We start from the raw sequence: 70,439 nt of genomic DNA on the forward strand, positions 1-70,439 counted from the left end.
TTTATCATTTCTTTAGATTTCTATCCTGTATTTTTTCTACTCTACTCGACCGTTTATTATAATGAAATTTTCGTTCTTATCTGTTGTTTTGTTTCTTGTTATTATGTCCGAGTAGTGTAGTAAAGTTTCTAGGGATGGGATAGATGATTTTGTGTTCTTGATCGGTTAGGATGCCTTAATTTGATTGTATGTGATTGATAGATTTGCCTCTAGGTTGGTGTTCTTAATGCTGTCAACAAACCGAGAGGTTGAGATTAGATCTAAGGTGTTTTACCACCGAGAGGTGTAGATGAGATGCTTGAATCAACCAATGCTAGAGGTTTACTCACTTAGCCTAAGAGATTAGATGAGTAAGGGGTTTACTGACAATAATGAATCGGATTTTAATGCCTGCTTGGTCATGTTTCTCCAACGAGAGTTGGGTAGGGAAGTGATTCAAGGTTGATTGTTTCCAGTGCGAGAGTGTGGTAACAAGATTTAGAGATTCATTGTCTAGGAAATATTTGTTTGAGGCATGTAAGGCATCTGTATTGGTCAAGAATGCTTAGGATTCGATTACCCCATCCTTAGAAGCTTTTGTATTTTAATTGCATGCATTTTCCTTCATCAATCGATCACTTACCCGATCAGGTACACGATAACATGCATCGAGTAATACCTTGAGTTGTTCATATCTCAATTGCATACTCGATCACTCCACCCGATCCTGTACTTGAATGCTTGCATCGAGTGCTTAGGTCATGTGGTTTCTTGTTTATATTATTTTCTTTTATTATTTTAGGATTGTTAGAACAAAACCCTATTTGATTTGCTTGACTTGTACTGTTCTGATCATATCCTTCCTGCTAGCAATTAACAACCATTTGGATTGATAACCCTTTGTACTACAACTACATAGGGAATTGATACCTTCAGTGAAAACCTATCTATCAATTTGGCGCCGTTGCCATTTGGTTGTGTTTATTTTGCTACGTCGCCCTTTGTTCAATAGCTTGCACCGTCGAAATCCTCCGAATACTCAAATTCCGCCATCGCGATGAAGCTTCGATCTCAGTTTCACGCACCAATAATAGATTTTGGATATATGAATAATACGATTCTCTATTAGAAATGATAAGAATGATTACAGAGATTGTAACCACCAAATCCGAATACAAGAACACAAAGTATGAAGAGCGTTTCACAAAGCTCAACCCAGAACTCTCCTCTAGCACATCGCTAGATCTCTCCTCACAAAAGTGTTTCTCTCAAAATACAACTAATGAAAAATGAAAAGCAATACAACGTCTTTATTCATTCAAACTCTTCTTTCTCTTCCCAACAGCAAACCTTCTCTTCCCTTCCGAGTCTTCCCAAGTCAACAACTTTGACCAAAGTCAACTTCTTCTTTCTCCGTTGGCTGACGTGGCCCTCCTCTTCTGTAATACGTCTGGTGAACCGTATCAGTCTGCTCCTCCTCCATGTCAACATATTCGTCTGTTTCGTCCATACTTTTATCCTGGTTATATAAGAAGCTTTTTAGTATTGTTTTTATGAACATGCAAAACTTATAAAAAATAAATAGATGATACCTGTAGCAGTTGTGCAAGAACGTCTTTAATAGTTATTATACCGATTACTTCGCGATCATCAATCTCCCATGACAAGTGCTCATCAGTGTGTAGATGAGATTGTCTCATTCCATCTACATTGACAATAAAATTGTAGAGTAAAGGCGCTGTCAAATTCGATGCATCAGTTAGCGCTTTGCTCGCTTTAACTTTTTCTTCTACAACCAACGTATGACCCTTGCTTTTCCCCTTCACAACAGCCGCCATGAAGGTGCTTCCCTTTCGATACATATTCAGAATATTATACAGTGGCAAGTCGGCTGGAATCCTATTGAAACATGTGTATCGATCATTACAATTTAAATTTAGACCAGACCAAATAAAAACAAAACGTTTAACATAAGAACGTCATAACCTTGGAATTCTGCGTATGTTAAGTGCACTAATAGGGATTTCCTCCTGAATTGTAAGCAGACTCCTAACCTAACGAACAAAAATTGCAAGATTACAACATGTTAAGGAAACGCTAAAGATGTGACTACTAAAAAAATAGTTAATCATGTACAAAGGAGAAGAAAAAGATTAACAATGAGTTAACACCTACCAAAAGAAGTCCAACAATCTTTTTTGGATTCTCAGAGTAGACAGGAACTCGGGTATGCCCTTTTTTTTGAATCATTCGCTTGGCATCCCTAGGATTAGTCATAAGCAAAAAAAAACTGACTGTTTATGGAAGGTCAAGTCAACTATCAATGAAGATAGTAGCTTAAGCAAAATAAAACAAAAACAAAATACTTCGCTTGAAACTTTAACACAACTTTCATGAATGACACAAGAGAAACATCGTAAGAAGAATTAAAATAAATAAATAAATAAATGATGCTGAGATATGACATTCATAGTTTTCATAGATGTTGTCATGTAGAACTTTTGATTGTCGAACTTTTCTTACCAAAACTTTCTCTAATTTGACATAGTAACCATCAAAAGATTAGACTCACGTTTTCCACATTTTTTTCATACTGTCAGCGATTAAATAATACAGCAAACAAATTGTCTTGCAGGGCCGGCATATTTTATATATTTTTAATATACTTTATATACATAAGTATTTCCTTAATTATCTAATTGAAATAGTCCACAGCTAAAGAATAAACTTACCAATCCAAATTTGAATTTATATCTAGAGTAAAGGTTGATTCTATTGGTGTCATAGCCTCTTGCGCAGTCTGTTTAACAAAATAAAACATTTTAGATAAACATATAGTGACATAAACAATGATATGAAATAATGATGTTAATAGCATTGAGATTTCTGTGTAAATATCGTCACTCGGATTTTGTTGTACAAAAATATAAAGGATATTTTTTGGAGTAAACTTTTTTTATTTTGATATTTAAAATTCATCATGGAAATAAATAATTTTTTGTCAATACTGAAAAAGAATAGAATTCTAATACCGCTGTATAAAAAATAGAAAAGAAGGGAAAATCTATAGAAGATAGAAGCAAGCTTTGAATTTTTTATTTTATTTTTTCCACAATATTACGAGAAAAAATGTATCTTTTCGATGTAGAGGTATGTTACAATATACCTTCACGGTCAAATCAATTGCTCCAACTATAACTTTCGTCTCGTCATTTGTGAGTTCACCTCCTTCACCGGCCTGAAGCCAGAATTGTAATAATAACATAGCCAAATCAGTAACACAAATTTCCTACATTTAAATGGAGGAAGGAAGTAATCATGGTCCCCAATCCATATATATTTTACCTCCACGTTGTGAATTGACACAGGGGCTTTGAATTGGGCACGCCTAAATATACCCTCATTGCAACCCAATCCCCAATCCAAAATCTAATTAACAGAATATGAAAGAATTAGATCAAGAAGCGTAAATGGCAATCAAAAGGAGAACCCAGAAATGTAATACCGTAACATAAGCTATTTAAGATAAGCTCAGATGCAATATTGGCTTGGATTATTTGACCCTAATCATAACACTATAAGATTCTTTCCTGAAAATTTAAGATAAGCAGAGACAGTCTAATGCATAACCTGATCACGTTTTTTTAGTTAGGCTAATTACAAAATGAAGGGGAGGTCTCTTAGATAAATAACACCACATGCTTTAAATTTACCTTTCCAATGGGATAAGCTATCGGGTAACAGAGAATCATCACAACTCGTATGAGCCAGTGAAATTGAGCACCAAGGAGTAGTCCAAAACTGCAGCATATAACTTGTGGAATAACCTTGAAAACAATCCAATATTTTCAAATTAGTGGATGCAATAAAGGAAAGTAAAGGTTGGCAAAGTAAAGAAGAAGATATCGGGAAATACCAATCCACAAGCTAGGACCGAGACAATTATAGAAGTGTACCCATTGACTAACTTATCCAAGTATAAAGGAAGAACCTGGATATTGTCAAAAAACTGGGTCTGAGTTCGCAAAATTGAAGAGCAATAGGCAGAATATAGTTTTATTAGTTACCGCCAGGAGAGCAGCATTGCAGAAAAGCAGAGACACGTAGATCTGATGTTGTCTCTGGAAAACTGGAAGAACAACAGCTGTATAGAGAATAAGTAAGAATTATTAATGGGATCGGGCATACAAAAAGAGAGAGGGCATAGAACCAAACCAAAAAGGCCAATTACCAGCTTGTTTCTTTTCGTTGGGTGTACCCATAAGCTGGAGAATTTTGAGCTGGAGAGGACCGATGGACATGAGAGCCATAAGGAGAAAGGACATCATACAGGCCAAGACGATAAATAAACAAGCCAAACTAGCGAATATGAACCACCGAAACGACCCAAAGGGGATTGAATCTGTAGACAGACAGGTCAACACCAAACCTGAGATATGAGAAAGTAAGAAGACAATTATACAAATTATCAGAACAAACAAACACAATCAAGTTATTTAAAACTTACTATAAAGGTCCATTGAAATATTTTCCCTTATCGTATATATGAAAGAGTATTGTCGTTGCATATATAACAAGTGGCAAAGCTTTGCTCACTTGTTTCTTGGATTGACCTCTCCAATAGTCTGTGTAGCCTAAGCTGTGAAGTAAAGTAAATACGTAACTGAATTAGCACACATATAAGTGACTTGCATCACTATATTTTCAACCTCAAGAGTCGTAATATCTGAAATTTCATATTGGGAAGGTTTACCCTGAAATCGGAGAGACTGCAGGAAAACAGAGGCGGAGGCGGAGATTGGGTGGTTTGCGGAGAAAGAAGAGCGGTTAAGTGGTTTGAGTTCAACGCTTCTAATCTGTAACAGTCGAGATTAAACAAGAAACAAAAACAATGAAGATTAAATCAAACAGATATAAATATCATCTAAGTTGAAACTAAGACTAAATCAAAGAACACAAACAGCAACAAGAACAAATCGAACCCTAACAGGCAGCAACAGGAAAGTGTGGGAGTGTTTATGTCGAGGAAAGAAGAAGAATCTAGGTGCCTTAGAGCATGTTCAACGGTGGGTGCCAAAAAAAAAATGCTTTTTAAAAAAAAAAAAAAATCTTAGAGCATCTCCCATGGGGGGAGAAAAAAAAAGATTCGGTTAAATATATTTTAAATTTTAAATTTTGAGTATTGTTTGGTTAAAAACTTTTTTAAGAAAATGAAATATTTTGAAAATTGTAATATTTTAAAGAAAATAAAGCAAATTCCATGTCAGTGATTTCTAGGTCCATGAAAGCTGTTTCTGGTTTCTAGTGAACTACACAAAACTGCAAACTCAATTCAACACAAAAAACAAATGTTCTATGGCGAGTGGGGAGATGGAACCAAGAATGGGGATGAGAAGTCTTACTTGGCTGGATTGAGTAAAGTCCCATCCTCCCTTTTCAACTGCTTTGTCAATCTGAAATACCGTAAGACCTCTAATCATAAAACAGAGGCCAAGTTTAATGCAGAACCAAATTATCTATCTAAAGATCAAGAAGAAACAGAACCAAATAGATTAATGCAACTTTCAAAACACAAAAAACAGAGGCCAAGTTTTACAATTACAGCCATTAACAAAGCCAATGTGCTCATCACCACTTAAAAAGAAAGGTTACGATGAAAACAATAAACATTATCGTTAACTGCTCTCAATGAAAGATTAGATTAGATTAAAAACGTCCCTAAATCTGAACTCAACAGTTGAAAAATCTAGAAATCCACGGATCCTTATCTTTCCAATTCGACGGATCATCTCCAAAGATTGATCGCCCCTGGAGAAGTCGATAGAGAGAGAGAACACACCGCTAGTTGGACTTGAGTGATAGTCATCATCACATCACAAGATTGATTTCCGCTAGCTTTTACCACATCAATAACTCATCGAAAAATGGTGGTCGTTATATTACTTCAACAAACAACAATAAGATAGATCCATCATTCTTAACAATACAAAGAATTCAGCACAAAGAGTAACATTTTTTCATCAACCAATATCAAAAGCCTCCATACAACTTTACTGGGAAAGAAAGACTCATATGCCTATTTTAGCCTCATAAACCAATTCAGTTCCAGTTCGAAAGGCAAGCAGCTAAAAAGTGGCACCTTGGTCTAAAATATTCGAAAATGATAGCTAAATTGCATCTCCGTAGACAATAGAAAGAATGAAAAATGATTTTAAGTTGTCATGGAGAAATAAAATGCAGTGTTGGGACTTGGGACTCTAAATGGACTTGGATGACTGATTAAGAAGCCATTTTCATGAAACTTACTACTTAAATCTCCAGTGGGTTGAAACTAGAAGTAAGATAACAACTCCAGATCAACGGGCTGTCCCAAGGAAACCAAGAGATTCGAATACAACCCCTAGAGTGAAGAAGACAGTAAGTATCATCAGTTCCAAACTTGCAGATCAAAAGAGGGTCAAACCAAGGCAAATAATCAACAAAGACTACTATTTTAAAACCAGTTTCTAATTTTGTGAAAATATGAAGGCAAAACGAAGGGAAGATGCAAATGGAAGAAGTCGCTACAATCAAAAGATACACGAACATATAGAATCTGGAGGAGGTCAAAGTTTAGAAAATTCGAATAAACCCACCAAGTTCAGAGTAAGCTATACACAAGCAAAAAAAAATCAAAACTTTCGAAATACACACAAGATTCAGTAGAAGAAAATAACGAAATTTACCTCCACGCTGCTCAAAAGCTCGCGAAGTAGAGAGATTCAGCTTCGGATCAGAAGTAACCAAGGACGAGATCTGATTGAACCCAAGTCACAGTAATAAGAAAACACAAATCAGAAGAAGAAGATGAAATTTGCTCAGGGGGGAGAAACACGTCAGTGTAAAATGGGACTGTGAACATGTTTGATGAAAACAATATGGAAGAAATTGAAGAAACTGAAATAAAACGAGGGAGAGAAAAGTGCATATTGACCCAGAGACCACTATAATTATGGATTCAGACCAGTTTCGTTTATTTATTTATATATTAAATTAGAAAGTTTTTATCATTTAGAGGAAATTCCATTATTTAAACAAAATATGTATTCTCAGTGGCCGAAAAAAAATATATATGTATTCTCAGTGGGAATTTCAAATCGACAACTATTTTATTTTCTTTTTTAAATTACTACTTTTAAACATATTTATTTTAGATAGCGTAATTATCAAATTTGATAAAACGATTAGCTATTTAATATCAAAAATTACTTTTCCGACTCAGTGAGCATAAAAATTTGATAATAATTGATAGAATTTATAATAGGGAAATTGGCAAAACTAACTAAGAAAAAAACTCAAACTAAATAACTAACTACTCTAAGTTTCTAACCATATATCTCATATATACTCTATATAATATATAATATATACTATTTTATCTCTACTACAAACACCATCACCACCACTACCACCACCATATCCACCCCCTCCCATTATAAAATTACTATTCAATTACATTTATTATAACTAATAAAAGCACAGATATAATGAGATATATGTTATACAAACCAAAAAAAAAGAGATATATGTTATTGTAACTTTAAAACAACAAAACCAAAATAAACAATATTGGTTAACATGTTTAAATATGGAATACTTGAATTCGGAGAAAAATATGATCCAATGTGTGGCTATGATTTCCTAGACCATCATCCCCAATGGTGATTCTAAGAGGTTGTAAATCAACCTTTTTAATCTCAAAAATATCCAACAAAAAAAATAGAGTTGATTCTTAAATGTAGAGATTTTGGAACCAAATTTTTAGTTTTTTATTTGTTCAATTATAAAAATAATTATAACCTCAAAATTTGAAACCATGTTTGTAGATGGTTTTAAGCTTACAGTTTTCACAGTTGCTAAAATATGAAAATTCATGTACACTTTACATCATCATCATCATCATCATATATATATACAGCCATCATTCCCCTTTTCTTCCACCACTTCCTCTAGCTCTCCCTTAACGCAAAACCAACCACAATGCAACCTAACACTGAAAGCATATATAGGAAATAGCCTTAGAAAAACTCAAATAAGAAGCATTATTTGAGATTGAGGACCTGTGGGAGAAAAATTGGAAAAAAGTTGTTAGAATCATAATCTGTTTGTCATTAAAAGTAATATAGTGAGCGTTGTCTAGTCTTGGTAAATCTTTGACGGTATTGTGACATTCAATTTTCTAAAGACAATTTTTTTCGAGAAGCTTTAAGTACGAGCGGCTAGAAATTGAATGGCTTAAAGCGGCTTAATATCTAGAGCTCAATTTTCATTTTTAGAAATTGTTAGAACGGCTTAATACCTAGAGCGTTTCAATCCGCAACTTCGAAATATCAAAAAAGCGGCTACTCCTAGTTTCACAGAAGATGGAACTCCAAAAGTACTAGCACCAGCATCGGTCATCCTTAAAGCTTTGGACACCAGGAAAGATCATATTGTCGCTCACTTCCACGGTACTCCTCCCCCTCCAAGAAAAATCTTCGTTGACCTCAACCCAATTTGGGGAAAGGACGGTCGAATCAACATCCGCTCTCTTCCAAACGGACTGGTTCTCGTAAATGGGTATTAGAGGTAGGATGCTGGCAGGCGAGAAACTGTCTCTTCACGGTTACTCCATGGTCTCCAACAGCATCACTATCACCGATTAAGTTGGTTTCACTTCCAATTTGGGTCATCCTGAAAGACGTTCTGCCTCAACTATACTCTCTCTGGTTTAAGTACAATAGCTTCGAGCATAGGAGAACCATTGCACACAGAAAAACATCAGCGCCACTTGCCATGGATACAAGGATAAAGGTAGAAATTCTGCTTAACAAAGCTCTCCCGCAGGCGGTTCTTGTGGAGGATGACGATGGAAATGAGATTCGAATATGGGTTGAATACCCTCGTCTACATCCTAAATGTGATTATTGTAAAGAGTATGGCCATCTCTATCATCGCTGTCCGTCAGCTCCGGCTGTTTCGAAGATATCCTCACCCAATCTCACCAGCACAATATCAGCTTCATCAGTCCCCTCTGCACCTCAAGCAACCAATACTGCTCACTCTAAGAAAATCACCTCTTCTCAAACATGGCAAGTCAAGGGACATCTAGTTGTGGGAATTCTCATCCCTCCAACTACCTCAGTTACTGATAACGACTAATCGGATACGGATACTCACACACCACCACCTATGACAACGCAATCAATGCCTCCCCCTACTGGAACACACAAGTACATGGACTCTCCATCTTCAGAAACTCATAGCGATTGGAAGGTTGTCCAAGGGAGCTCGAAACCTTCAAAGTCTCACTTGGAGACACAAGCTGTAAACTTGCAGAATACTCAAAAATTCGGAGCAGAAACGAGGTCTGCATAGACTCCACCTTTTGCACAACCATCTGCACAAGAAGCCCCAGCTGCAGCTACCTCAGCACTTCAAAGCAATCCTACATTGCCTAGTATAATGTCTGATGGATTGGAAAAGTCACGCGAGACCCTAACTCACAAGAAGGAGGGAGCATCTGCAACCCTACCGGGCACTCTGAGATCAAAGCCAAAGGTGACCAGTACTAAAGTGTCTAAGAACTCCAGCAATGGACGACTTCCTGCACAAAGACGTCCTAATCTTCATCGCGCTTGAAAGCTCAGCTTTCAGCTTTTTGCCCACCGTTTTTGATGATGATGAAGATTTTTTTGTTATAATATTAGGGGATTAAACTCTTCCAATTGGCAACTAGAGCTCAAGAGATGGGTTCAGTCAGCAAGACCTTCAATAGGAGGCATTTTGGAAACTCACGTACAACAAGCTAATGTTGCTGCTATTTTGGCTCATAACTTTCCCGGTTGGAGGTTTAAGCATAAATATTCCACTCAAGCCCAAAATGGGAGAATATGGGTAGTCTGGGATCCAGCTATCCAGGTTTTTACCCACAAGATAACTGATCAAGTCATATCTTGTGGTGTTTTTGATAATGCAACACAGCAGTCTTTCTCAGTTACGTTTGTTTATGCACGTAATTGTATGGTGGCGAGAAGGGAGCTTTGGGAGACTTTGAGGGAGCTGAATCAAAATAATCTCCAACGTAATCACCCTTGGTTAATTCTTGGGGACTTCAACCAGATTCTTTAGTCGGAAGACCACTACTCTCTTCATCCATACACTCTACCAATCCAAGGAATGGCCGAATTTCAAGAGTGTATTGATGTCTGCGACTTCCTAGAACTAGCAAGCCGAGAAGCGTCCCACACTTGGTACAACAATCAGCCATTAAATCCAATATCTCGTAAGCTTGATAGGACACTCATCAATGAGGCCTGGCTGTCATCCTTTCCTCAATCTAATGCACTGTTCGACTCACCAGGAGGGTCAGATCACACTCCGATACTAGTTGTTACTTCAGATGTTGTTGAGAGGAGGATGGTGCCATTCAAGTTTTACTCTTTCTTTACCACTCATCCAACTTACCTTGCAATGATAGAAGAAGCATGGAACTCCACCATTCTCCCAGGCTCCAGCATTTTCTCCCTTTGTCAGAAGCTTAAGGCGGTAAAGATAGCTTGCAAGGCATTGAACCAAAATCACTTTAGCAATATCCAAGCAAGATCTGCAGAGGCTTTAGCAGTGCTCAAGGAAATTCAGAATCGGCTTCTGGTTACTCCAAAACCAAATACTATTTTAGGAAGAACGGCTAGCGAGGAATCCTTGGTCTATAATGTCAAGTGCAGAGGAGACTTACCTTAGAGAGAAATCAAGAGTCAGATGGTGCTCAGAAGGGGACTCAAATACAGGTTTCTTCCACAAATCAGTGCCGCAACATCAAGCTAGGAATCTAATTAGATCTCTTCTTGATGATAATGAAGAGCGGGTCTCAGACAAAGTGATCCTAAAGGAAATGGTTGATACCAAAAATACCACAGTAGAGCCACTATCAATTCACAGGATCAGACAATTAACTTCTTTCAGATGTACAGATGAAATGGCTGCAAGCTTATGTGCTATTCCCACTCCGGAGCAAGTAACCTCCACTTTGTTTTCCTTACCCGCAAAGCTCAAGGACCGGATGGATTCACGGTAGAATTCTTCATCAACTCATGGGGAACAGTAGGTCCTTCAGTAATAGAGGCGGTAACTGAATTCTTCACCACTAGTAAACTCCTCAAGCAAGTTAATGCTACCATTCTCCCCATGATCCCAAAGACCACCTTGTCTGAGAAGCTCTCTGAATTTTGGCCAGTATCATGCTGTAATACCATATATAAAGTTATATCCAAGATCCTGGCAAAGAGACTCAAGTTAATCATGGCTTCTGCACTCCAAAGGAATCAAGTCGCTTTTATACCGGGTAGGCTACTCTGTGAAAATGTGTTGCTTGCAACTGAACTGGTTGTTGAATTCAACAAGGAGGGACCAGTAACTCGCGGATGTCTGCAAGTGGATCTCTCCAAAGCATTTGATAACATAAACTGGGACTTTCTCACGAACATCCTCGAAGCTTATAATCTTCCTGCTCAATTCATAAGACGGTTGGTGGTTTGCTTTACAACTCCTTCATACTCAGTTGGTTTCAATGGAGAGCTTGTTGGATAATTTCCTGGGAAGAAGGGTCTGCGACAAGGAGACTCCATTTCGGCTCCTCTCTTCACACTTGTCATGGATATACTATCAAAGCAGTTAGATGAAGCAGCTTGCACCAACAGGATCCGTCCGCATCCGAAATTGGCCAACCTACTCATCACTCACCTAAGTTTCGCAGACGACATCCTCATTTTCTTTGACGGAAATGAAGACTCTCTTGTTGAGATCTTGGAGGTGCTTAAACAGTTCAAGAAGACATATGGGTTGGGAATAAATCTACAAAAAAACCTGCATCTACCTTAATGACAACAATGTAGACACTATCAGTCAGCTTGCAGCCAACCACAACCTCACCCATGGGTCACTACCATTCAGATACTTAGGAGTACCATTACTCTCGCATAAGTTATCAGCCTCAGACTATCAATCATTAATTCTTGTTACCAACCAAGTGCTTGGAGAAACTGGAACAGATTTGCAACGCATTTTTGTGGAATGGTTTTGCTTCTACTGCCCGTGGTGCCAAGGTTTCATGGGAGACTGTCTGCTCTCCAAAATCTTCGGGGGGATTAGGCCTTAAGAGGTTGGTTGATTGGAGCAAGATATGTGGTCTCAAGCTGATATGGTTACTATTCTCACATGCAGGTTCACTCTGGGTATCCTGGGTTCGCACTCACTTAATCAAGGAAAAGAGCTTCTGGGAAGCTGATTTTACTGTCACAAGAAGCTGGATATGGCGACGTCTGTCCAAGCTTCGACCTTTAGCAAGACCTTTTGTCTATTGTTCAGTTACTTCGGGAAACCAAGCTCTCTTTTGGCATGATAATTGGACAGGACTTGGTCCACTTTTTCACATTCTTGGAGAGATGGGTCCAAGGGTTACTGGTATAAGAAATTTGGCTTTGGTAAAACATGCAGTCAATAATGATGCATGGTCTATACCTAGAGGAAGACATCCGCTGACACAGCTACTTAGAGCATGTCTCCATTCTCAACCAGTTCCTACTCCATAAATGGGGCCCGATACCTTCCAATGGAAGCTTACTTCAGATCAAGATCAAGGGACATTCTCCTCAATGAAAACTTGGAGGTATCTACATTCGGCTGGTCCCACTGTTCCATGGTCTTCACTAGTATGGTTTGAAGAGAACATCCCTAAGATGTCCTTTATGACATGGTTAACGGTACAAGATAGATTGACTACAAGAGATAGACTCATTCGTTGGAATCTCTATGTCCAGCCGTCTTGTTTACTATGTCAAACAGGTATGGAATCAAGAGACCACCTATTCTTTGACTCAGCTTCTCCAGGAATCTCCTATCCAGTCTATACGCATTTGTACCTCTCCCAGATACCGACTTTCACAGGCTTGTAAATTGGATTAAGTCTCCCACCATAAATCGGAGACTTAATTCAATCTGCAAACTAGTGTTTCAAGCTCTAGTTTATTTCCTATGGAAAGAGCGAAACAATCGCCTTCACACTTCATCCTTCTGTTTGGCGACTCAACTGCAAAGGTAATACGATCTCCCTAGGATAGAACTCCGATGAAAGGCTATAGACTAGTGACTGGTGGTGAGGTTTGATGGTGATGGTGCGGAAGTAAAAAATACGACAGAGGTGGTGATGATCACGTGATAGAACAATGATTCGATGGAGATAGATGTTTAGGTGGTTGTATGGATTGAGATAAAGTGAAGAGTTTCTGAATCACAAAGTGTATAGAAACCCAGAAATCAAGAACGCATTCAAGAATTAGAATTGAGAGAAAAAGTGAAACAATACTTGTTCATACAACTTCTTCGCTAAAGAACAAGGAGGCATGCTATTGGGTTTTATAATCAACCCTAGTCTCGACACTCCAAACAACAGGTAGTTCAAAATAAAACAACAAGACGTTTTAAGGAAATAAGAAAACAGCAAAACGTCTAGGTGACCTGTAGTAGTATAGAAGTCACTTGTACTAGTACAGAAGTACATTATTCCCCATTGGTAATGACTTCTAGATAACTCGACGTAGTGATCCATTTGCCTCATTAAAAACCATGCTGAGAAAACCCATTGGGACAAAACTCAGCTATGGGAAAAAGAGTACAAACTTCACACCTAAGTTACCTAGTTATCATTACCAGGTGAAGTCTTCAAGGTGGATATGTTGAAGACTTGGATCCTTGGTAGGTTGAATGACCCGTCAACTATGAGTGAATGAGCTTCCTTGGCCATCTCCTTAGCTTTTGACCGAGTGATCCTTCCCACCATCTCCGGTTTCTATGCAGCCTTTGGCTCCGTGCTTGCCATGATCATATCATCCTCCCCCTCTTCAAAAGGATTTGTCCTCAATGGAATCTGCATAGTGAGCAAGTCAGAAACATTGAATGTTGATGATATGGTATACTTACCTTGAAGATCAATCTGATATGCGTTGTCATTGATCCTCTTGATGACTTCAAATGGACCATCAGCTCGTGGTAGAAGCTTGCTCTTCCTCTCTTCTGGAACCTATCCTTACGTAAGTGAATCCACACTAAGTCTCCTTCTTCGAAAACGAGCTCCTTCCTGCCCTTGTTCGCATGGTTCTCGTATTGCTTGGTCCTTTTCTCTATGTTCTCCTTAGCTTTAGCATGTATCCTCCTCACCTGTTCAGTCTTTTCTTTGCCATCAAAGCTACACTTCACACTTAAAGGTAAAGGAATCAAGTCTAGAGGTGATTGTGGATTAAAACCATAAACAATTTCAAAAGGAGAAAACAGAGTAGCAGAATGCTTAGCGTGATTATATGCGAACTCAACATGTGGTAGACATTCTTCCCATGATTTGAGATTGCTTCTCACTAAGGTCCTGAGGAGTGTAGATAGCGTCCTGTTCACCACTTCGGTTTGCCCATCTGTTTGCGGGTGACATGTGGTTGAGAATGATAGCTTGGTTCCTAGCTTAGCCCATAACGTCCTCCAGAAGTGTCCTAGAAACTTTGTATCTCGGTCTGAGACGATTACTTGAGGCATTCCATGTAGACGTACTACTTCCCTGAAAAACAAGTTAGCTACATTAACAGCATCGTCCGTCTTCTGACTTGCAATGAAGTGAGCCATCTTGCTAAACCTGTCAACCACAACAAAAATCGAATCTCTACCATTTCTGGTTCGAGGTAAGCCAAGAACAAAATCCATAGAAATATGAGTCCAATGTTGAGAAGGGATAGGGAGAGAGTGCACAAGATGTGGGGCTGTACCTTACCCTTCGCCATTTTGCAGATATGGCACCTCGAACAAACCTTCTCAACGTCTTTATTCATTTGAGGCCAATAGAAGTGTTCTTGCAGTCCAAGTAGAGTCTTTGACACTCCGAAATGTCCAGTTAGTCCACCTCCGTGAGCTTCTCTTATCAGCAGCTCTCTCATGGATCCTCTTGGTATGCACAATCGATCCTTAAAGAACAGATATCCATCCTGCCTATAATAGTTTTCAAAAGCAAACTTATGGTATTTGCCATAGCTCTCAGCAAAATCGATGTCACTCTCATAAAGTTCTACTATTCTATCAAAACCTTCAAGCTTAGAAGACAAAGTAGAAATGAGAGTGTACCTCCTGGATAATGCATCTACGACTACATTATCCTTACCTTTCTTGGGCACAAGCAAAACGGGTTCTGCCCATGGACTGAGACTCTCTCTACTGTGTCCCTTACTCATCAGCTCCTCGACTTGCTTCTGAAGTTCTTTAGTCTCTACTGGATTGGTTCTGTAAGCGGGTCTGTTTGGTAGTACTGAACCTGATACCAAATCGATCTGATGCTCTATCCCACGTGTTGGCGGCAAACCTGGAGATATCTCTTCTGGAAATACACCCTTGTACTCCTCTATAATTTCTATCATCTCGCGTGGAAGCTTTTCTGCTAGCTTTGTACTGGTGAATGTCTCATTATGCACAAACATGAATATGGTCATCTCTGGATCAAATAGCTTGTTGAACTTGCTGTGAGTGATGTAGAGGCTGTAAGACACTTTCTCTGTATCCTTGCGGTTCGTGGGAAGCTGGTCCTTGTAGATTTCGCTGGGTGTAAGTGGTAGAAGAGTAACCTTATGTCCTTTGAACTCAAATGTCTGCTTGTTGGTGTAGCCATCATGAAATACTCTTCTGTCGAACTGCCAAGGTCTTCCCAAAAGGATATGACTTGACTTCATTGGAATCACATCACAAAGCAGCTCATCCTCATACTTCCCAATCGTCAGTTGCACCATCACTTGCTGCGAAACTGTTAAAACTTCCTTGTTGTTTAACGACTGTAGCTGATAAGGTCTTGGATGTGAAGTGGTCTTGAGATTAAGCTTCTGTAGCATCTCTTCACTAGCTGCATTAGTACAGCTTCCACCATCAACGATCAAGGTGCAGACCTTGTCTTGAACCATACACCGTGTGTGAAATAGGTTCTCACGCTGTCCTCTATCATCTGGATGAATCTCAAAACTTAAAACTCTGCGTGCTACCAACATCTCTCCCATGACTGCTGGTTCACCATCTTCACCGAATTCAGACTCTGGTTCACTCTCTGAACTGTCTACTGGCACAATTTCTCCTCCTTCTTGAAGAAGAAAAATCTTGTTGTTAGGACAGTCTCTGGAATAATGCCCCATTCCTTGGCATTTGAAACACCTGATATGACTTGTAGAGGTGCTATTCTTGGGCTTGTAATCGATCTTAACCTCTTCTTTGACTGTGGTTGTCACATGTTTGCTGTCCTTGGTGAAGGCGGGTTTACTGAACTCTCTCGGCTTGGACATGTTAGGCGTAAATGTAGACCTCACTCCCTTTCTCTTGATCTGCGATTCAATCAACTCTGCCTTATGTACCATTTCTTGCACATCTTCATAGTCCTGCAACTCTACCTTGTCTTGAATCTCTCTGTTTAAACCTCCAAGGAATCTCGACATAACCATGTCTTCACTTTCTCTTAAATCAGCCCTGATCATAAGCATTTCCAGCTCTTGATAGTAATCTCTAACAGACTTAGTACCTTGAATGAGACGCCTAAGCTGGTTGAGAATCTCTCTCTGGTAGTGTGTAGGCATGAACTTCTTTCTCATCTGCGTGACTAGTTGTTCCCATATAGTGATAGCAGGCTCTCTCTGTCGATGTCTAGTAAGTCCCAGCTGCTCCCACCACAACAAAGCATAGCCATTGAATTTGGATATGGCTATCTTCGCCTTGTTCAACTCATAAGTACCTTGAACCTGAAAGTTAGACTCCATCTTCCTTTCCCAGTCTAGATAAGTCTCTGGATCATTGGTACCATTAAAAGAAGGATACTGAATCTTGAGGTGCTTCAGCTGCTGCCTCAAAGGATCATAATCCTTGCCATGATCTCTGCCTCTGTTTCTCCTCATTGTCTCTTGAATATGATCTGAAACTTCTTCTTCTTCAGAATACTCTGTATCGGACTCAATGTATATTCGATGCCGAGATACTTGTTCAGCTCATCATGGACGTATGTGATCTCTGCCAGTCCTACGGTTTCCTCTTTCTGTACTGTAAATGTCTCTTCTCTGATTGAAACAAGTCTCTCTCCCCCCAATAGGTGACTTAGCTGTTCTGATCCGTGTATGTTTGGAAGAAGCTCCCACGTGTGCCTTTCCTTTAGCTAAGCAGAGAGCCTCATTAGGACTAGGCGGTTCTGAAGAACTCTGATCTGAAGCGCTAGTTGCTTGAGCTATATCTTTGATCTGTTTCTCAAACTTGTTGCTGAGCTGCTCCATCTGTTGCTGAAACTGAGTAGACATTGTCTTGTTTGCTTCTGCTATTTGCTTAGACATGGCTTGGTTCAAAGCTTCCATAGCCTCTAGAGAAAGCTCCATTGTACCTGCAAAATAAAGAAGAAAAACTCGAAGTAAAACGTTCCTTGAGTGAAAGAATTAAGATAAACTCCAAGACTTGTAATCTAAACAAGAAACACACGACCTAAGACAATCAAATTTCGAAAACAACACAGAAAACTAACCCCTAAACTCACAGAACTCGATCTAAACACCAATGATCAACAAAACAAACCCTAAACTAAACAAACAAAATAAATCAAAATAACACAAACGAAATTAGGGTTTACAATCGCTTAGCCTTTGGCACAGAGTTGGCTCTGATACCACATAATATGATCTCCCTAGGATAGAACTCCGATGAAAGGCTATAGACTAGTGACTGGTGGTGAGGTTCGATGGTGATGGTGCGGAAGTGACAAATACGACGGAGGTGGTGATGATCACATGATAGAAGAATGATTCGATGGAGATATATGTTTAGGTGGTTGTATGGATTGAGATAAAGTGAAGAGTTTCTAAATCACAAAGTGTATAGAAACCCAGAAATCAAGAACGCATTCAAGAATTCGAATTGAGAGAAAAAGTGAAACAATACCTGTTCATACAACTTCTTCGCTAAAGAACAAGGAGGCGTGCTATTGGGTTTTATAATCAACCCTAGTCTCGACACTCCAAACAACAGGTAGTTCAAAATAAAACAACAAGACGTTTTAAGGAAATAAGAAAACAGCAAAACGTCTAGGTGACCTGTAGTAGTACAGATGTCACTTGTACTAGTACAGAAGTACATTATTCTCCATTGGTAATGACTTCTAGATAACTCCACGTAGTGATCCATTTGCCTCATTAAAAACCATGCTGAGAAAACCCATTGGGACAAAACTCAGCTATGGGAAAAAGAGTACAAACTTCACACCTAAGTTACCTAGTTATCCTTACCGGGTGAAGTCTTCAAGGTGGATATGTTGAATACTTGGATCCTTGGTAGGTTGAATGACCCGTCAACTATGAGTGAATGAGCTTCCTTGGCCATCTCCTTAGCTCTTGACCGAGTGATCCTTCCCACCATCTCTGGTTTCTCTGCAGCCTCTGCCTCCGTGCTTGCCATGATCATATCAAAAGGGAAATTCAACTGTCACTTTGTCGCAGATTGCTGTGGCTGGATCGTTCTGCACTGGGTAACACTTCCTCAACTCAACCTCAACAGGAAGCTTACCTATGCCTTTGGTTCACTCACTTCCAAGTTCCCTAAAGCTCTTAACTATGTACCCAAGCTTTCCCACCTGTACTGCTCTGTGTTGTATTACTCACCTTCTTACCCGATTGTAAAAGTTCCGATATCGCTTTTTAAGGCTAATGAAGAAGAAGAAATTAAAAGAAAAAAAAAAAAAAGCTGTCCATTAAACATTAAAATTAAAAAGTCACATAATATGAGCGAAAGAGTAAAAAAAAACCTTTTAATGTAGGACTGAACCAGACGTGTCCATATGTTCCTTTCACTATAGCTTTTGTCTCTCTTCATCAATTAAAAGAACGTAATCTTAAAACTTCCATGCTAAACCACCAATGGTAAAGTATATTGCCTAATGAATCATGATCCATCGATAAAGAAATAGACTTAAAATCATTGTTATAGAGAGTCGCACTTTATACCTTACAATCCTTAAATCAATTAGGATGACTAGACTTGCAACAAACACAACATAAGATTACGACATAACCAAAGTGTGATTGTTGAAATGTGTAATGGTGTAAAAATTCATATGAGAATCTAAGCATCAAATATGAGATTTGGCTTCTCACCCTTTAGGTCTAGCCTATCACTTTTTGGGAACTTTAGACGTCATCACATCAGTCTCTTAAAAGACTTGAATCTTAATCCTGCGATATGAAGATCATGGTGTCACTTAAATTAATGTTAGAAGTATATCACCAAAGAAAGTAGGTTTTTTTTTTACTTAAACCTGGTTTACGTGACTGTGATTGCTTCAAACCCATAATCTCTTCTAACCGTCGTTAGTAAAGAAGATATAACAGTCAAAGAAGTTCGTATATTGATCAAACTGATGAACGAGTACATATATAGCAAAAGTGCCAAACTGAAACCTGAAATCTAGAAGAATCTATCTAGGTACAACAACAAAAATACGTATATAGAAGATACGAATATACTTTTATCAACCAGAATCTATACTAAACTCCAATACCCCCACACCCAACCCCCCCCCCCCCCCCCTTTGTATGCCTAGCTTGTTTCGAAACCGCCAAAAGCCATCACGGCCGATTTGGCATCAAATATGAGATTTGGCTTCTCACCCTTTGGGTCTAGCATATCACTTTTTGGGAACTTTAGACGTCATCACATCAGTCTCTTAAAAGACTTGAATCTTCATCCTGCCATATGAAGATCATGGTGTCACTTAAATTCATGTTAGAAGTAAATCACCAAAGAAAGTAGGTTTTTTTTACTTAAACCTGGTTTACGTGACTGTGATGCTTCAAACCCATAATCTCTTCTAACCGTCGTTAGTAAAGAAGATACAACAGTCAAAGAAGTTCGTATATTGATCAAACTGATGAACGAGTACATATATAGCAAGAATGCCAAACCGAAACCTGAAATCTAGATGAATCTATCTAGGTACAACAACAAAAATACGTATATAGAAGATACGAATATACTTTTATCAACCAGAATCTGTTAAGTTTTAACTGCGAATTCTTTCAAGAACTCAACTCAAAACAGCTCGACCAACACACACACAATCTCAGACTTAAAGAAATAAGGACACAAGAAATTGTTTACCCAGTTCGATTCACCGATGTGATGAATCTACGTTTGAAGCTGGATTCAACCCAGCAATTCACTATAATGATTCAAGTGTTTCTCTCAAGCTCAAGAACAAAGCGTCAGAGAGATTACAAGATAGAGATGATTAGAGATACTATAGGAGAGAATAAGAAGGTATATATATATCAACACAAAAGAGATAAGTCCTAATCTTTTGCAATTCCGTTCTCTTCGACACCAAATTCTTTTCCTTCTTGGACTTCAAGAAACCGATGCCAAAGAATAACAAACCATTATTTAACCAGCTAACCAAGTCGACATCAGGCTAACCGGTTGAATTGGATCACACCATAACATTCTCCACCTTGATACAATTCTTCTCCTCCATAGTGAACTGCCATACTTGGGTTTAACCTCCTGCATTGTAAGCTTTAACACTTATTCCCATTTGATCAGCTTCAGAACATCCAAAGCTGAATCAAACTTGTTAATAGGAATACCTTTTGTTAGCATATCCGCAGGGTTCACCGAAGTGTGAATCTTGGACACTTCTATTTCCCCTTTCTCAATAATGTCACTGAGAAAAGACTTCTTGATTGCCATATGCTTTGTCTTCTCGTGATAAACACTGTTCCTGGACAAACAAATTGCAGACTGAGAATCACACCAAACTTGTGCCTTTTCCTGCTTCAAACCAAGATCCTCCAACAGATTTCTGATCCATATAGCTTCCTTCACTGCTTCGGTCAAAGCGATATACTCTGCTTCAGTGGATGATAAGGCCACAACTTGATGTAAACTCAATTTCAAACTCACTGTATTACCACCTACCATGAAAACATATCCACTAATTGATCGTTTTCTATCCAAATCACCTCCATGATCTGAATCGCAGTATCCAATCACACTGAAATTCTTCTCTTTAGTGTATACCAAACTTAAATCTTGAGAACCCTTGATGTATCTCAATAGCCACTTTACAGCTTCTGATGTTCATATATTTTACCTTGTTTTTACCTAGTTTATTTACATATTTTGCATCTTTTGTTATCCATTTAGGCCATTATTGTGTAGCTTTAGGACCAATCTTGCATTCATTTGCATCTTTTCATGCATAAACAGGTGATTTTGGAGCTTAAGGAGCATGGAAGCAATGGAGAAGAGATGTGAAGCAGTCATGAGGAGGAAACAAGGGAGTTAAGGCTGAAAGAACCAAGGCCCGGAGTCCAGCTCGACCAAGCACTCGACCGAGTGGGAGATGGACTCGACCGAGTGGAGATTGCACGTGAGAAGCCAGCTCGACCCCTAGCTCGACCGAGCAATGGTCGAGTTGACCGAGCCGTTGACCACTTTACTTTTTCTATTTTTAGGGCTTCCACCTTCCCCACTATATAAAGCCTTGTACCTGCAGCCACCAAAGTGTCCAGTTTTTAGATATTCTCAAAAACCTAGTTTTTACCTTTTTAGGATTTATTCCTTTTGCAGTTTTCTTTTATTTTAGATTTGGTACTTGTTCTAAGAAAAAGACTAGATTCTTGTATTTTGTTGGTTTCATAACTTTCAAGATATAAAGAATTTGAGTTTCATTCCTTCATCAATATTGTAGATCTCTGTTTTATCTTTCTAATAATGCAAGTTTCAATATTTTCTGGGTTTATGATTTGTTTGATCATGTCTTGTTGTGAGTAGTCTTCCTAGGATCTTGAGGATGGTTAGGATGGGCTGATCTTGTGGTTTGTGTGATTTGGTCAAGCTTGATTGTTGTAGATCTCTTCTAGGGTAGATGATCTTAATGCTGATTCTATATCTGAGAGGGTAGAGTCTGATTTCAAGCTTCTTAGCATCACACCAATGTTTAGGAAGCATAGATAAGGCTAGATCTAGAGCTTACCATTAGGCTTGCTAAGAGATTAGGAGTCTTGTTTGGTTTGAGATGTATTGCTTAATGCCTGCTTGTGTAGATTCTTTACTTTGTGAGAACAAGTCTAGAAGATGCTCAGGTTTGATTGTTTCTTGACCATTAGAGTGGGAGAAACTTGTCTTAGATTAGTATGTCTAGAGATTAGCTCATAGCTTGCTTGAGATTTGTTCACCAAGTTAGATAATCACAATGATCAGTTCATCCCATGAATCCATCCTCAGGACCTTCTTTGTTTATTGATTTCTTAGTTTAAATATCATCGCTTGCTTGTTGTTTGATTCGTTCTTGCATTGCTCTGTTTTTACTGTCTTGCTCTGTTTTCATGTTTAAGTCCAACTCGACCTCTCACTCGACCTACACTCGGTCGAGTGCTTGCTCGAGCTCATCCCCAGATTTCTTGTTTATGATCTGTAGTTGTCCTGTCTTATCTTTTGTTTCATTCCTGTTTAATTTCCATTGCATTCACTTAGCATCTAGTTCATTACTTGTCTTGCATTAGTTCATATCTAGTGTTTACAGTTTCTGTTTCTGTTCTTAGTTCATAATCATTCTGTTTCATTTGCATTTAGTTCTTAGTTCTTGTAGTTTACTTTCTGCAATTTTCATTTTCATCTTAGGATTGTTAGTGACAAACAATCTTTACACTTGGCTTGACTTAGATTCATATGCATATCTTGATTGTTCACAAACACTCAAATTGGATTGACACCTCTTATACTGCAACTGCATAAGGGGAATTGAAACACCCATCCATTCCATATTCATCATTGCATACACTGCCACCTTTCATCTCACCACCACAAATAATCCTTGTTTCAATTTGGCGCCGTTGCCCATTTGAGTGTGTTTTTGTGACATTTAGGATCCATATTAGTCTAAGATTAAGTTCTTTTATACACTTGTGAGGTTGCTGTGCTTGAATCTTCTGTTTCTGGGTTGAAGTTCCATTTCAGGTACCACTCGACCAGTCACTCGACCACCACTCGACCGAGTCGTGATCGAGCACCTGCTCGAGCCAGACCCCAGATCTCTTTTAACCTCAGTTTCCAGTCCACCTACACTCCTACTTGAGCCTGTGCTCAGTCGCTTGCCTGGCAAAAATCGTTTGAGTTTGTTGATGCACACAAGGTCCAAAGGAAAGGACAATCTTCTTAAGCATATTGACACCATCAACAAGTTGACCAAGGGTTTGGGATCCAAGAAAAGGAGGGTTGTTCAGCAACAACAAGAGGTTCCAATAGCTATGGATCATCAGGATCAGGTTCAGAGACCAAGACATATTGGTGCTGGAGATGCACCCAACACTCACAACCAAAAAGCTGGCATTGTGCCACCAACAGTTGCCAACAACAACTTTGAGATCAAGAGTGGATTGATCTCAATGATTCAGGCAAATAAGTTTCATGGATTGCCTATGGAAGATCCACTAGATCATCTTGATGAGTTTGATAGAATCTGTGGTCTTACCAAGATCAATGGAGTAAGTGAAGATGGTTTCAAGCTGAGGTTGTTCCCTTTCTCTCTTGGGGACAAGGCTCATTTATGGGAGAAGACTCTGCCCACTGGTGCTATCACTACTTGGGATCAATCTAAGAAGGCTTTGTTGGCCAAATTCTTCTCCAATGCTAGGACTGCTAGATTGAGAAATGAGATCTCTGGATTTGCTCAAAGGAACAATGAGAGCTTTTGTGAAGCTTGGGAAAGATTCAAGGGCTACCAGACTCAATATCCTCATCATGGTTTCAGTATGGAGTCATTGTTGAGCACACTGTATAGAGGAGTGCTTCCAAAGTTCAGAATGCTTCTTGATACAGCCTCCAATGGGAACTTCCTCAACAAGCATGTGGATGAAGGCTGGGAGTTAGTTGAGAATCTAGCTCAGTCTGATGGGAACTATCATGAAGATTATGATAGGACCATAAGGAGTTCCTCAACTGATCAAGAGGACAAGTACAAGAAGGATTTGAAGATGGTCAATGAGAAACTTGACAAGATACTCCTCAGCCAGCAAAAGTCTATTCACTTTGTTAGTGAAGAGGAGGTTCCAGTTCAAGAAGGGGAGAATGAGTTTGCTGAGTTATGCTACATGCAAAACCAAGGTGGATTCAAGGGCTACAATCAAGGTGGTTTCAAGAACAACAACCTATCTTATAGGAGTACAAATGTGGCTAATCCATAAGATCAAGTCTACCCTCCTCAACAGCCTCAACAGCACCAAAACTATATCCCCAAACAACAGCAGCAGGTGTTCCAGCCCCAGTTGTGTCCCCCACCAGGGTTTCAGACTAACCAAGGCCAAGAACAAGACCTTAAAGCTATGATACAGCAGCTGTTGATTGGTCAAACCCAAGGGAAGATTGAGGAAGCCAAGCAGTTTGCTGAGCTAAACCAAAGGCTTACATCCCAGTATAATGACCTGAACATGAAGTTTGAAGGTCTTAATTCTAGAGTGAAGTATATGGAGAGTAACATAGCCTCTTCTTCAGCTCCAAAACCCAACCAACTCCCTGGAAAAGCTGTCCAAAATCCAAGGGAGTTCACAGCCAAAGCCATTCAAATTCATGAGGAAGAAGCCACTGAGGACAGTGCAGTTCAAGTTTAGGGGAATTCATTAGTTACTGAAGCCCCAGGTGATGTTTGTGCAAGTAAATTGGAACTCGCACCTGAGCTCGACCATGGACTCGAGCAGCCACTCGACCGAGTGCATGCTCGAGTGGTCGATCGAGCTGAACAGTCCGAGGCTGACAAACCTGCCAAGTACATTCCTCCTGCCTACAAGCCTCCACTACCTTTTCCTGGGCGTTTCAAAGCACAGAAGATTAGGGAATTAAAGGAAATCATTGAGAAAAAGGCATTGTTGGCTAAGCAACAAGAGGAAGAAAGGGTTTTGAATGAGGAAGCTGTGGTTGAGAAGAAGGAAGAAGTGTTGGCTATACAAGAGATCACCATAGCTTACCAAGAGGAGGAGAGAGGACCTGCCTTGGAACAGTATGAACCATATCCTCTCTACAAAATTGTTTTGCTTGATTTGTCTAAGAAAAAGGCTGAAGCTCAAGATTAGAAGGATCTTGAGAACCTTGGAGGAGTGATCATTCCAATAAAGCTCAGTGATCCAGGACCTTTCTATCTGCCCTGCACAATCAGCTACCTTCACTACAATCAATGTCTTTGTGATTTGGGAGCTTCAACAAGTGTCATGCCTTATTCCATAGCCCAAAAGCTTGGAAGAACTGATTTCAAATCTACCAATCTCCATGTGTGCCTAGCTGATGGGACAAATAGAGAGGTAGTTGGAAGGCTGGAGAATGTCCCAATCAAGATAGGGAGAGCAAGGATTCATACTGATTTTGTGGTGATAGAGATGGACAAGGAGCCTGAGGATCCAATTTGCTAGGGAGGCCATTCTTAGCTACTGTTGGAGCAGTCATTGATGTCAAGGAAGGTCTTGTGACCTTGAACATTGCTGAGGATACAGTCATGAAGTTCAACATCTATAACCCAACCAACCTGCCTACCATTGATGATCAACCCTTCACTATCAAGGAGAAAGTTGATCATGAGGTGTTCAAGGATGAAGGAGACCCTAAAGCTGAGCTCCCATTTCAAGATGATTCTGTGGAAAAGCTGAAGAGGTCAGTTCAAGAGTTGACTAGAATGGTTGAGAATCTTCAAGTGAAGCTGAACAAGAGGTCTTTGAGGAAAGCAAGACCAAGGCTCAAAATCAAGAAGAAGTATGGTTTGTGTGCTAAGGGTGAGGTGATCAAGGATCAACTTCACAGTGACCAAGAGGTTCCAGGGAGGATTTCATCACCTCCTTGGAATCTAGATCAAGTCTAAGAAGGAAACCAAAGTCAAGCTTAGTGACTTTAAACAAGCTCACTAGGGAGGAAGTCCCTAAGGTATCCTTTGTAAATATGGTTTAAATTCTTAGTAGTTTTGATGTGTTTTCTTTTATGTTTTTGTTGGACAGGCTTTTTAGTGAGAATATAGTTGGGTAAGGAGAGATGTGGACATGGAGAAGAAGGCTCGCAGGCCCACTCGACCAGGCCACGAGAGGTACTCGGCCGAGCTGGATACTAATCGAGGCCCATTCGATTCCCATTCTTCTAGAACGATCGAGTGGAGGGAAGAACAAGGAGAAAATTTTTGAAATTTCAAATTTGGTCAAGGAGCTCGACCACGTGCTGGTCGAGTGTGGGGTCGAGTGGCAGCCAAAAAGCAAGTCAAAGATTCCCAATTCAAATTTGAATGGTAAGGACGCTCCACCCTTGTTTCCTTGTCTCCTTAGCTTCTTTATAAAGACCTTGCTCGATCCTATACCTCTCACACTTTCTCATTTGCTCAAAACATTTAAATTCAAGCTTTAAAATTTCTCTCAAAGTTCATCTCTTGCTCTAGCTTTGTTCTTTCAAGTTTTTGGGTCACTAACCTATTAACTTTGAGTTTTGAGTCTATTTCCCTTCAGTTTCTTTGGAAAATGTCTTCCAAGATAACCAAGAAGTCTCACAAAACCGCTGCAAGCTCCATGGAACGTCGTGATGCTGACCTTGAATTAAGAGGTGAAGCTGGGAGAGCCACTCGACGGTCCACTCGATCGACCACTCGACCGAGTGATGGTTCGAGCACCCGGTCAGCCAGGTGCCGAGTCTCAGGAAAAAACCAGTTGAGGAGGATCCTGAGAGGACTGAGAGTGAGGAGGAAAGGGAGCCTACTATTGATGAGATGATAAGGGGATACAGGGCCAAAGGGAAGAGGCCAGCTGTTGAAGTTGAACAAGAGGAGAGTGAAAGTGAGAGTGAGGAAGAAGAATTGATGGAAGATGGAGAAGCTGAGTCTTGTGGTTTGTCAAAGAAGCAGCTTTATGATGCTTTCATGAGGATGGAGTTCCTGGGAACTAGATATCCACACAAGGAGACTATGGAGAAGCTTGCCATTGATGAAGATGTGGAATGTCTTTTTGAGAAGAGCAGCCTTACCAAGTTCATGGGGCTTTGCATGGAAGGGTATAGAGAGGAAAGCTGTGAGTTCCTAGCCACTGTCAAGCTGCACCAATATTTGAGGAAAAATGCTGAAGTAGGAGCTGGTCATATCTCCTTCACAATCAAAGGGAAGAAGCATGAGCTTTCATTGAAGAAGCTGGCTGATGTGTTTGGTTTTGAGGTTGGGAGCCATAGGAGCTTGATGATTCCAAGAGAAGAATTGTATGCTGCATGGGAGACCATTGGGGACAACAAGCTCTACTCATCCTCCAACTCCAAGAGCTCAAGGATTAGGAGCCCAGTCTTGAGGTATTACCACAAGGCTCTTGCCAATACCTTCTTTGCTAGGAAGGAAACTGGAAACATAAATGAGGGAGAGCTGAAGATGATTGACTTGGCTCTCAATGGAGTTCTTCTTCAAGCAAGGAATGGAACCATCATCCTTGGTAGCACTGTGGAGACTGATCTTGCAATGGTGCTGATAGACCACATGATTTATTTGAGAAGTTGGGTAGGCAAGCTTGAGAACAAAGGTTCAAGAGGAGCACTTACCATTGGAGGCATCATCACTCCAATCATTCAAGCTGCTGACATCCAACTTAGAGGAGAAAGGGTCTTACCAAGATGGATTGACTCAAGCTACCTTACCTCCACTCTCATCCTAGCCAAGGAAATGCATCAAGGGAACCACATTTTCAACTTTGAGCTTCCCACACTTGGGAAAAAGCAACTCATATTGCCTAACCAAGAGCTCACCACCATTCAAAAAGGAGCCAACATTGACTTTTGGCCAGCTGAGGAGCATTGGTTTGATGGAGTGGTTCAACCTAGAGTTCAGGAAGCTGGGAATACACAAGTGGCTGATGGAGAGGAGCAGTTTTATTTTGAAGACTATGAGCCCAATCCAAGAGATAGTAGAAGAGTGAGGGAGAATGCAAAGAGAATGACTCTCTTGGAAAGATGGAACAAGTGGAATGGGAAGAGGTTTGATAAGCTCAAGAAGAAGGTGACTAACATGGCTAAGTCCATCAAGGGACTAAAGAAGGAGATTGCTGAGCTGAAGAGTGGAAACTCATCTCCAAGACATTCAAGCCCTTTGAGGAGGAGTAGCTCAACTATAGCACTTTCAAGAGTTGCAAACCCTGTGGAACAAGCTAGGGCTTCAATGTATGAGCCAAATCAGAGGAAGAGGAGCTCAAGTACCCGAGAACAACAGTTTTCGAGGCACTCGACCGGGTCACTCGAGCACCCACTCGACCGAGCACCACCAATGCACTCGGTCGAGCACCAGCCCAGATCACTCTATGGCTTCCCACCTCCAGCTGCTTATCCAGGTTATCAATGTTACCCTCCCTTCCCACCCCAATAGATTATGGATCCCACACTCTACCAGCAGTACCAGCAGTATCAGACTCAAGATTTGGAGACTCGCAACCCAGCTCGACCCCCCCACTCGGACATGCACTCGACCGAGTCAAGCTCGGTTGGCATAGTCGAGCTGCCCCAAAGTCCATCCCCAAGCCACCAAGAGGACCCCAACTACTCATATGACAGCATGCAGATGGATGTGGACAACTTCTTCCACAATTCCTAAGGTACCATCATCACCTTACCATTGTTTATACCATAGCATTTGATATTGTGTTTTTTTTTTTCTGTTTTTAGTCTTGAATCCTCTTACAAATTTCTTTCACACAGAGGACTGTGTGATTTAAGTTTGGGGGAGGGTTTGAGATAGCATTTGATGTTGTGTTTTGTTTTCTTATTTCAAATTTTTATCATCATCATGTTAGCACTTGCATAATCATTTAAGGCATAGAAAAACCATAAAAATTTGAAAAATTTTTTAAAAAATCTTTATAAAAAAAGAGTGTTCATGTAGTTTGCATTGCATATTAGGATCTTGTTTAGCATGTTTCATATAGAATTGTATAATATTTGCATTAGGGATCTATGATGAATTTTTCCTTGTTAGCTTGCTTAATTCACTAGACTAGGATCAATGCCCAAGTTAATAGTACTTTGATGCTAGTTGAGTGGTTAGAAGCATAAGATTGAACCAAGCCTTGAATTCCTGCATTGCATTTGGTCTAAATTGAAGCATGTTGTGATTTGATTCCATTTCCTATCTATAAGAACATAATATTGACTCATAATTATCAATGTGTGCATTGCTTTAAACTCATGGATACCACATACATATTTGGATCATCTTTCTCCTTTTTACCACTCTTGTTGATCCAAGTAGCTGATTAAATCATTAAGATCAGTTCCCCTACCCCTTAACCAAACCTTCTTTCAAGCCTTGTTTATTCTTGTGTGTGTGAGGCCTATTTTGGGATTGAGCTTGGTAGAAAGTGTTAGGTTTGAACTGACAAGAGTAAGACCTTGTGTAGTTCTAGTTTGCATTTTCCAAACTAGATAGGACTAGGTGGTTCACTTGTTGGGTTTGGGACTTGGCTGTTATAAAAAGAAAAGAAAGAAAAGAGAAAGAAAAAGGGTAGAGTCTTTAGGAGAGGAATGTGTTTAAGTTAAAGCTAAAAGTATAGTGAAAGGATGGGAAGTAAAATATGTTATCTAAGATGGTTCTAGCTAAAAGAAAAAGAAAAGAAAGCAAAGAGCAGTTTAGCAAAAAGCTTATATGTCTTAAGAGTAAGAAGAAAAGAGAACCATAGCAATCAATAAGAATCCCCCATCCCACTAGAAAGATCAAATAAGGAACCTCTCCTAAGACTTGAAAACCAAAAGAGAAAAGGGTTAAAGAGAAAAGAAGAAGTTAAAGGGTAGCACTAGGATCATTTGGGTTTAGATTGTTAGGATAAACACTTTGGGTACCTTTGAGTAGACAAGGTTTTGTTCTTGTATGTGTCTAAGTGTTCTTACCTTTAGCATTCTTCTAAAGCTCAATCCATTTTTTATGAGAGAACCTTGATGTTGACAAGCCCCACTCTAAAAAGAGACCTTCATTGTCTCTAAACCCTTATTACCAAGCCAAATGAGTTTAAGCATTGCATAAAATTGATTCATGTTCTTGATTAATGAATGTTAAAGGAAATGGTTGATTTGAATGCATGTGAATATCTAAGGCTCAAATCAGTAAAGGTTGTGATATGCTTGTCTAAAATTTTTAAGTACAGCTCATTCAATTTGCATCATAGTACTAGTAACTTGGACATTGATTCTAGATGGTCTATTTGCAAGTTTTAGGAGCTGAGATCCAACTTTCAAACCTCATCTACCTTCTTATGTCTTGTTTATTTGCTTGAGGGCAAGCAAAGACTAAGTTTGGGGGTGTTGATGTTCATATATTTTACCTTGTTTTCCCCTAGTTTATTTACATCTTTTGCATCTTTTGTTATCCATTTAGGCCATTATTGTGTAGCTTTAGGACCAATCTTGCATTAGAGTTTAGTTGCATTGCATTTGCATCTTTTCATGCATAAACAGGTGATTTTGGAGCTTAAGGAGCATGGAAGCAATGGAGAAGAGATGTGAAGCAGTCATGAGGAGGAAACAAGGGAGTTAAGGCTGAAAGAACCAAGGCCCGGAGTCCAGCTCGACCAAGCACTCGACCGAGTGGGAGATGGACTCGACCGAGTGGAGATTGCACGTGAGAAGCCAGCTCGACCCCTAGCTCGACCGAGCACTGATCGAGTTGACCGAGCCGTTGACCACTTTGACTTTTTCTATTTTTAGAGCTTCCACCTTCCCCACTATATAAAGCCTTGTACCTGCAGCCACCAAAGTGTCAAGTTTTTAGATATGCTCAAAAACCTAAGTTTTACCTTTTTAGGATTTATTCCTTTTGCACTTTTCTTTTATTTTAGATTTGGTACTTGTTCTAAGAAAATGACTAGATTCTTGTATTTTGTTGGTTTCATAACTTTCAAGATATAAAGAATTTGAGTTTCATTCCTTCATCAATATTGTAGATCTCTGTTTTATCTTTCTAATAATGCAAGTTTCAATAATTTCTGGGTTTATGATTTGTTTGATCATGTCTTGTTGTGAGTAGTCTTCCTAGGATCTTGAGGATGGTTAGGATGGGCTGATCTTGTGGTTTGTGTGATTTGGTCAAGCTTGATTGTTGTAGATCTCTTCTAGGGTAGATGATCTTAATGCTGATTCTATATCTGAGAGGGTAGAGTCTGATTTCAAGCTTCTTAGCATCACACCAATGTTTAGGAAGCATAGATAAGGCTAGATCTAGAGCTTACCATTAGGCTTGCTAAGAGATTAGGAGTCTTGTTTGGTTTCAGATGTATTGCTTAATGCCTGCTTGTGTAGATTCTTTACTTTGTGAGAACAAGTCTAGAAGATGCTCAGGTTTGATTGTTTCTTGACCATTAGAGTGGGAGAAACTTGTCTTAGATTAGTATGTCTAGAGATTAGCTCATAGCTTGCTTGAGATTTGTTGACCAAGTTAGATAATCACAATGATCAGTTCATCCCATGAATCCATCCTCAGGACCTTCTTTGTTTATTGATTTCTTAGTTTAAATATCATCGCTTGCTTATTGTTTGATTCGTTCTTGCATTGCTCTGTTTTTACTGTCTTGCTCTGTTTTCACGTTTAAGTCCAACTCGACCTACACTCGGTCGAGTGCTTGCTCGAGCTCATCCCCAGATTTCTTGTTTATGATCTGTAGTTGTCCTGTCTTATCTTTTGTTTCATTCCTGTTTAATTTCCATTACATTCACTTAGCATCTAGTTCATTACTTGTCTTGCATTAGTTCATATCTAGTGTTTACAGTTTCTGTTTCTGTTCTTAGTTCATAATCATTCTGTTTCAATTGCATTTAGTTCTTAGTTCTTGTAGTTTACTTTCTGCAATTTACATTTTCATCTTAGGATTGTTAGTGACAAACAATCTTTACACTTGGCTTGACTTAGATTCATATGCATATCTTGATTGTTCACAAACACTCAAATTGGATTGACACCTCTTATACTGCAACTGCATAAGGGGAATTGAAACACCCATCCATTCCATATTCATCATTGCATACACTGCCACCTTTCATCTCACCACCACAAATAATCCTTGTTTCAGCTTCCCAATGCATTGCTCCAGGCTTACTTATATAGCGACTAACCAGACCTATAGCATAGGAAGATCAGGTCGTGTACTAATCATTGAGTACATTACACTCCCAACAGCACTTGCGTATGGAGTCCTCTCAGTGTCAATACACTCCGTATCGTTCCTAACTGCAGATAACTTGAAGTGTGTCCCAATAGGAGTATCTGCAGCCCTGCAGTCACTCATATTGAACCTTTTCAGAACCTTCTTCAAGTATCCTGACTGAGACAAACACAAAACTCCTTGCTCTCTGTCTCTTCTGATTTCTATTCCAAGAATCTTACTGGCAGCTCCCATGTCTTTCATGTCAAACTCTTCACTAAGTCTCTGTTTTATTTTGTTAATCTCTGACATGTTTTTTGCTGCAATCAACATATCATCCACATATAATAGAAGATAAACGAAATCACCTTCATTGATCATCTTCACATATACGCATTGATCATGTTCACTTCTAATAAACTTCTCTTCCGTCATAAACCTGTCAAATCTTTTGTTCCATTGACGTGGAGCCTGCTTTAAGCCATATAAAGATTTCTTCAGTAGACAAACCTTGTCTTTGCCATCATTTGATTCAAAACCCTCTGGTTGCTCCATGTACAACTCTTCCTCCAAATCTCCATGTAAGAAAGCTGTTTTAACATCCATTTGTTCCAACTCCAGGTCTTGATTAACCACCACTGACATTAAAATCCTGATCGAAACATGCTTCACCACAGGAGCAAAGATCTCTTGATAGTCTATTCCTTCTCTTTGTGTGAATCCTCTTGCAACAAGTCTAGCTTTGTGTCTTTTGGATTCAAAACCAGGTATTCCAGGCTTCAACTTGTATATCCACCTACCCCCTATTACCTTCTTGTCTGTGGGTCTGTTTACTAGGATCCATGTACCATTCTTAAGTAGAGAGTTCATCTCTTCTCCCATTGCACCATTCCACATAACCCAATCTTTATTCTTTTGAGCATCATGAAGACACTGAGGTTCTTCTTCAGCATTAAGAACCTCATATGCCATCAATGCAAAAGCAAATTGAGTATAATCCTTCATTTTGACTGGAGCCACTATCTGCCTGCGAGGTCTGTCTCTCGCTAATTGATAGTTTGTCAACCCACTTCTTTCTTGTGACTGAATTACTTCAGTTTCTTCATCACATACTTCATCAGATTCTTCGCTTTCAACTTCAGGTTCAAAAATAACTCCACCTTGCTTAGAACTTCCTTGTTCTTGGATTAATTCTGTAACAATATCAGAATTTAATGTTGAAGCTTCTGTAACTTCTTGAGCTTTGTCCTCTGATTTTCCCTTCAAGTCTTTGAACAATGTTTCCTCTTGAAACACCACATTTCTACTAATCACACAATTTTCTTCATCCACCAACCAAATCTTGTAACCCTTGGTGCCTGTAGGATAACCTAAGAAAACGCCTTTTAAAGCTTTTGGCTTCAGTTTCCCTTGATCATGATGAACGTATGCTATTGATCCAAATTTCCTTAAGTGTTTGTAACCTGATTTTCTGTTCAACCATAGTTCTTCTGGGACATTGTGATCAATAGCTGATGATGGAGACCTATTGATGATGTACACAGCTGTAGCCGCTGCTTCAGCCCAGAAAATCTCATCTAGACCAGACTCATTCAACAAACATCTAACCTTCTCCATGATGGTCCTATTCATTATTTCTGCTACACCATTTTGTTGTGGTGTATAAGTACATGTCCTATGCCTTTCTATTCCATGAGTTTTGCAATAAGAATCAAACCTTGTATTACAAAACTCTAAGCCATTATCTGCTCTCAAACACTTAACTTTCTTATGAATCTGATTCTCTACTAGCTCTTTCCATTCACAAAACTTCCCAAAAGTTTCATCCTTAGTCCTAAGAAAATATATCCATACTTTCCTAGTCTTGTCATCTATGATAGAAAGAAAATATTGTTTGCCTGACATAGATGGAGACACAGTTGATGATCCCCATAAATCCGCATGAACATAGCTTAATGCTTCAGTCGTTCCATGCTTTGCCACATTGAAACTCAGCCTTTTAGATTTTCCCATAACACAATGCTCACAGAAATCTAACTCCTTGATTTCTTTATTATTCAGAAAACCTTTTCCAGCTAGTACCTTCATATTATTAATGCTCATGTGTCCCAAACGGCTATGCCACAAAGCTGTTATCTGCTTTGTCTCTACTATATTGCAATTTTCTGACATTACTGTCTCACTGTCAAGAATGTACAATCCATTCACCAGATTTCCACGCAATGCAGTAATATTATCCTTGAAGTATCTAACCTTGCCAGCTCCACCTTCATGTTGATATCCCAACTTATCTAGAGTTCCTGTGGAGATGAGATTCCTTCTCAAATTGGGCACATACTTGACATTATTCAGAACTTTAATAGATCCTCCATTAGTGTTAATTCTAATGGAACCTTGTCCATGTGATTCCACTGAATGATCATCACCAAGAAGGATTGTTGTTGATCCTCCTTCTTGAAAACTGCAGAACCAGTCCCTTCTGGTTGTCATGTGAGACGTACACCCAGAATCAAGCACCCAAATGTCTTTAACCGTCTGATCATTGACACTTAATGCTTCAGAAAACACTAGTTTCTCTGTGATGACACCAGCTTCACCCTGACTTTCACTCTCCATCTTCTTTTTCTCGCAAAACAGTCCTTTTTTAAGTGACCTTATTTCTTGTGAACCAGCAGGTAAGTCTTGTTTTAGAATTAGACCTGCTTCTTCCCCTGCCTTGTCCGCCTTGCTGATTACTTCTGACAGTCGATCTTCCTCTTTCACTTGTGTAAAGTACCGCAGATGAGCTTCTTTCATTTAACTTTAGCTCATCCAACTCTCTTTCTAAAGACCTTGCAGACGAGACCACATCCTGTAGTGATAACTTCTTATTCCCATACTTCAAAGTATGCTTCAGCTGAGTGTAGCTACCAGGTAGACCATTCCAGAACAGAATCGCCTGAACTTCCTCTGCTACAAAAATCTCCAGACTACCCAGCTCAGCAACAATCTTCAAGAAATCATTCACATTCTCATTAATGGTCTTTGATTCGCTCATCTTGAATGAATAAAATTTTAGTTGTACATAGATCCGATTTGGTAAGGACGTCTCCATGTATAACTTGTTCTAGTACAATGATTAATTTTCCTCAGAACAGCATCACCGACATGAGCAATTATAAGATTCATAGCCTGTTCTGACTTTACAACCTTGTCAGGATCAGAAACTTCCTTTGTTAGAGACGATTCTGAATCCTCATCACCTTCTGCAGCTTTCTTTGTTTCACTTTTAGTAAGTGAAACCGTCTTTGTCAGAGAGAAGTCTTCTGTGATTCCTTTTAGCCCAGCTAAACCCAGATGAGCTTGCATCCTAATCTTCCATAACGAGAAATCTGAATTCTCGTTAAAGACTTGGAACGAAGCCTTTGAATTCGTGTTCGTGTTCGCGTCGCTCGCCATTATCAAATAGAAAACCTTTGCTCTGATACCAATCTGTTAAGTTTTAACTGCGAATTCTTTCAAGAACTCAACTCAAAACAGCTCGACCAACACACACACAATCTCAGACTTAAAGAAATAAGGACACAAGAAATTGTTTACCCAGTTCGATTCACCGATGTGATGAATCTACGTCTGGAGCTGGATTCAACCCAGCAATTCACTATAATGATTCAAGTGTTTCTCTCAAGCTCAAGAACAGAGCGTCAGAGAGATTACAAGATAGAGATGATTAGAGATACTATAGGAGAGAATAAGAAGGTATATATATATCAACACAAAAGAGATAAGTCCTAATCTTTTGCAATTCCGTTCTCTTCGACACCAAATCCTTTTCCTTCTTGGACTTCAAGAAACCGATGCCCAAGAATAACAAACCATTATTTAACCAACTAAACAAGTCGACATCAGGCTAACCGGTTGAATTGGATCACACCATAACAGAATCTATACTAAACTCCAATACCCCCACCCCCAACCATCGCTACTAACCTTGCCTTATACCTTTCCACCGTTCCATCCGATTGAAATTTGACCTTGAAAACCCAATGACTACCAATTGCTGTCTTACCCGGAGGTAAATCTTCAACCGTGAAAGTGTTATTCTTCTCCAATGCATCATATTCTGAACCAACAGCTCGGCCCCATCGTTTGTCTGTCATTGCTTCTTTATAAGATTTTGGCTCGACCTCGGATATAACAGCCGCTATGTAGGCAATATGAGATTTAGGAAAAATGATGTACATCATAGTGATTTGTAATTGGGTAAGACACCGTACAATTCGCCTCTTCTGCTGGTTGCTTCATCGATTGTTGCACGACGTAATCTTTTAACTTCACATACTGAGTCTTTTTCCGGTGACCTTTTCCTAGCTGGGACTGGACTGGAGGAAGCTCGATATCTGGTGTACTCGTCGAAGACGATGAAGGGGTGGAACTGGGCTCATTAGTCAAGTTGTCATTCTGGGCCATAGGTAAAAGCCCAATTGTTGCGATCGGGTTTCTCGTTGGACTCGGTGCTGGATCAATTGTTGGAATCAGTCTTGGACCCAAATCTTCTTCAAATACCATTCCTTCAGAAATTGGTGCCCATAAAACTTGACTTGTCTTCTTCTTCGTCAACGAGAGGCAATGTTGTGTCCAGTGAGATAGGAAATTTTGACTCCGAAAACACAACATCACGTGACACAAAGAATTCCATCTTCTCAAGATCATACAAACGCCAGCCCTTTTCCCCGTGAGGGTACCCCATGAAAGCACATCTACGACTCCTTGATGCAAATTTATCACCTCCATGGCCTATATTATGAGCATATCAAAGACTACCAAAGACTCTGAGATGATCATAAGATGGAGGTCTGTTGAAAATTCTTTCAAAGGGTGTAATGTTTCCCAAAAACTGAACTTGGAGTTCTATTGATCAGATATCCAGCAATTAAAACACACTCACCCCATAATTCAATTGGGAGATTTGCTTGAAACCTTAGAGCTCTCGCAACATTTAGGATGTGTCTGTGTTTTCTCTCCACTATACCATTCTGCTGTGGAGTTGATACACACGAAGTCTCATGAAGCACACCATTACTCTCAAAGTAATCAGTTAGTGATAAAAAGTCTGAACCATTATCACTTCTTATACTCTTCACGTCGGATTTGAATTGACGTTTGGCTAGAGCAAAAAAATTCTTCAATCGAACAGAGGCTTCCCCTTTGTTATTTAATAAATACAGCCAAACCCCTCTTGAGTAGTCATCAACAATTGTCAAGAAATATCTTGCTCCAGAATGAGAAGGTACTCGATATGGACCCCAAATGTCAACATGAATTAACTCGAAAATCTTGGTTGTTTTGTTCAAACTTATTGGAAAGTAATCACAAATCTGTTTTGCTTGAAGACAAACATCACATGTTTTATTCAAACTAGTTACTGAAACGGAATGATTAACAAAAGGAAGCATTCCCACAACTTGTGCAGACGGATGATCCATCCGGTTATGCCACATCTCCAATGGGTTCTCCTCTCTTGTTGTAACCTTTGCGGCGACCTCCGTACCTCACAAGAAAAATGTTCCTCCAAATCTCTTACCAGCTCCAATCACCTATCCTCGAAGGTCGGTCGTGAACAATTAGAAAATTATCAGCCATATGAATTACACACTTATTTTCATCCATCAACTGTCCCAAAGATATCAAATCCGACTGAAACCCTTCCACAAAGTAGACTGACTTTAACATCAGATTAGAACCAATGCGAATAGAACCCTCTTTACGTGAAACCTTTTCTCTCCCATCAGCCAATATTATCAAAACGGGGGACATATCTTTTACACATCAACTAAGCTATCAAACCGTCCGGTTAAATGGTGATAAGCACTTGTGTCCATTATCCAAGTAGGGAAAGGAGACTTACCCGAAGCTTTCTCCACATGAGTATCCTTGTTGGTGTTGCCGGCGTTGAGTATGGTCTTTAGAGTGCTCCATTGTTGATCGGTTAAACCAGTCACTCTATCTCGATCTTTAACGGTGATCACATGATTAACCAGCTCACGTCCCGGTTGTTCCACATTTGGAACATTCACTCTGTTAGCAAAGACCTGGCCTCGACCTCTGCCTCCACCAGAGTTTGCTCCACCACGACCCCTACCGTGCAATGAACGACCCTTAGGCCTGTTACCCCACCATTCAGGATAGCCAATCATTGCATAACAGTTCTCTGCATTATGAGCAAACCGATTGCAAAGCTTGCAAGTACCAGCTTTCTCCTTCTCATTGATTATGAACTTTGGCTTTGTGTGAACCGCAAATGAAACCACCTCCGTTTTTTCTTCACCACTCATTCGCAAATCCTCTTCTTGTCTAACAATGTTGTAGACCTCTTCTAGAGGCTGGACAAGAACACGTGCTACAAGGCTTGAATGAACCGCTCGAAAGGGATCATCAAGACCACACATAAACTGATGCACCTTGTCTTCCTCCCGATCAGCCTCCTGTGCAGTACCAAGATCACACATACACTGGCCACATTTGAGAGTCAGTTCCCATAGTAAGCCTCGATTGCAAGCCCTCTCTATTTGCAACAAGCTAACTCCGATTTGATTTGCTGGATTCTAGACCCATTCATCACAGCAAATCGTTTCTTCAAGTAATCCCAGAGATCTTTTGCAATCTCTCCGTGGGATATGGTTGATCTCAATGTTTGATCAATACTCATTTTGATCCATGACACGATCAAGGCTTGGATTGTCCACCAATCCTTTAAGTCAGTGGATTCTTCTGCTTGTTGAGCAATCGATCCATCCAAAAATCCAAACTTCTTGTCAGACGTCAACGCCGTCTTCATGCGGCAAGCCCATTCATCATAATTAGTTCCCTTCAAAAGAGGATGAGAAATCACCGCTCATGGATTGTCAACTGAGGTCAGATCATAAGGTGAGATGGTTCTTCTCACCTCCACAGTCGCCGTAGCAGGCGCAGTTGGTGTTGGTTTCGTTGCCATATTATCAATCAAGGACGAAATTCAAAAAAAAATTTAGTGTCAGGCTCTACTACCATAAAAAAGATACAAAAGCCAAAGAAGTTCGTATATTGATCAAACTGATGAACGAGTACATATATAGAATGAGTGCCAAACCGAACCCTGAAATCTAGAAGAATCTATCTAGGTACAACAACAAAGATACGTATATAGAAGATATGAATTTACTTTTATCAACCAGAATCTATACTAAACTCCAATAGTTAGTATCAAACATGGTTTAATATCTTACGACTTAAACATGGTATCGAAATAGGATGAAGAAACACAAAATCAAACAACAACAACAAAGAACGGTGATTGACAAACGCGTGAGAGAGAAAGAGATAGGAATTTTGATGATCAAACCTTGATTATACTGAGGAGAGGACGTGATTTGATGGATGGAAGGTAGAATGGTTCCACTTCCAGAAAGTTATCATCTGAAAGAGGTGAAGTAACGCCTTATTTGGCACATGACTATGTATATATTTGTGCGTGGAGAACTGCCGCTCTAGGAACATGATTTAGAATGCTGAGGAGGATTGTTAAGGAGTCTCGATGACAAATTATTATGGATTAAAAAAAGCTGCTGCAAATTATCGGTACTTTTCTCTCTCTAGAAAAGGGCGATTAAAAAGACGAAAACCTAGATCTACTCTCCACCTCCGCCGTCCGATGGTTAGGCCTCACGCCGTCGTCGAGAATCTTCTCCTTTTTTCCCCCTCTTCATTTCTACCATGGATTTAGAATCATCGTTACCATCCAAGACTTCGCCTAGTTTGGAAACTGAAGAATCAATCGTCCCCTCTACTGCTCAAGATCCGATTTCCACTGGCGGATCTTCGGAACCCCTTTCTGCTATGTCGTTATCATCGTCTGTCACCGCAGATCTGCCAGTGATTGATGATACGACACTTCCCTAGTCTTCACAACTAGTGCCAGGGACAGATGTTGGTTCCTTTTCTGGGTTTATAGCCAAAAGTCTTTCTAATTTGGATTCTCCCCTTCTCTTCAGGTCAGATTTGTTTCGTTCTAGCTTTTGTTCTTGTGATATTCGGTTAGGTTAATGACTTGAATCTTCTACTAATTTTTTTCTGTCTCGTTTAGGTTATTAATTAAGATCTAAGATGAGATTTAGTATCGCTTTTCTCAGATTGATTTTGAATATGATTTATGTGTGTGTTAGGAGCAAGTGATTAGAGTAACAGAAACAGAGACATCACATGTATATAACTCAGTTTTCTTCATCATTTGTGAAGTTCTTGGTTCCTCTTCCTCTAATCCTTCTAATAGATTGTGTTTGGTATATATTTTTTATTTTTACGTTGTTGTTTGATGGTGAACTTTGCAGAGAAAAACCTCAGTTGGTGATTCTGGGGCCATATGTTTGTCTGCTTATGTTATTTCGGTTTCTTGATTTCAGGTTGTTCAACAAAATATTGCTTCTTGCTTATGTTTGATAACTGTCAAGAAGGAAGACAAGCTATGAGTTCACTGAGGCGTGGCAATTTTTATTGGTCTCTGCATATGCGTTATATGACTCTATGAAGAAATAGAGAGTTCACACAAAGCTAAAAAGCTCTAAGGTGTTCTGCTGATGGAATGGTGTTGGCTGTTAAATAATATGAGTTGGAGATCTACTAAAGTTGTATTTCCTCTAATTTAGGATGATCATTTGTGTAAAAAACTCTTTTAGGATGATATTACGGTATGATTAGGATGATGTTATGATTAGTATTTTTAATCACCATTTTCTTTTTAATTAATAGCGTTTTAAATTGGAAATTAACCAATATCAAACATGCGACCAGTTTGTGACCAAACCAAATAACAAACATGTGATCAGTTTGTGACCAAACCAAATAACAAACAAAAACTCCAAATTCAGACTCTTGTAATTAGTCCCAAAATTGTCCCGCTATAGGACTCTAAATATGGTAACAAAACAGTCCGTAAGTAAACTTGGTTGCATTTCAGTCGGAAATGTGCAACTCCAGCTCCATCAGTCTTCTTAATGGCCAGAAAATGTGCTGACTTAGTCAACCGGTCCACAATGACCCATATAGCATCAAAAGTCCGAGACACTGGCAATCCTACCACAAAATCCATCGTGATCATATCCCACTTCCACTCAAGAATGGGTAGACTGTTCAGTAACCCGCCTGGAGCCAGATGCTCAGCCTTCACTAGCTGGCACACATCGCACCTCACGACCCAACTAGCTACATCCTTCTTCATCCCAACCTAGTGATAGTACCTCTTGAGATCACGGTACATCTTAGTCGCTCCTGAATGAATAGAAAACTTGCTCGCATGAGCCTCTCAACTCCTCATCATTGGGCACACACAGCCGACCGTGCACCAAGATAGTACCATTATCTGAAACTTGATACTCTGAATCAACATCCTTAGAAACATTTACCAGCCCCAAATCCTTCTCCTGAGCCAACCGCACCCACCTCAGATGATCTGCTCTATCAACCGCCTCCAAACCCAACGGTTCCTGAGACACAGCACATAACCTCAAAGCACTGATCTCTCCTACCAGAGACTCCATCTCCTGCTCCTGAGCCGATGCTACCCTCTTCCGACTCAGAGCATCTGGAACCAAGTTAGCCTTACCAGGGTGATAGACTATCTCTAAATCATAATCCGCCACCAACTTCGTCCACCGCCTGTAACGCCCCCGAACCGTCCTATGACCACGAAGGCCATCGGACAGCCACGAGATGCCACTTGCAGAATTGCACCGAGGTGATCCGGTCGAGGGACGGAAGCTGCAGACTTCCCGACCGGTTCTCCCTGACACAACTCCACCCGCAACCGAGGTTATTTAGGCTTTGCAACCCTCATGGCCTGGTGCGTTGTGTTAGCCCGGACAAGACCGAGTATCATTTGCGACTTGCCATGTTTTCCTGAAAACCGTATATATATCACTTTAATAAAAGAATTCATCGAAAATAAATCATTAAAGCAATATATATAAATATAGTCGGAAAATTAATACATAACCATTTATAAAATTATAGGGTTTTACAAAGAACACAAGAAAATCCTATCCGGCACCCTAAAGTTTGCTCCAGCTCTAGACTCACTTAGGCTTCCCTGCAAGACCAAAATAATATAATGAGTAATCTAAGATTACTCAGTGAGCCTGGGTACCCGTTTCTCCTAAACAGGATTCTACTTTCCCCAACCCGACTACCCCGGTAAGCAAAGAAAAACAAGCAAGTAAAACGACTAGCAAGTTATCAAAGCTACGCAACGAAAACATTAGCGGAAGCAATTTAAACCACAAACAAGCGAGGGAGGTTAGATCAATACGACTCGACTCGACGATCTAGACTCGCTATACAACATTACAAGACGACTAAAGATCACTTTAGACTCTTGACTTATACGCGACTCGCAAGGACAACCTAGAATAAAACAAGGGACACTTGAATTACCCTAGACTCCTCCGTCTACCAAACAAACAAAGACATCTAGAATACTACAAGGATCGCTTGGAATACCCTAGACTCTTTTACCTAAGGGCCCTCGATTATCTGTTCCGTTCCATTCCGTCCCCCATGCCGAGACCACAAAGGTCACCAGCAATGAGCCCGCAATTATGCTACATCATCATGTAGCGGTCACACTAGTAGCTAGCTAGCCGTGACAGTGTCTCGGGTGAGTGGTCGTCGGGAACTCACGCGTGACAACCACATTTGGAACAGAAGATCGACTCACTATTCTAGCTAAGACTCGAGAAACAAAACTCAAGAGGCTAAGCTAAAATAAGAACACTCAACAATAATTCAAGCAATGATAAATCAAGCACCAAAGCAAGAAATCAAGCAAGAATACAACATGCAATAATCAACAAGAAGCAAGAAACACAAATCAAGCAACTTAAGATTTTTCTACATGCATGCAACCAAAATTAAGCAACTTAAGCAATATTAATGCAACAAGTCCTACTATGCATGCAACCGTTTGATTTAACCGTTTAAATCCTTAAGTCCAAATTACGCATGCAAGTTCATTTGATTTAAACTTCTTAAATCGTCTTAGTCCAATTAAGCATGCAAGTTCATTTGAGTTAACCATTTAAACCCTTTAAAATTCGTTTATGCATTCACGCTAACCTCACATGAATTTATGCAATAAACTTTCAAATGAACTTAGCCAATTTAATCACGCATGCAACCAATTTTAAGCAAGAAATATTGCTAGTAAATTCACTAAGTCTCGTCATGCATGCAATCCTCTTAACCAAATTTTAGGTGAGTCCAAATTACTTATCATGCAACTTGTTCATTTTCATATGGTGATTCTAACTTGAATCCTACTATATTTGCATGCATCAACTTTTAACCGAAACTACATGCATCTACTCTACATGCCTTACCGCAGACTCACCTCTTTCACGCGTTCGTCGATGATTACCGGACTTCACCGCACCACTCGATCAGACAGTCTTCGCGTCGACAGCTTCCCGCTCCTTCGACCGCAACCACGTCTCGCTCTCATCTTTACTCGGTCAAAACTGCGTCTTGCTTCTTGGTTTTTCTCCCGATCGCAACCGCTTCCTTCTTTGAATAATTCAATCGCGAACAACGTCTATACTTGACTCTCGTCGATCGCAACAGCTCCTTCTCTCGACTACTTCGACACAACACCTTCGCTTCTCAATCTTCGACACAAACACCTTCTCTTCTCGATGCAAGCGTCTCTATTCTCGACTTCTTTTGACGCAGTGTCGATAGTTTCCTCTCTCTCGATCTCTCTCTCGAACTCTTTCTCGATCACTGTCGATCTCTCTCTTGCTTTTCTCTCCTTACCCTTTGTGCCTTGTGCGGAAATGAGAAGAGTGAAGCCTTATTTATAGAGAGTTTGGGTGGTGGGATTGGCCAATGCATGAAGAGTTATCACTCTTCCTTAGTTGCTATTAGAGCATGGCTTAACACTTGTGAGGATCTCAACCTAGCCACCTTGACTTCCACTAACTCTTCCTTGAATTCTTTAATCCTCCACTAAGCTCTACTATCTCCTCTTGATTAAAATAATTCCCACTAACTCCATTTGATTAATTTAATCTTCACTATCTCCATATTATTTGTGCATGAAATCTGATTGGTCAAATTTTAAGGAAATAAAAATTTCCTAAAAATTCGATCCTTCGTCCGGTACCTTCGACCTCTCCCCGGTATTCCTCGTCTCTCGTCCGACGTTTCTCGGCAAAACCCGTCTCTCGGTCGATGTTTCTCGACAAAACCCGTCCCTCAGCATTCTTCGGTCTCACCCGGATGTTCCTCTTGGCATTTCCCGGACCGTATCGGTTCTCCCGATAATTTCTCGAACAATCTTTTCTTGGTCTCTCGGACTCCCGGTATTCCCCGGACTACTTTTCTCGGCTTCTCGGTCAATTCTCTCGACTCCTCGGACAATTTTCTCGATTTTCTTCGGTCATCTTGATCTCTTCCCGGACATTACCCAAACATCCCTTGGACGTCTCGGTGTTCTTCCTCGATACTTACTTGACTTTCCCGCGGATGCCGTTTCTGCATGAACTGTTAATTTTTGATCGGTTTTAAGGCCTTGATCTTACCTCTGGTCACTCCAGTCTTGGCTCGGCTATTCCTCGACTCGCGAATATTTTCTCAGACTTCTTATGGTCGTTCTTCTTTGTTTCACATCTTCTTTCTTTTTAAGTCTTTCCCGAGTCATTTCCTTGAATTTTTATTTTAGGATTTTTACCCTTGGTGAGGGTCATTACATTCTCCCCCCCCCCCCCCCTCTTATAAGTATTTGTCCCTGAATTCTCACACCTTCTCCTTCTCTCCTTGTGATGTCGTTACTCCTTAACTTAGGTGTCATTGTCTTGTGATTACCATCACGTCAATATCTTTATTGGAATCTCCCTTTCCTTGGTAGTTTTGTCTCCATAATCTTACTTCACACTTATGCCACCGTTGCTTTTGTTTTTGGAAAGCTTCTCCATTTCCAGCATTCACTTGACTCCTCATAACCTTTACGTTTCTCAAATACTAAGGCTTTTGCCTTGTTGCACCATGACTCGTCCACCACTTAAATTCTTTGATTCAATGCTTCACTTTCTTTGGCTTGTTCCTGACTCTTCTCTCCTCCTCCATTTCATAGTTTAATTTACCCCATTAACTTGATATGCTCATCGTACAATTTATATTTTCTCCTTTGCTAGCCACAATACTTTGCTTCTCTGGTTCCTCCGACTCCTTTATCCTTCCACGCCTTAGGATTTTATCTCCTTTAAATTTCTTCGGCCAATTCTCGCCTTTTAGCATATTAATGCCTCTCCGTAGCTGTTCATTATTTTCTTGCACCCTCTTTGTCTATTCATAGACTATTTTCTTCTCTTATGCATTATCTTCTTGCATCCTCATTGTCCTACTCTTTGGTTCACATACTATTTTCTTCGCACTTTATTGGTCATGTCTAGTTTGACCTTTTTAATTTGCCACTGTCAATTGATTTGCACTACTCTCTTGTTCTTTCGATTTCTTTGAGTTTGCCTCAACCTTCTCCATCATTCTTTTTTTTCTCTTCTCCTTCTTTCCACTAGTAACCCAAACTGGCTGCCCTGTCCTGATCGAACTCTCTCTTGGACTTTCTTGAGCTTCTTCTCTTCTGTCTGATCGCGCTTTGTGGTGTCTTATGTGAATCCTCATCAATTGTGTGAGTGTTAATTAAGCAAATAATTAACTATGCATCCTATAAAACTCAAGCAACAATCAAAGCAAGTAATTCAAACAAGAATAGATTAGCAAGCAGTTAAAAAGTACCACAAAAAACACAATTACGGCTAAAGAACACAAGTACTTTTACACAAGACAACAAGGTTCTACTCCAACTAGCCGATAATTCTAAGGGTTCGGATCCTAGACAAAACAACAAAGGTTAGGTCTAGAAATAACAACAAAACGAATACTAGCCAAACCTTACACTTACACCCCAAAAAGAACTTCCCTTACTCCCCAAAGTCCTACTGGTTCCTGAGCCTAGTACACGCTTCACACGTGCACACGCACTCCCTAGCTAGCTCATCCGGTGGCGGTTCAGCGGGAGACTCGGTTGCGGTAGAGGCAGCAGACATCGAGGTTCCAGCTTGGTTCGTCGGATTCTCTTCCACTCGTTCAACATGTCCTATCGGGTTCTCCCCCGTCTCCACACGTTGACTGGTTGGGCTCAAACTCTTACGCACGATCCGATATGGACGGCTAGGAGGAAAGTGTCCACTCCCACCACACTCGGTACATCTTCTTGGTTCTGCGAATATCGGTCGATCTGGTCTTGCTCTCCAACAGTAGTTGCTTAAGTGTCCTGGCTCTCCACACACCGTACACAGGACCTGCTCCGGGTTTGTAAAATGTCATGGTCTTGTCCTCCAGCAATGATTGTTCAGGTGCCCCGGTTCTCCACATGATTCACACCGTCTCCAGTATCTCATGCGGTCAGGGTTCGGGCAGCGATAGGAAAAATGTCCTCGCATACCACACCAATCGCACTCTGCGTTCTCTGGTGCAACCATACATCTCAATGATGTCCTCTAGCAGTTCCTCGTCCAATGTCCGATGCCCTCGCACAGTTCGCAGTAAGGCGTATTTCGCATGTGGACTTGATTCGGATTAACCACTCTCTTACGAGCAGTGGCCCTCACCCTCAGCCTGCCTCTCGGTTTAAAGGTCACTGGCCGCGTCTCTGGCTACTCCCTTGCCTGAAACTCCTGATACGACATCCTCGGCCTCTTCAAACTCGATCTACTCTCTCCTATCTCCAGTCTTACTCGTTCTTGGTTCTCCCTCCTTAACTCGTACATCCTCGCGATCCTCTCCAGATCTTGGTCCATTGGTTCCTCTCCTTGTCCCTGTAACACCATCCGTAATGGCACAGCTCGAATGGGAGTATCACGCCTCAGCACAATCTGATTTGGTTCCGCTTGGTCCGGTACCACTTGGTCTCGATCACCTTGATCTCTCGCAACTCGACTTGATTCTCCTCGTTCTCTCACAACACGACTTGGTTCTCCTTGTTGTCTCACCACACGACTTGTACTAGTTCTCAACCTCGCGTCCTCTCTAAGCTCCGCACTCGCATCAGCTTCTTCATCTTGGTCTCTTGGTATCGGGTCCTGCTCAACTCTTGACTCCACCACAAAAGTGGGAATCCCTTCATCATCACTTGATAAGAGGTCGATCACCTCTACAACTTTCTCCCCTCTTGACATTGGTGCTTCGGACATAGAGTTCCCCTCGGTTGGATTCTCTTCTCCCTTGGCCTCCGGTATAACAACTTCCTCGTCGCCCTCGTCCGCTCTCTCCGGCGAGCGCATCTTGTTCAGCATCAATAAAATTTTTGCAACCGTCTCTGGCCTCTCCTCTACCGGTTGCTCTCCACTCGGACCTCCGGTCTCGGGTACAACTCTGGCACCACTTGCAGCTCCTTCTTCCTCGGGCACATACACGTCCGTCAAGAAATCCAAAATCTTATCAATCGCCTCCGGGTACTCCCTCATATAGTTCTCAGGGCTGGTATCCTCGCCCTGATCCTCCACAAGATCCAACAATAACTTTTGTAACTTGTCGGCGAGCTCCACCTCCGCCTCTCCATGATCTCCCACAGGGACAGTTTCAAACTTCCCTTGCGCGTCCATTCGCACTTGAAGACGACTTGGTTCTCCAATCTCCAACACGATCGTCTGGTCATCCTGATCAGCTCCCAACTCCTCTGTTTCCTCTAAACATTCGGACGGATCGATCTCGACAGACCAGTTGGTGTCGTCGGCATCGAACACCCCGTCCTCATCCCAATCATTTGAATCATTTGGCCCTTGGCTGTTTTCTGATTCTGTCGACAAGAACCCATTCTGATGCCCACAATCCTCATGTCTCAGCCCCTCATCTCTTGAACCATCCCCGCAACCTGAATCACCTGAAGACATCTAAAACCCACAAGAAACAAGGTAAGATGCTTAGTCCATTCTAAGGTTCAACTTAAAACTAGACAAGCAAACAACCGGATAAAAGTTTTGTGTTTTGTGACACATTTACTCGATAAAACCTTAAAATGCACAAGTGCTCGCGGATTCGAAAACACCGCTCTAATACCACCGTTGTAACGCCCATGAAGGCCATCGGACAGCCACGGGACGCCACTTGAGGAATTGCACCGAGGTGATCCGGTCGAGGAACAGAAGCTGCAGACTTCCCGACCGGTTCTCCCTGGCACAACGATCGGGAATACCCTAGACTCTTTTACCTAAGGACCCTCGATTATCTGCAGACACGACGATCTAGACTCGCTATACAACATTACAAGACGACTAAAGATCACTTTAGACTCTTGACTTATACGCGACTCGCAAGGACAACCTAGAATAAAACAAGGGACACTTGAATTACCCTAGACTCCTCCATCTACCAAACAAAAAAAGACATCTAGAATACTACAAGAATCGCTTGGAATACCCTAGACTCTTTTACCTAAGGGCCCTCGATTATCTGTTCTGTTCCATACCATCCCTCATGTCGAGACCACAAAGGTCACCAGCAATGAGCCCACAATTATGCTACATCGTCATGTAGCGGTCACGCTAGTAGCTAGCTAGCCGTGACAGTGTCCCGCGTGAGTGGTCGTTGGGAACTCACGCGTGACAACCACATTTGGAACAGAAGATCGACTCACTATTCTAGCTAGACTCGAGAAACAAAATTCTAGAGGCTAAGCTAAAATAAGAACACTCAACAATAATTCAAGCAATGATAAATCAAGCACAAAAGCAAGAAATCAAGAAAGAATACAACATGCAATAATCAACAAGAAGCAAGAAACACAAATCAAGCAACTTAAGATTTTTCTACATGCATGCAACCAAAATTAAGCAACTTAAGCAATATCAATGCAACAAGTCCTACTATGCATGCAACCGTTTTATTTAACCGTTTAAAACCTTAAGTCCAAATTACGCATGCAAGTTCATTTGATTTAAACTTCTTAAATCGTCTTTGTCCAATTAAGCATGCAAGTTCATTTGAGTTAACCATTTAAACCCTTTAAAATTCGTTTATGCATTCACGCTAACCTCACATGAATTTATGCAATAAACTTTCAAATGAACTTAGCCAATTTAATCACTCATGCAACCAATTTTAAGCAAGAAATATTACTAGTAAATTCACTAAGTTTCGTCATGCATGCAATCCACTTAACCTAATTTTAGGTGAGTCCAAATTACTTATCATGCAACATGTTAATTTTCACATGGTGATTCTAACTTGAATCCTACAATATTTGCATGCATCAACTTTTAACCGAAACTACATGCATCTACTCTACATGCCTTGCCGCAGACTCACCTCTTTCACGCGTTCGTCGATGATTAGCGGACTTCACCGCACCACTCGATCAGACAGTCTTCGCGTCGACAGCTTCCCGCTCCTTCGACCACAACCACGTCTCGCTCACGTCTTTACTTGGTCAAAACCGCGTCTTGCTTCTTGGTTTTTCTCCCGATCGCAACCGCTTCCTTCTTTGATTAATTCGATCACGAACAATGTCTATACTTGAGTCTCGTCGATCGCAACAGCTCCTTCTCTCGACTACTTCGATACAACACCTTCGCTTCTCAATCTTTGAGACAAACACCTTCTCTTCTCGATGCAAGCGTCTCTTTTCTCGACTTCTTTTGACGCAGTGTCGATAGTCTCCTCTCTCTCGATCTCTCTCTCGAACTCTTTCTCGATCACTGTCGATCTCTCTTGCTTTTCTCTCCTTACCCCTTTGTGCCTTGTGCGGAAATGAGAAGAGTGAAGCCTTATTTATAGAGAGTTTGGGCAGTGGAATTGGCCAATGCATGAAGAGTTATCACTCTTCCTTAGTTGCTATTAGAGCATGGCTGAACACTTGTGAGGATCTCAACCTAGCCACCTTGATTTCCACTAACTCTTCCTTGAATTCTTTAATCCTCCACTAAACTCCACTATCTCCTCTTGATTAAAATAATTCCCACTAACTCTATTTGATTAATTTAATCTCCACTATCTCCATATTATTTGTGCATGAAATCTGATTGGTCAAAATTTTAAGGAAATAAAAATTTCCCGAAAATTCGATCCTTCGTCCGGCACCTTCGACGTCTCCCCGGTATTCCACGTCTCTCGTCCGACATTTCTCAGCAAAACCCATCTCTCGGTTGACGTTTCTCGACAGAACCCGTCCCTCGGCATTCTTCGGTCTCACCCGGACGTTCCTCTCGGCATTTCCCGGACCATATCGGTTCTCCCGATAATTTCTCGGACAATCTTTTCTTGGTCTCTTGGACTCCCGGTATTCCCCGGACTACTTTTCTCGGGTTCTCGGTCAATTTTCTCAACTCCTCGGACAATTTTCTCGATTTTCTTCGGTCATCTTGATCTCTTCCCGGACATTACCCGAACATCCATTGGACGTCTCGGTGTTCTTCCTCGGTACGTACTTGACTTTCCCGCGGATGCCGTTTCCGCATGAACTGTTAATTTTTGATTGGTTTTAAGGCCTTGATCTTACCTCTTGATCTTACCTCTGGTCACTCCGCGGATGCCGTTTCCGCATGCCGTTTCCTCATGCCGTTTCCGCATGAACTGTTAATTTAAGTCTTTCCCGAGTCATTTCCTTGAATTTTTATTTTAGGATTTTTACCCTTGGTGAGGGTCATTACACCGCCTCTGCCTCAAGTTCAGCTCGGGCTGAGTGAATATATACTTCACGCTCTTATGATCTGTAAATACCTGTACTTTTGCACCATAAAGATAGAAACCCCAAATCTTCAGGGCAAAAACTACAATAGCCATCTCTAAATCATGAGTAGGATAGTTGTATTCATGCTTTCGCAACTGCCGCAAAGCGTAGGTAATCACCATTTTTTTTTTCAGCATAGAATATGTCACTATTTACTCCACACAAATATGCTTAAACAGACTTTATTAATATCATGTGTTCTTGTTCATATGAAACTATACTTTTAGAGTCTTTCACAATATTAGATTCTCCAGATTGTCTCTGTGAATCAATGAGTTATTTATCAAACTTTCAAAAAGTTTCTTAAATTCTGCAATATGTTATGAATATTCTATATTGTATGGATGTCCATTATCGGCCCATTAGTAGATCTGGTGTATAACCTAAAACCCTAATATTGTATTACTATATATATGTTATATCCTATGAGATAAATGATAATACAAGAGAACAGTTCCCTAAACTTCTTGTTATAACACGTTATCAGCACAGAGTCTCTAACCTAGCCGTCTAAAAAAAATTCTTCGACCGGTCCTTCCATCGAGATAAAACCATCGCTCCCGACTTCGTTTAGTTACGTTCCCGATGACATCTTCTTTCCGATTTTCTTTACCACCGTTGTTAAGATAAGTATTATTTACTATTACATAACTTTGATTGATTGGTTCATAACCAAAGAGATCAATCGATTCATACTCTATTAATTTACATTGTTTAACATTCAATATGATGATATATGGAGTGTTCATTATTGACTTATGTATCACCTTGATCTAAATAATATATTATTTTACCACACTCAACTGTTTTATGGAATCCGTAACATATACTTTGGATATACGTGTTTGATTCATAAATCTCCAACTTGCCGCATGCTACAAGTTTTATTATTTGTTCAATTCTTTATAGATTCATGCTTTATTGTGTTCATGAAATAATGTTTTAATTAGTCGATTTGTTGGGTTAATTTTCATGAAGCGAAGAATTGTTCGTAGGAGAATACAATGAATGTTAAGAGAGATCTGGAGATGGTGTTAATCGGTGTAACAATTGGTGAATCATGTTCATCTCGTAGCCGATCATCTCAATTGAATAATTATCCAAATTCAACGCCACCATCATCGAGCTAAGTACCTATAACCAAACATATTACGACGTTGATAGTACTTAATAATTTGTTGTCGTATTATGCTTCAATACGTAATAGAGCATGTAGACTTCATGCTTATATATGTTTTGATATACCCAATGATCATTATCGTTTGTTTATGTCTGTGATATTGATTCATAATAAACCGTTTGATCATAGATCCTAGTTTATGTGTCACATGCTAATAGTTTGATTGTTTAATTGAATCGTTGATTATTGATGTCTCTAATGCCTAGTACTTTTATATTCTTGGTGATAGGAATTAATAACATGTTCAGAAAACCTAGTGAACCCAAATCTAGAATCGTAAGAGCTCTGATACCAAACTGAACGATCCGACCCGTTTAAAAAAAAAATATAATAATAATAATAATAATAATAAATACAACTATTAGTCTCACATCCACTAGCAACCTAACCACAATCACAATCAACAGCGGAAATAACCAATACCAATATCCAATAATAAACCAATAATTATAACATAACAATATCCAAAATTCAACTAACAGGAAATATAGAACCAGCAACCTAACAATATTTCTAATGACCCAACTCTAGCAACCTAGCAATACCAGACAACAACCAATCGAGTCCCTAGAACATCCTTGTGACAACCCGTCCCGTTGACCCCACTAGCCCACTGCTAGCTTGCCCCCATAGGCCCAAAGCTGGCCCAGCAGGGCATCGATCCTAACCCCCCACCATGGAATGGATCTATTCATCCAAATCCACCAGTAGGTTATTGGTGCGCCAGGCGTTCCTTGAACCCTGGTCCCCACCCTTTAACAACTTTCCCACAGGACAAGCTGTTTTTATGTGACAACCCGTCCCACGAACCCCACTAGCCTCACTGCTAGCTTGCCACCATAGGCCCGAAGTTGGCCCTGCAGGGCATCGATCCTAACCCCTCACCTTGGCAAATGGAACTATTCATCCAAATCCACAGTAGGTTATTGGTGCACCAGGCGTTCCTCGAACCCTGGTCTCCACCCTTTAACAACCTTCCCACAGGACAAGCTGTCACCAATTGAGGGTTCGAGGAACGCCTGGCGCACCAATAACCTACTGTGGATTTGGATGAATAGTTCCATTTGCCACGGTGAGGGGTTAGGATCGATGCCGTGCATATCAATTGGTGACAGCTTGTCCTGTGGGAAGGTTGTTAGAAGGTGAGGACCAGAGTTCGAGGAACGCCTGGCGCACCAATAACCTACTGTGGATTTGGATGAATAGTTCCATTTGCCACGGTGAGGGGTTAGGATCGATGCCCTGCATGGCCAGCTTGGGGTCCGTTGGGGCGGCTAGTGGGGGGCTAATGGGGTCTGCAGGACGGGTTGTCACAATCCTCCTCTTCATTGCCTTGATTCCACGATCACACTTTGCCTTTACCTGCACCACAAACACAAATTCAGATGCATGAGTATTTTATAAACACTCAGTGAGGCAATCCTCCCATCTACTGGGCTATACACACAAGCAACTGTAAGTTCAATGTTCCAAACAATCAACAAAAAAACAAACAAACCAAAAAAACCAAAAAAACAAACATCATTTCGCTGGAAGGGAGGTGTCGACCGTCACTACCCCACAGTGTCGATCGATGCTGCTTCACTGGTTATAGGTTACTACCTCTGCAACCACGATCCACACGAAGCCGAGAGTCGAATCTCACTCCAAAACTCCACCAACTCGCCCAATACTCAAAACCCAAGCCATATACGTCCGTAGGAACCTGTAGCAATGAATCCGAGCAAGAAAAACACACAAAAACAGCAACCAACAAGCAAGAACAAGGAATCACAGGCTTAGATCAACCATGGTCATGCACTCACCTCTCTGCAGGAAGATTCTGACCAACAGCAACGAATCCAACCTTCCTAGCTTCAAATCTCTCAAGAAGAGCCAAGAATCTCACCAATGTCTTCCTAAAAGCTCAAGAACACTTTTTCTCTCTTTGTTTTCTCAAAAACGGCATGAGACAAAACAAAACACGACCTAGGTTGTTTTCTCACTTTAATATCTCGGTTCAATGATTTTCCTTAAACCAAACCGGTCCAAATCGATAATTAAATTGAACTGGTCGAACCAGAGAATATTGGTGTCGACCGACACCACTCTTGGTCTTGTGTGGAGTTTAGGATGGATCTGGAAACTGAGAATCGAATAGCTTCAATTCTATTAAGAGAAGCAGCAGAATTGAGGAGACAAGCTGAGAAAGATGGTGTTAGAGCATATCTTGAGAAGCCTAATGTAAGGCATCGACCTAACTCAAGGTTTCTCAAAGCCACTGTTCTTAGTGTTCAGCAATGTATGCTTCTTTATTAACCCTTTCTTCATTTTATTTCCGTTACATAATATGTTCAGTTTTATCGATTTCCATTTGAGCTTAAAGTTATGTTTTATGCGAACACATTGGAAATTATAGATTGAACCAGATAACTCAGTCATTGGAGATTGTTTAATCTATCTTTCCAATCTGCATCACTGTACCCTTTTGGCATTTTTGTCTCTTTGAAGCAGCAGCAATAGCTGCGGTTTCGGATGGGATTAGGTTCTTTGTTGGTTAATGAGAAGGTTGGTAACATGTGACATTTTTGGTGGTGGTTTATGGTTTAATTATCGATCCTCCGTAATAATTCCTTGACTTGTTCACTAGTTTTTGGTTTGTTCGAAAAAGAAACATATGTCTGATAGTTTACTTTCTCGTTTACCCTCGTTTACTAGAGTTTGTAAACTTGTCTAGTACTGATACGCCCAAAGTTGAGGATCACTCAGCCGGATTAGAAAAGATAGAAACTCGCCAGGGTGCAAGGTGAAACAAGGGAGATTTAATGGATTGAAGGGTCGCACAGCAGTTGCGGAAGGCTGCTGATATTCCCAACTCCAATAGCTGCTAGATATGACACACTAGTCCAGCAAGAGGAGGTTGTTTCTTGGATATTACACACCAAGAAACAAAGAAATGTTCTAGACAAAGAACAAAGAGATAGACTCATAAAATGAAAAGGAAATTGATTGATGATTCTCAAATGAGATTACATGTGTTTATATAGGGTTTAAGAAACTTGGTAACAAAGCCAAGTATTAATTGTTCTTGAAACTAAAAAATAATAAAAATAGTAAGTTGAATGAAGATTCAACCCTTGGTGCATGTTTCTCTTCCCAAGGTGTCTTTCCCAAGGTGAGTTGAACTCCATTTTCGTCATCCTTCTTTGACCACAAAATAAAGTGATTATTTTGGGCTTTCTTGGGCTTGTATTATGCTCAAATTGGGCTGGACTTGTTAGATATCATCCCCAATAGAAATTCCCATGTTCTCTTTGCCTATAATCTATTATTAGCCCAATAAGTGCATCCTTGAACTTCTCTCTCTTTCACTCCTTGGTCCAATTTGCTGATGATAAACAACATGAGCTGTACATTTCTTCACTTTTGGCTTAGTAGAAACAACTCCTGGAAGCTCCTAAACCAATTGGACCTAGAACTCTTCAAGTGAACAACTAGATTAACCTCCTTTGGCAAATGGAATGTATCCCAAATGGTTGTTTGGCTGGAAGAATTGATCTTCAACTTGGTTCATGTTGAACAAGGCTTAAGGATCTTCTTGGATGGTCTCATGATCATATCAAGTACTTAATGTTGTTTAAAAGCTCATTGTTTACTTTAACTTTTACATGTTCATACCCCTTGACCGTTCAGCAAACAAAGCGGTAGAAACCAATGAGATGTGGAGGGTACGGCAGAATGAGATTGAGCTAAAGATCTAAGACTCAGGAGGAGAGAAAGAGAGGAAAGCAGTAGTAGTAGCCACATGAAGCAGAATGGTAGTTTCCTGAAAAGGAGTCTGGATAAGAGATGCAGCTCAGGTGATGAGAAAAAGGTTACGTGTACATCATTAAACAAGAGTTGATATTCAGAAGATGATGAAGGCTTACGAGATGATGAAATTGAGACTTTTCTCCAATCACGGTCTGTCCTTTCACAGTCAACCTAGCAGCAGCTTCTTTCACTTTTGGGTTTGCTAGCCTATCCTCGTTCTCTTTCATGTATCCTAAAATGTCTTCTTAATCTCCGACAGGAAAAAACGTGGCAGAGGCTCTATCGGTCCTATGATGGATGAAACAGGCCCTTATCTTCCCGCAGAGAAGGCACAGTTGCAAAGTTCCGATACAGGAGGAAAGGTAGTTCTGGGCCCAATGAGACCATCTTCACTGAGACAAGATAGATATTGAGCATGGTCAGAGAATAAGATAGGAGTATGATAAGATTCATCAAACATACTACAGGAAGAAGCCATCTACCACGTCAGCTAGTGATGAGTCAAAGGAAGAGCAAGTGTTGACTAGTCAGTTGGAGTGAGTTGACTAAAAGAATCTAGACGAATTAGAAGGTTTAAGGTTACAAGCTGTGGAGTATAAGAGCCGTTGTATCTTCGGATCTTCCTCTATTCACTCTTATGCCTAATCTGAGCTGTAAATTTTTCTTGCCATGTGCTTGAGACCCGAGTGATGTACTCGGTGAAGATCAATGTTGAACTCGCTTCTTTGATTGAGTATTTCTCTTATTTATTCGTGTTATCAACTCTGTAACAATCGATCCTTTTCTAATTGCATATTGTTCAAATTTGATTGAGTTCACTAGTACTAGTGATGTTCATATATTTTACCATGTTTTCCCTTAGTTTATTCACATCTTTAGCATCTTTTGTTAGCCATTTTTACCATTATTGTGTAGCTTTAGGACTAATCATACATTCGAGTTTAGTTGCATTGCATTTGCATCTTTTCATGCATAAACAGGTGATTTTGGAGCTTAAAGAGTATGGAAGCAATGCTGAAGAGAAGTGAAGCAATCATGAAGGGAAAGCAAGGGAGTTAAGGCTGAAGAACCAAGGTCCGGAGTCCAGCTCGACCAAGCACTCGATCGTGTGGGAAGATGGACTCGACCGAGTGGAGAATGCACGAGAGAAGCCAGCTCGACCTACCACTCGACCGAGCACTGGTCGAGTTGACCGAGCCGTTGACTACTTTGACTTTTCCCATTTTTAGGGCTTCCACTCCCCTTCCTATATAAAGCCTTGTACCTGCAGCCACCAAAAGGAGTGAGCTTTTTAGATATTCCCTAAACCTAGTTTTTACCTTTTTGGGATTTATTCCTTTTGCACTTTTATTTTTCTTAGATTTTTGTACTTGAAAAAGACTAGATTCTTCAATATTGTGAGTTTCATAACTTTCTTAATATTGAGAATTTGAGTTTGATCCTTTTATCAATATTAAAGATCTCTGTTTTATCTTTCTAATAATGCAAATTTCAATAATTTCTGGGTTTTTGATTTGTTTCATCATGTCTTGTTGTGGGTAGTCTTCCTAGGATCTTGAGGATGGTTAGGATGGACTCATCTTGTGGTTTGTGTGATTTGGTCAAGCTTGATTGTTGTAGATCTCTTCTAGGGTAGATGATCTTAATGATGATTCTATATCTGAGAGGATAGAGTCTGATTTCAAGTTTCTTAGCATCACACCAATGTTTAGGAAGCATAGATAAGGCTAGATCTAGAGCTTACCATTAGGCTTGCTAAGAGATTAGGAGTCTTGTTTGGTTTGAGATGTATTGCTTAATGCCTGCTTGCGTAGATTCTTTACTTTGTGAGAACAAGTCTAGAAGATGCTCAGGCTTGATTGTTTCTTGACCATGAGAGTGGGAGAAACTTGTCTTAGATTCATATGTCTAGAGATCAGCTCATAGTTTGCTTGAGATTTGTTGACCAAGTTAGACAGCCACAATGATCTTGTTGCTTGCTTGTTGCTTGCTTGTTGCTTGATTTGCTTTAGCATTACTCTGTTTTTATTGCATTGCTCTGTTTCCCGGATTTGACTAGCTCGACCACCCACTCGACCTACACTCGGTCGAGTGCTGCTCGAGTTCATCCCCAGAACTCTGTGTTTTATGATTTGTGATTGTCCTGTTTCATTCCTGTTTCATTCTAGTTGCATACATTTAGTTTTCAGTTTATTAATTGTCTTGCATTAGTTCATTAGTAGTAGTTTCTATTTCTGTTCTTGCATCATTTCTGTTATAATCATCTTGTTTTATTTGCATCTAGTTCTTAGTTCTTGTAGTTTACTTTCTGCTTTTTACATTTTCATTTTAGGATTGTTAGTGACAAACAATCTTTACACTTGGCTTGACTTAGATTCATATGCATATCTTGATTGTTCACAAACACTCATTTAGGATTGACACCTCTTATACTGCAACTGCATAAGGGGAATTGAAACACCCATCCATCCATTCTATATCTCATCATCATAACATTCATCTTTCACCATCCCACAAATATTCTTGTTTCAATTTGGTGCCGTTGCCCATTTGAGTGTGTTTTTGTGACATTTAGGATCCATATTAGTCTAAGATTAAGTTCTTTTATACACTTGTGAGGTTGCTGCACTCGAATCTTCTGTTTTTGGGTTGAAGTTCCATTTCAGGTACCACTCGACCAGTCACTCGACCACCACTCGACCGAGTCGTGATCGAGCACCTGCTCGAGCCAGAGGCCGGATCCCTATAACCCTCTTTTTCCAGTCGACCTACCCTCCTACTTGAGCCTGTGCTCAGTCGCTTGCCTGGCAAAAATCGTTTGTGTCTGTTGATGCACACAAGGTCCAAAGGAAAGGACAATCTTCTTAGGCCTATTGACAACATCAACAAGTTGACGAAGAGTTTGGGAGCTAAGCAAAGGAGAGTTGTTCAGCAACAACAAGATGTTATAGTAGCTATGGATCATCAGGATCAGGTCCCAAGACCAAGAAACATTGGTGCTGGAGATGCACCCAACACTCACAACCAAAGAGCTGGCATTGTGCCACCAACTGTTGCCAACAACAACTTTGAGATCAAGAGTGGATTGATCTCAATGATTCAGGCAAATAAGTTTCATGGATTGCCTATGGAGGATCCACTAGATCATCTTGATGAGTTTGACAGAATCTGTGGTCTTACCAAGATCAATGGAGTAAGTGAAGATGGTTTCAAGCTGAGGTTGTTCCCTTTCTCACTTGGGGACAAGGCTCATTTGTGGGAAAAGACCCTCCCTACTGGTGCCATTACTACTTGGGATGCCTGTAAGAAGGCTTTCTTGGCCAAGTTTTTCTCCAATGCTAGGACAGCAAGGCTGAGGAATGAGATCTCTGGATTTGCTCAATGGAGCAATGAAAGCTTTTGTGAAGCTTGGGAGAGATTCAAGGGGTACCAAACTCAATGTCCTCATCATGGTTTCAGTGTGGAGTCTTTGTTGAGCACATTGTACAGAGGAGTGCTTCCCAAGTTCAGAATGCTTCTTGATACAGCCTCCAATGGAAACTTCCTCAACAAGAATGTGGAAGAAGGCTGGGAGTTAGTAGAGAATCTTGCACAGTCTGATGGGAACTACAATGAGGACTATGACAGAACCATAAGGTCATCATCAACTGATCAAGAAGACAAGTACAAGAAGGATCTGAAAATGGTGAATGAAAAGCTTGATAGGATCTTGCTCAGCCAGCAAAAGTCTATTCACTTTGTTAGTGAAGAGGAGCTTCCAGTTCAAGAGGGGGAGAATGAGTTTGCTGAGCTTTGCTATATGCAAAACCAAGGAGGCTTCAAGGGTTATAACCAAGGAGGGTTTAGGAACAATAATCTGTCCTATAGGAGCACAAATGTGGCCAACCCACAAGATCAAGTCTACCCTCCTCAACAGCCTCAACAGCCTCAACAGCACTAAAACTATGTACCCAAACAACAGCAACAGGTGTTCCAGCCCCAGTTGTGTCCCCCACCAGGGTTTCAGACTAACCAAGACCAGGAACAAGACCTTAGAGCTATGATACTGCAGCTGTTGATTGGTCAAACACAAGGGAAGATTGAGGAAGCCAATAGATTTGCTGAGCTGAACAGGAGGATAACAGATCTTTACAGTGACCTAAAATAGAAAGTTTGACACACTTACTACAAGGATTACAACACTAGAGGGTCAACAAACTTCTGCCTCTAAGCAAGAGAACAACAAAGGCAAAGCTATTATGCAATCTATAGAAAGTGCTCATGCCATTAATTTGCGCAGGGGAAGAGTTTTACAAGACAAAAATGGAGCTTTACAAAACACTGAGGACAGTGTGGAACAAGATGGGGAGGATTTTCAACAAGAAGGGGCTCAGGATAAAACTAGTGTTCAGCTCGACGGTCCACTCGAGCAGGCACTCGACCGTGTGCATGATCGAGTGCCTGATCGAGCAGCTGCTCAGGAAACATCTAAGCCAGCTACCTCCAAGGAAAAGGAAGCTAGGTCCATTCCCCTTCCTTACAAGCCTCCATTGCCCTTCCCAGGAAGGTTTAAGAAGCAAATGGTTGACAAGTATAAAGCATTGTTTGACAAACAAGTTAGAGAGATTGAGCTTAGGATGCCCTTGATTGATGCTTTTGTGATGATTCCTCCTTACCATAAGTTCTTGAAAGATGCTGTGATGGAAAGAATCAAAGAAGTTCAGGGGATGGTACATCTTAGCCATGAGTGTAGTGCCATAATCCAAAAGCAAGTGAACCCTCAAAATTTGAGAGATCCAGGCTCCTTCACTATACCTTGCTCAATAGGACCTTTGACTTTCAACAGATGCCTTTGTGATTTGGGAGCCTCAGTGAGCCTCATGCCTTTGACAGTTGCAAAGCGCCTTGGATTTACAAGGTATAAACCATGCAATATATCTTTGATCTTAGCTGATAGATCAATAAGACTACCACATGGTGTTTTGGAAGATCTACCTGTTAGAATTGGAGCAGCAGAAGTCCCAACAGACTTTGTAGTCTTGGAAATGGATGAGGAGCCAAAAGATCCCTTGATTTTGGGAAGACCTTTCCTTGCTACAGCAGGAGCAATAATAGATGTGAGAGAAGGAAAGATTGATCTTAACTTAGGAGATGATCTCAAAATGACATTTGATATTGTGGAGGCTATGAAGAAACCAACAGTTGGGGGACAAGTCTTTTGGACTGAAGAGCTGGATAAGCTATCAGGAGAACTAATGGAAGAACTAGCAGAAGAAGATCATCTTAGGACTGCCTTGACCAAAAGTGGAGAGGAAGGGTTCATCCATAAAGAAACCAAGGCCTATGAAGAGATATTGGATTCATGTAAAGAATCAGATTTTTGAGGGATTACCAGCATTGAGGGAGGAAGTTTGGTCAGTTCAAGTAGCAAATACGGACAGCTCGACCACTAGCTCGACCACACACTCGACCGAGTGCAGGACCCACTCGACCGAGTGCACTGCTGAATCCTCTAGAGATGACTGGTCCGAGCTGAAAGCACCAAAAGTAGAGCTAAAACCTCTTCCATCTGGGCTAAGGTACGTTTTTCTTGGTAAGAACTCTACTTATCTAGTAATAGTTAATGCTAAATTGAGTGAGAGTGAACTTGACTTGCTAGTTGTTGAATTGAGGAAGTATAGAAAAGCTATTGGTTATACTTTAGATGACATTCAAGGACTTTCACCTAGCCTCTGCATGCATAGAATTCACCTTGAAAATGAATCTTATTCCAGCATTGAACCCCAAAGAAGGTTAAACCCCAACTTAAAGGAAGTAGTCAAAAAGGAGATCCTTAAGTTGCTAGATGCTGGTGTAATCTATCCTATTTCTGATAGTACTTGGGTTTCACCAGTCTATTGTGTCCCTAAAAAAGGAGGAATTACTGTAGTAAAGAATGATCAAGATGAGTTAATTCCAACTAGAACCATAACAGGTCATAGGATGTGTATTGACTATAGAAAACTCAATTCAGCCACTAGGAAAGATCATTTTCCCCTCCCTTTCATTGACCAAATGTTGGAAAGATTAGCCAATCATACTCATTACTGTTTCTTGGATGGATACTCTGGATTTTTCCAAATTCCTATTCATCCTAATGATCAAGAGAAGACAACATTCACATGTCCATATGGTACCTTTGCATATAGGAGGATGCCATTTGGATTATGTAATGCTCCAGCTACCTTTCAAAGGTGCATGATGTCAATCTTCTCTGATCTCATTGAGGATGTGGTTGAAGTTTTCATGGATGACTTCTCTGTCTATGGAGACTCTTTCTCTTCTTGTCTTGCTAATCTATGCAGGGTTTTAAAGAGATGTGAGGAGACAAACCTGGTTTTGAATTGGGAAAAGTGTCACTTCATGGTTGAAGAAGGGATAGTCCTTGGTCATAAGATTTCAGAGAAGGGAATTGAAGTTGACAAGGCAAAGATTGAAGTTATGGTTCAACTTCAACCACCAAAAACAGTCAAGGACATAAGGAGCTTCCTTGGCCATGCTGGGTTCTATAGGAGGTTCATCAAGGATTTCTCAAAGATAGCTAGGCCATTGACAAGGTTGCTTTGTAAGGAGACTGAGTTTAATTTTGATGAAGATTGCTTGAGAGCATTCAAGGAGATCAAGGCTGCTTTGATTTCAGCCCCAATAGTCCAAGCACCAAACTGGGATCTTCCATTTGAAATCATGTGTGATGCTTCAGACTTTGCAGTAGGAGCAGTTCTAGGACAGAAAAAATATAAGAAGCTGCATGTGATTCATTATGCAAGTAGAACCTTGGATGAAACTCAAGGAAGATACTAAACAACAGAAAAGGAACTCCTAGCAGTGGTATTTGCTTTTGAAAAATTCAGAAGCTACTTGGTAGGATCGAAGGTGATTGTGTACACTGACCATGCTGCCTTGAGGCACATCTACTCAAAGAAAGACACCAAACCAAGGCTGTTGAGGTGGATTTTGCTTCTCCAAGAATTTGACATGGAAATAGTTTATAAGAAAGGGATAGAGAATGGAGTAGCTGATCATCTGCCAAGGATGAGGATAGAGGAGCAGATTCCAATTGATGATTCAATGCCTGAGGAGAAACTGATGCTACTTGGAACAACCCGGCAGCCAGCTCGACCACCAACTCGAGCATGCACTCGACCGAGTGAGTTTGGTGACCCGGTCGAGCAGGAGCAGATGGAGGAGTGGTTAGCACTTGAGAGTGAAGATCTACCTTGGTATGCTGATATAGTCAACTACAAGGTGTGTGAGGAAATTCCAGTGGACATGGACCATTACAAAAAGAAGAAACTCCTCAAGGACATAAATGGATACTATTGGGATGAACCTTATCACTACAAAAAGTGGTCAGATGGGTTGTTTAGGAGATGCATAGCAGAAAGTGAGGTAGAAGGAGTATTGGGACATTGTCATGGCTCTGCTTATGGAGGACATTTTGCAACTTTCAAGACAGCCCAGAAAGTTTTACAAGCTGGCTTATGGTGGCCTACCTTATTCAAGGATACTCACAAGTTCATTACAAAGTGTGATGCTTGTCAAAGAATGGGGAACATCACAAGGAGGAATGAGATGCCACAGAATCCAATCCTTGAAGTTGAGATATTTGATGTTTGGGGAATTGATTTCATGGGACCTTTTAACCCTCCTTCAAATGGAAATGTCTACATACTTGTGGCAGTAGACTATGTCTCAAAGTGGGTAGAAGCCATTGCTAGTCCCACTAATGACCAAAAGGTAGTCCTCAAGCTCTTCAAATCCATCATCTTCCCAAGGTATGGAATTCCAAGGGCTGTGATATGTGATGGAGGAACACACTTCATCAACAAAATCTTTGAAGGAATGCTAAAGAAGTATGGGGTTAAGCACAATGTGTCTACAGCCTATCATCCCCAAACTAGTGGGCCATTCTGTCAAGAATAGTGGGAGCAACAAGAAAGGATTGGTCTACTAAACTTGATGAAACACTTTGGGCATATAGGACAGCTTTCAAAACACCAATAGGAAGAACCCCATTCCAGCTTGTGTATGGCAAGTCTTGCCACCTCCCAGTAGTTGAGTACAAGGCTCTCTGGGCAATAAAACTCTTGAACTTGGATCTAGAAACAGCACAAGCTAAGAGAAGCCTTGAGTTGCATGAGCTTGAGGAAATCAGATTGGAAGCTTATGAAAACTCCAAAATTTACAAGGAGAGAACTAAAGCCTTCCATGATAAGAAGATTCTTATCAAGGACCTAAAGGCTGGAGACCAGGCTTTGCTCTACAATTCAAGACTCAAGTTATTCCCTGGGAAGTTAAAAAGTAGATGGGGAGGCCCTTTTGAAGTCAAGTAGATCCTTCCTTATGGAGCTGTAACACTTCTCAACAAGGATGGAAGTGAATTTACAGTCGATGGTCAGAGAGTTAAGAAGTATTTAGGGGAGAAGGAAACTCATGAGAAGTGCACAATGCTTCTCAAGGATGCTCCTCAAGCATGAAAAAGCATCAAAGTCAAGCTCAGTGACTTTAAACAATCTCACTAGGGAGGAAGTCCCTAAGGTATCTCTGTACATATTGCCTTGGAATTTTAGTATTTTGATTTTTGCTTTCGTATTTTCATGGTTAGGCAAGCTTAGGAGTCTGAATAGAACAGGAAGAGACAGCTAACGGAGACTCGCGGTCCAGCTCGACCCCCCCACTCGGACATGCACTCGACCGAGCCACAGTCGATCTCTATCGTCGAGCTGCCCCAAAGTCCATCTCCGAGCCACCAAGAGGACCCCAACTACTCATATGATAGCATGCAGATGGATGTGGACAACTTCTTCCACAATCCCTAAGGTACCATCATCACCTTCACTTGTATATATCACTGCATTTGATGTTGTGTTTTGTTGATTTTTAGTCTTGAATCCTCAGTCAAATTTCTTTCATACAAGGGACTGTGTGATTTAAGTTTGGGGGAGGGTTTGAGATAGCATTTGATGTTGTGTTTTGTTTTCTTATTTCAAATTTTTATCATCATAATGTTAGCACTTGCATAATCATCTAAGGCATAAAAATAACCATAAAAATTTGAAAATTTTTTGCAAAAATCTTTACAAAAAGAGTGTTCATGTAGTTTGCATTGCATATTTAAAGTGTTTTGTTTAGCATATAGGACTGTTTGCATTAGGGATCTATAAAGAGTTTTTCCTTGTTAGCTTGTTTAATTCATTAGACTAGGATCAATGCCCAAGTTAATATTACTTTGATGCTAGTTGAGTGGTTAGAAGCATAAGATTGAACCAAGCCTTGAATTCCTGCATTGCATTTGGTCTAAATTGAAGCATGTTGTGATTTGATTCCATTTCCTATTTATAAGAACCTAATATTGGCTTTTAATTATCAATGTGTGCATTGCTTTAAACTCATGGATACCATATACATATTTGGATCATCTCTTCCCTTTTTGCCACTCTTGTTGATCCAAGTAGATGATTTCACTTTTAAATCAGTTTCCCCTACCCCTTAACCAAACCTTCTTTCAAGCCTTGTTTATTCTTGTGTGTGTGAGGCCTATTTTTAGGATTGAGCTTGGTAGAAAGTGTTAGGTTTGAACTGACAAGAGTAAGACCTTGTGTAGTTCTAGTTTGCAATTTTCAAACTAGATAGGACTAGGTGGTTCACTTGTTGGGTTTGGGACTTGGCTGTTTTGAAAAGGAAAAGAAAAAGAAAGAGGAAAAAGAGAAAGAAAGAAAAGGGTAGAGTCTTTAGGAGAGGAATGTGTTTAAGTAAAAGCTAAAGTCTAGTGAAAGGATGGGAAGTAAAAGTTGTTATCTAATATGGTTCTAGTTAAAGAAAAGAAAAGAAAGCAAAGAAAAGTTTAGCAAAAAGCTTATATGTCTTAAGAATAAGAAGAAAAGAGAACCATAGCATTCAATAAGAATCCCCCATTCCACTAGAAAGATCAAATAAGAAACCTCTCCTAAGACTTGAAAACCAAAAGAGAAAAGGGTTAAAGAGAAATGAAGAAGTTAAAGGGTAGCACTAGGATCATTTGGGTTTAGATTGTTAGGATAAACACTTTAGGTACCTTTGGGTAGACAAGGTTTTGTTCTTGTATGTGTCTAAGTGTTCTTACCTTTAGCATTCTTCTAAAGCTCAATCCATTTCATGAGAGAACCTTGATATTGACAAGCCCCACTCTAAAAAGAGACCATCATTGTCTCAAAACCCTTATTACCAAGCCAAATGAGTTTAAGCATTGCATAGAATTGATTCATATTCTTGATTAATGAATGTCAAAGGAAATGGTTGATTTGAATGCATGTGAATATCTAAGGCTCAAATCAGTAAAGGTTGTGATGTGCTTGTCTAAATTTTTTTAAGTACAGCTCTTCACCTTGCATCATAGTACTAGTAACTTGGACATTGATTCTAGATGGTCTATTTGCAAGTTTTAGGAGCTGTGATCCCACTTTTAAACCTCATCTACCTTCTTATGTCTTGTTTATTTGCTTGAGGGCAAGCAAAGACTAAGTTTGGGGGTGCTGATGTTCATATATTTTACCATGTTTTCCCTTAGTTTATTCACATCTTTTGCATCTTTTGTTAGCCATTTTCACCATTATTGTGTAGCTTTAGGACTAATCATGCATTAGAGTTTAGTTGCATTGCATTTGCATCTTTTCATGCATAAACAGGTGATTTTGGAGCTTAAAGAGTATGGAAGCAGTGCTGAAGAGAAGTGAAGCAATCATGAAGGGAAAGCAAGGGAGTTAAGGCTGAAGAACCAAGATCCGGAGTCCACCTCGACCAAGCACTCGATCATGTGGGAAGATGGACTCGACCGAGTGGAGAATGCACGAGAGAAGCCAGCTCGACCTACCACTCGACCGAGCACTGGTCGAGTTGACCGAGCCGTTGACTACTTTGACTTTTCCCATTTTTAGGGCTTCCACTCCCCTTCCTATATAAAGCCTTGTACCTGCAGCCACCAAAAGGAGTGAGCTTTTTAGATATTCCCTAAACCTAGTTTTTACCCTTTTGGGATTTATTCCTTTTGCACTTTTATTTTTCTTAGATTTTTGTACTTGAAAAAGACTAGATTCTTCAATATTGTGAGTTTCATAACTTCCTTAATATTGAGAATTTGAGTTTGATCCTTTTATCAATATTAAAGATCTCTGTTTTATCTTTCTAATAATGCAAGTTTCAATAATTTCTGGGTTTTTGATTTGTTTCATCATGTCTTGTTGTGAGTAGTCTTCCTAGGATCTTGAGGATGGTTAGGATGGACTCATCTTGTGGTTTGTGTGATTTGGTCAAGCTTGATTGTTGTAGATCTCTTCTAGGGTAGATGATCTTAATGTTGATTCTATATCTGAGAGGGTAGAGTCTGATTTCAAGCTTCTTAGCATCACACCAATGTTTAGGAAGCATATATAAGGCTAGATCTAGAGCTTACCATTAGGCTTGTTAAGAGATTATGAGTCTTGTTTGGTTTGAGATGTATTGCTTAATGTCTGCTTGTGTAGATTCTTTACTTTGTGAGAACAAGTCTAGAAGATGCTCTGGCTTGATTGTTTTTTGACCATGAGAGTGGGAGAAACTTGTCTTAGATTCATATGTCTAGAGATTAGCTCATAGTTTGCTTGAGATTTGTTGACCAAGTTAGACAGCCACAATGATCAGTTCATCCCATGAATCCATCCTCAGGACCTTCCTTGTTTATTGATTTTAAAGTCTTAATCTTGTTGCTTGCTTGTTGCTTGATTTGGTTTAGCATTACTCTGTTTTTATTGCATTGCTCTGTTTCCTGGATTTGACTAGCTCGACCACCCACTCGACCTACACTCGGTCGAGTGCTGCTCGAGTTCATCCCCAGAACTCTGTGTTTTATGATTTGTGATTGTCCTGTTTCATTCCTGTTTCATTCTAGTTGCATACATTTAGTTTTCAGTTTATTAATTGTCTTGCATTAGTTCATTAGTAGTAGTTTCTATTTCTGTTCTTGCATCATTTCTGTTATAATCATCTTGTTTTATTTGCATCTAGTTCTTAGTTCTTGTAGTTTACTTTCTGCTTTTTACATTTTCGTTTTAGGATTGTTAGTGACAAACAATCTTTATATTTGGCTTGACTTAGATTCATATGCATATCTTGATTGTTCACAAACACTCATTTAGGATTGACACCTCTTATACTGCAACTGCATAAGGAGAATTGAAACACCCATCCATCCATTCTATATCTCATCATCATACACATTCATCTTTCACCATCCCACAAATATTCTTGTTTCAACTAGATTCTATCAGACTATACGAAGAAGCATAGTAAAAAGGACAAGAAAAACGAAAAAAAAAAAAAAAGAGAAAACAAGAAAGGCACTACAAAGGTATTCGCATAACACTGATGTTCCTTTGTGAAAGATATAATAGGACATTAAAAGTTCATGTTAGGGTGGAATCTCTGTTTTTTTTGTCCAAACATATTTGTAGATGTTTGTGAGAATCTGGGTTATATATGATCTTGTTTTTACACATGATTTCCGCACAAAATGTAGTTAGAAATTATTATGATTCATACAAAGTGGAATGCCCTATGTATAGTGTGTGAAGTACGAGCATTTGAGCCCTTAGCTTGCCATAATGATCTTTTTTTTTTTTTTCTTGTCTAGGTGCTCTGTTTCTCTAATTGCTCTGTTTTCTCCTCTTAGATGTCAAACAAGAGTTAAAAATAAAGGATGCAATTGATGGAAACAAATTTACATTCATACAAAAGTCAAAATAAAAGTTTGAGAATACCATCGTTCGATATTTTCCCTTAGATCTCCTAAGCCGATGATATATTGTGAAGTTTTTCATACTTTGTGAAGAGTTTTTTCGATATTATATCTCGTTTGTTAATCCAAACATTAGAATATGTCACCATTTTTTTTTTTCAGCATAGAATATGTCACCATTTACTCCACACAAATGTGCTTAAACAGACTTTATTAATATCATGTGTTCTTGTTCATATGAAACTATACTTTTAGAGTCTTTCATAATACTAGATTCTCCAGATTGTCTCTGTGAATCAATGAGTTATTTATCAAACTCTCTAAAAGTTTCTTAAATTCTGCAATCTGTTATGAATATTTTATGTTGTATGGATGTCCATTATCGGCCCATTAGTAGATCTGGTGTATAACCTAAAACCCTAATATTGTATTACTATATATATGTTATATCCTATGAGATAAATGATAATACAAGAGAATAATTCTTTAAACTTCTTGTTATAACACGTTATCAGCACAGAGTCTCTAATCTAGCCGTCTAAAAAAAAATCCGGTCCTTCCATCGAGATAAAACCATCGCTCCCGACTTCGTTTAGTTACGTTCCCGATGACATCTTCTTTCCGATTTTCTTTACCACCGTTGTTAAGATAAGTATTATTTACTATTACATAACTTTGATCGATTGGTTCATAACCAAAGAGATCAATCGATTCATACTCTATTAATTTACATTGTTTAACATTCAATATGATGATATATGGAGTGTTCATTATTGACTTATGTATCACGTTGATCTGACTAATATATTATTTTACCACACTCAACTGTTTTATGGAATCCGTAACATATACTTTGGATATACGTGTTTGATTCATAAATCTCCAACTTGCCGCATGCTACAAGTTTTATTATTTGTTCAATTCTTTATAGATTCATGCTTTATTGTGTTCATGAAATAATGTTTTAATTAGTCGATTTGTTGGGTTAATTTTCATGAAGCGGAGAACTGTTCGTAGGAGAATACAATGAATGTTAAGAGAGATCTGGAGATGGTGTTAATCGGTGTAACAATTGATGAATCATGTTAATCTCGTAGCCGATCATCTCAATTGAATAATTATCCAAATTCAACGCCATCATCATCGAGCTAAGTACCTATAACCAAACATATTACGACGTTGATAGTACTTAATAATTTGTTGTCGTATTATGCTTCAATACTTAATAGAGCATGTAGACATCATGCTTATATATGCTTTGATATACCCAATGATCATTATCGTTTGTTTATGTCTCTGATATTGATTCATAATACAACGTTTGATCATAGATCCTAGTTATCGTTTGTTTATGTCTCTGATATTGATTCATAATACAACGTTTGATCATAGATCCTAGTTTATGTGTCACATGCTAATAGTTTGATTGTTTAATTGAATCGTTGATTATTGATGTCTTTAATGCCTAGTACTTTTATATTCTTGGTGATAGGAATTAATAACATGAGCTATGTTTCTACCCAAGTACTTAACTTAACCGACGCGTCTCCGTTTGCTAACGTCGTTGTCGTCCCAATTTTAAAAAAGGACCTTGTCGGTGGGCGGGTTTAAGTCTCATGTTATGTTTGATTCTGAAGCTTCTCATAGCTTAATTACTCCGGAGTGTGCAGAGAGTGCGAGGATCAGAGGGGATTCCAGAGAGCGTACAAG

General features: G+C 40.0%; 3 protein-coding genes, 2 non-coding genes and 1 pseudogene across 28 annotated transcripts; 2 read left to right on the plus strand and 4 right to left on the minus strand.

Annotated features, from left to right (window-relative positions):
* Positions 1-1,083: 1,083 nt before the first annotated feature.
* On the minus strand, positions 1,084-6,993 carry LOC104747270 (DUF21 domain-containing protein At4g14240). Of its 24 annotated transcripts, none has more exons than XR_015582318.1 (17): positions 6,705-6,976; positions 6,286-6,379; positions 5,819-5,921; positions 5,382-5,432; positions 4,733-4,835; positions 4,487-4,618; positions 4,211-4,408; positions 4,047-4,123; positions 3,896-3,970; positions 3,693-3,806; positions 3,325-3,408; positions 3,146-3,217; positions 2,712-2,779; positions 2,155-2,242; positions 1,966-2,033; positions 1,572-1,870; positions 1,084-1,498 (listed from the first exon to the last, which is right to left on the minus strand). XR_015582318.1 is itself a non-coding variant. In XM_087488606.1 (17 exons), the coding sequence occupies exons 6-17, from the start codon at positions 4,545-4,547 to the stop codon at positions 1,358-1,360; spliced, it is 1,326 nt and encodes a 441-aa protein (XP_087344732.1). In that variant the 5' UTR covers positions 4,548-4,618; positions 4,733-4,835; positions 5,382-5,432; positions 5,819-5,921; positions 6,286-6,379; positions 6,705-6,976; the 3' UTR covers positions 1,084-1,357. The 24 variants fall into 24 exon arrangements, 17 of the variants coding, with proteins under 17 accessions (XP_087344732.1, XP_010467182.1, XP_010467181.1 ...); XM_087488606.1 differs by having other exon boundaries at positions 1,572-1,878; positions 4,211-4,381; XM_010468880.3 differs by having other exon boundaries at positions 1,572-1,878.
* Positions 6,994-10,176: 3,183 nt separating this feature from the next.
* Positions 10,177-10,740, plus strand: LOC147927041 (uncharacterized). Its single transcript, XM_087487275.1, has one exon. The coding sequence runs from the start codon at positions 10,177-10,179 to the stop codon at positions 10,738-10,740; it is 564 nt and encodes a 187-aa protein (XP_087343401.1).
* A 2,593-nt stretch (positions 10,741-13,333) lies between these two features.
* On the minus strand, positions 13,334-18,242 carry LOC147927042 (uncharacterized). The gene is made up of 2 exons (XM_087488603.1): positions 17,980-18,242; positions 13,334-17,428 (listed from the first exon to the last, which is right to left on the minus strand). Exon 2 carries the CDS (start codon positions 16,953-16,955, stop codon positions 14,616-14,618), a length of 2,340 nt encoding a protein of 779 aa, XP_087344729.1. The 5' UTR covers positions 16,956-17,428; positions 17,980-18,242; the 3' UTR covers positions 13,334-14,615.
* A 5,490-nt stretch (positions 18,243-23,732) lies between these two features.
* On the minus strand, positions 23,733-23,839 carry LOC147927043 (small nucleolar RNA R71). The gene has a single exon (XR_015583102.1). It is a non-coding gene; the product is annotated as a small nucleolar RNA R71 (small nucleolar RNA).
* A 30,444-nt stretch (positions 23,840-54,283) lies between these two features.
* Positions 54,284-56,376, plus strand: LOC104748656 (uncharacterized; annotated as a pseudogene).
* A 2,936-nt stretch (positions 56,377-59,312) lies between these two features.
* LOC147927044 (small nucleolar RNA R71) lies at positions 59,313-59,419 on the minus strand. The gene has a single exon (XR_015583081.1). It is a non-coding gene; the product is annotated as a small nucleolar RNA R71 (small nucleolar RNA).
* Positions 59,420-70,439: the final 11,020 nt, after the last annotated feature.

This window comes from Camelina sativa, chromosome 15, assembly GCF_030686135.1.
Source record: "Camelina sativa cultivar CO46 ecotype springtype chromosome 15, ASM3068613v1".
In the NCBI taxonomy this organism is placed as follows: Eukaryota; Viridiplantae; Streptophyta; class Magnoliopsida; order Brassicales; family Brassicaceae; genus Camelina; species Camelina sativa.

What these genes read in the sequence shown, in the direction of transcription:
- LOC104747270 (XM_010468879.3), bottom strand. Translation starts at nt 4,547, where the DNA reads ATGCAACGACAATACTCTTTCATATATACGATAAGGGAAAATATTTCA. An exon ending in TATTTCAATGGACCTTTATA is followed by an intron (nt 4,409 to 4,486) that starts GTAAGTTTTAAA and finishes CTCATATCTCAG; the next exon opens with GTTTGGTGTTGACCTGTCTG. An exon ending in TAGCTTATCCCATTGGAAAG is followed by an intron (nt 3,409 to 3,692) that starts GTAAATTTAAAG and finishes TCTGTTAATTAG; the next exon opens with ATTTTGGATTGGGGATTGGG.
- LOC147927041 (XM_087487275.1), top strand. Translation starts at nt 10,177, where the DNA reads ATGGCCGAATTTCAAGAGTGTATTGATGTCTGCGACTTCCTAGAACTA.
- LOC147927042 (XM_087488603.1), bottom strand. Translation starts at nt 16,955, where the DNA reads ATGAGGAGAAACAGAGGCAGAGATCATGGCAAGGATTATGATCCTTTG.